Consider the following 71,058-nt stretch of genomic DNA (forward strand, 5'->3'; position numbering starts at 1 on the left):
CACCCCCCCCCAAAAAAAAGTGGCCCCATAACTACAATACTGTTGACCCTGTAATAAGAAAAGTGGCTTCTTGCTCTCAATCACCAGTCCTGACCTCTAGTGGATGGGGCAGCAAACCCTGGGTGCTCACAGCAAACATTTTGGGACACTTACCTCATCTATACAAAGCATTTCTGCCAAAAGAATAGAGCTGGGCCTCGATGTAATAAAACTCCCCTCAGACTCTGCATTACAAAATGCAGAGAAGAATGAGGGCATGCTCATGACCCTGCAGGAAGGCTCTGTCCAGAAGGCAGGGAAGCCTCTGGGGCCGAAGACATGGTGTCTGCAGCGGGTTCACTCTATGTACAGGTTTGTCTTTCTAACCAGTGGAGCAGAAACCATTTCACATCCACACAAAGAAACACAAAGGCACCTGCATCTCTCGTATCTCACAGAGAAAGTTGTACGAAGGGGATCACAGGCATAAAGGTAAACCAGTAAGTAAGAGTCAACATTTCTCATCTCGGGGAGAGTGCAAATTAGAATCACAGTAGAAACTAGTGGGATGGCAGGTGTGGTCACATGACATCTAAGGGAGACAACAGGAGGCCCCGGGTGCCCTCCAGCTAATTGGAACTAGAATCTGTGACCTTCAGCCTTGAAGCTGGTGTGTTTTCCCTCCCAGAATGTGCCATGTAGCAGGACCTGAATCAGAGTTGTCCGACCGAACCCCTGCAGCTGTAACTTGCACATTGCCCAAGACAAGATCCCAGGCAGATGTTGGGAGAAACACACTATGGTGTCACTGCATACCTGTGTGTTGTTAAAGAGTGACAGAGTAAGCTCCCGTCATTCAGAAACACCTAACCTGATAGTTCTGGGTGTCGGAAATCTGAAATCAGTGGACTTGTTAATTCCAAAGAGGGGAGGAGAAAGACCACCAACCTAAATCATCATGGCCAAATTATTTTAAAGCAAGCTTTTTTATTTGTGTTCACAGGCTGCCTCCCCCTAAGGTGGGGTTGAAAGGTCAGCACTGGATGTGAAGAACGCAAGGCTTTTATAGCTCAGGGATAGGGGGTTTCTAAATGCAGGACTTGGTGGGCACAATAGGTGGGTTATGGGAACAGAACACATGCATTGCAAGACAATTCCTCTTGAAACAAAGACACGGTTGCAAGGTGGGCATTGCATGGCAGTCATGGTCATATCAAGGTAGTCATAGGTGGTCATGTAACTTTTTGAAACAAAGGTAGGTTGCAAGATGGTTATAAATTACTTTTTGAAGCAAAGACATGATTACCATTCCTGGAGCAGGCAGTACAGAACCATTTGTAGTTAAGGTTACAGGTAGGACATAGGCCAACCCTTGAGAAACAGGGGCTAAATCATAAATGGGAGGGGGCTTAATTTGCCTTTATTGTAAGATGTTTTCAAGCCTAAGATAGAGGCAGGCTGGTTTTTAGTCGCGAATCCCAGCGTGCTATGTGCAGTTCATTCCCATCGGGCTCTTGTGAAGCTGGTTCTCCTCACCTTCCAGCTCCTCAAGGCTGCCTGCCCCACCATGGCCTCAGCTCCTTCTCACCCTCCTGAAACCAGCAATGGCCTGTTACAAATTTGGAGACTCTTCCTGTCTTACTCATATCAGTTATGTCACTGTCACTGGAATAAAATGCCATGACAAAGAGCAACTTCAGGAAGAAAGTGTTGGATTTGACCCACAGTTCCAGGGAGGAGAGCCCCATCACAGCTGGGGAAGCATGGCAGAGGTGTGTGAGGATGGCCAGGCAGGAAGCAGAGCAGTCACATTTCATCCACATTCATGAAGCGCACACAAGTACGCACACACACATACTCACACTCACACACACACACACACCACACACATATACAACACACACACATACACTCACACACACACTCACACACTCACACACGTGCACACACACTCATCAGAGAGACACACAGAGAGAGAGACAGAGAGACAGAGACAGAGACAGAGACAGAGAGACAGAGAGAATAGGGTCAGGCTATAAACCTCACAGTCCTCCCCTGGTGATATACTTCCTGCAGCAAGGCTGGCTCCCCCTCCTGAAGGTTCCATTACTTTCCCAAACAACGTCTCAGGAGGAGGAAAGTAACCAAATAAGGGAATAGACCTTGGGGGCTAGCTTTAGGAATATAATCTCCTGCATTTTAGAAAGGCAGAGGAAATTGGGGAGAAGGACAAGGACTACCAGAGCATTGCTCGCCACACTGGAGCTGGCCAAAGTTCAAGAATTATCCCCTGATGCCACGTGAGTAGCAGAGAGACAATCTCAGGTTAGGCAGACTCGTTCCTTGGGTACATAGGCCTCCATATTTGTTCAACTATCCCCAAAGTCATAATTCACCGCATGCTTCAGTTCAGGAATGTTTTCACCTACAGAACAGACAACAGTCAGTGGTTTAGGGAACCAGTGAAGCATCTCTCCCAGAGATGAGTAATGAGGAACTGAGTTCAGATCCCAGCATCCATGAAAAGCTGGGTACTGTGGTGAGAATTCATAACCCCAACACTGGAAGGCAAAGACAGGAGACTCCCTGGAGCAACTGACCAGTCAACTTAGCCAATCAGAGAGCTCCAAATTCAGTGAGCAATGGTATTTCAAAACATAGAGTGTGATATAGGAAGATAGTCAGCATCAAACTCTGACAACCACATGCTTGTATACACACATGCACACAGGCACATACATACACTACACACAAAAATAAAATATGGTACAGCATTCTAACTTATGCCAATCCAAACATTGATGCTCATATGTTGAGAAATTATAGAAGGAAATTTTTTTAAGATTTATTTATTTTATGTACATGAGTACACTGTCGCTGTCTTCAGACACACCAGAAGAGGGCATCGGATCCCATTTACAGATGGTTGTGAACCACCATGTGGTTGCTGGGATTTGAACTCGGGGCCTCTGGAAGAGGAGTCAGTTCTCTTAACCGCTGAGCCATCTCTCCAGCCCATAGAAGGAAATATTAAATATTTGTTTTTGATATTAAACCACTGTTTCTGTGACAGCATAAATGCTGTGTATTTGCTGAAAAATACACAGTTCACGTCATATCTGAACCAAAATGTTTCAGATGGTGTTTGCTACATGGCGTGTCGGCCTCCATAGTGCAAAGTGTTAGTGCTGGTGTTCAGAGTCAAGGCTTCAGTGATGTCATCTGAAGGAACATGAGTGAGCACCGCCAGAAATACCTCAGATTCTTTAAGTTTGAGTGTGGTAGTAGACATTTAGAAACCTTTACGGTTGCCAAAATTTTTGCAGTTCCACATGTGTGGTCATGACACACAATTTAAGAAGCTGTGATTGGGCTGGAGAGATGGCACAGCAGTTGATAGCACTGGCTGCTCTTCCAGTTGCCCCAGGTCCCATTCCCAGAGACCACATGATTGTCCACATCCCATTGGCTAACATTTGTCACGCAAAGGAGACTGGGAAATGTAGTCCACCTGTGAGTCCTGAAGAAGTGGCCACACAAGTTGGTAAATGGCTACCTACTTCTGCAGGGGAAGGTCTGACCTGTTGTGAAACCCAGAGGACTCAGGCCCATGAATAGGATGGAGAGGGATCTGCATTTGCTCAAAGAACAACTTGTTTTCAGGTCACATTTGCTGAAAGGCAAGTGACAGAACAGGCCAGTCTGAGTGACACCTCTGGCCCCACCACAGCCCAGAAAGCCCCAAACCATAGACCACCTGCTAGCCAGGGAGAGCCAACAGAGGTGGCTCAGGGAACTGCAGTCTTCATTGGCTGAGAGCTAGGGACTTCATTCATTTAGACCCCATGTCCCGAGCAACTCATGCCTCCTTTATTACATTCCCATTTTATGGTGACCAACGAAATTAAACATCTGCCCCAGCTCACCATCCAGGACCCCAGATTTGATTCTGAACCTGCCAACCTTGACCCCTCCGTTTCTGTGTCTGTAAAAGCCAGTTTCACCTCCTTAAAATGGACTCAAAAGTTTCAAGACAAGCCACCCTGGGGCTAGAGGTCTGCGTACGAGCGTGGGTTGTCTTGGGAGGCTTCGGTCTGTGAGGACAACAGTGGTCTCTTAAGTCTGGAGGTAGTGGTCTTGGGCTGCAAGCTGGGGACGAGAGCTGCACGGTACACTCCAGCCGACAGGGGCGCGGTACCATGTCAAGCTCGTGCCCTACCCATGGGCTGGCTGCGTTCGCGCACTCCCGCCGACAGGCGGCGTCGCGGGCCCGGACCCGGAAGTGGACTGCTCCACCCGGGACCCGCTGCCCGGGCAGCGTCCCACCGGACCAACAATGGGGCTGCTGCGCTGGCTGCCGCTGCTCGGCCAGCTATTGCTGCTGTGGCCGCTGGCGGCCCGGCCCGCCAGCCCCATCCGGGCCTTTGTGGTGCCCCACAGTCACATGGACGTGGGCTGGGTCTACACGGTCCAGGTAAGTGTGGGGAGTTCCTGAGCCCCTTGCACAGTAGCTGCCTCCTGCAGGGTGCACCCGGCACAGCGGGGAAGAGGGGCGGCTTGGGCTGCAACCCCCAGCCTGACCCTGCTGTCTGAGCCTCAGTCTCGGACTGCCCACTTCCTGCCACTCTTTTTCCTTCACTTTCGCAGACCTGGTGTCATATCTTATAAGATGGTCCCTGCAAAAGTCAAGGCAGGGGAGTGTGTCCCCAAAGTGTGGGCTGACAGGTAACCAATCTCAGGAATAAGCCTGGAGTAGCATAGGTGGGGTTGGCTTCCAAGCAGGTGGGTGTCAGCTGACTACAGGGAACTAGGCTGGCCCTCTGTGGTGCTCACATGAGGGCTATCCAGTCCAGCTTCCTCTTCACACTCCTACCCGGCCGGATAAGCTTGGTATTTGACCTTTAACCTCATCGTTATTTCTGTTCAAAATCTTGGACAGAAGGGGCAGGGAGAGGCTTTCTGTCCACTGTCCCAGGTTCGCCATCTGTAAATAGAGAGTGGTGATCCCTACCACATTCCCCTAGGCCTGAGAACACTGGAGATGTTAGTCACCAGGGTACTTGATCTCTGGAACTTCTCTTTGGTCCTTTGGGCTCACCACCACCCTTGGGCTGTTGTGATGGCTTCTGCCTCCCCAGGAAAGCATGCGGGCCTATGCAGCCAATGTCTACACCACCGTGGTGGAGGAACTGGTCCGAGGCAGGCAGCGCCGCTTCATCGCTGTGGAGCAGGAGTTCTTCCGGCTGTGGTGGGATGGTGTAGCCTCTGAGCAGCAGAAACAGCAGGTAAGTCAGGGACCGGAGTGTCAAGACATGGGTCCCTAGGTATCCCAAGTGTTATAGGAAAGTTCCTGGTGAAGACTAGGTAGGGAGCTCCAGATGTGCTCAGGGACATACCAGCGGTAAAAAACAAACAAACAAAACAAAAACCACACACAAACACAAAAACAAACATAAAACAAAAAAAAAAAATCTAGGCTTGTGGTCAGGGCCACTGGCCATAGACAGGGTGATGTTATCTTTCTGCTTGTTCTTGGTAGGGGACCGGACATCACCCCCGCTCCCCATACGCCAGCATTCTTCCCAAGAGGCATCAGGAATTGGTGCTTAATTAACACCCAGGTGAACTTTGTCCCCTCCCCTATCTGCACACACTGCCTCTCCCCTGCTCCTGGATGGCTGTGTTTGGGATCCCTGTGGCTCAGTGGCAGCTTTAGTGTCACACAGTACAGAGAATGATCCTGCCACTGGCATCTATAAGCCATAGCTTTCTCTTCCATAAGACAAGATGGCCAGCTTCCCCCTCAGACAGCCCATGCCGAGGATTCTGAGGAACCCCCTGGAGCTCACCATTTGCGAGTGCCAGCCATGGGGGATTGTTGCATAGACTCACAGATGTGGTCTGGCAACTACTTCATGGGTTTACAGTTTATGAATAAACAGGTATGGTTTTGAAACAGGGCTGTCTGAGTTTAGAGCCTGCCTTTTCCAATGGGGTCTGTCTCCAACCCTCTGTGGCTTTTGTGTAAAACCCTTGGAAAGAATCTACTAGTGCAATTCTGTGGAGGCCAGGATTTTGACTGCTGTGTTCACTACAGAATTCCCAATAGCTGGACACCTCCCCATATATATTCAGGGCCAACTATAGATTCACCCCTCAGCACACAAACGTAAAGCAACATACAGACTGCCCACCCTCATGCCCACACTCTTGTCTGTCTACCCCTGGGTTCACTTATCTAACACACATTCACTAGCAAGACCAGATAACAAGGCCTGTCTCCCTCTAAATTGTCCAACCCCCCAAAAAGACAGCATGAGGAGCTGTTCCCTGAATTAAAGGAGCTGAGTGAAAGATGGCCATTCACTGGGACATGTGGTCCTGGGTTGAATGGTGTGCCTGGAGAGGGACGGGTGGGACCGTCGGGGACGTTCACAGAAAGCCTGGGGTTCCAGGGTAGTCTTAGCGTTCTGTTTCCCCGTCATGCTGCTAAGGCTAGGGTTAGCATCATCCTTGTTCCTCTGGAACGCACAAAAGTCTCAGAGGGAAGCAGGCTGCGACCGGTTCATCGTAAGTACTTCAGACTAAATAGAGTGAGCAGATAGATGTGGAAGTGTTCACTCGAGAGAATCCAAAAATGTGGCTGATGAGTGGATCTGGGGAGGGGTATGAGGACACTTTGTTCTGTTCTTGCAGCCTTTTGGTTTTTTTTTTAAGTTATTTGAAAATTAAGAACACATTTGCAGAATCAGGCATAGATCCAGGTCTCCCATGGCTGCCATGGGTTATGTGCTTCTGAGACATGCTATGAGCAAGAACAGTGTTCTGCTTCTGTGGAGGGAGCCAGGGTGTGGTGTTTCGTGAAGGCCCCTGGGAAGTGCTGCAGACTTGGGACCTATGACCTGGCTGTCTTCTTCTGCCCGCCTGTGACCAGGTCCGCCAGCTCCTGGATGAAGGACGCCTGGAGTTCGTTCTTGGAGGCCAGGTCATGCATGACGAGGCTGTGACCCACCTGGATGACCAGATCCTACAGCTCACAGGTTTGGATGCTGCTCTCACTTCTTTTTCATTGCCGATAAGTAGCTGAGAAAAACAGGCAAACTGTCGGCGTGGCCTATAGTTTCGGAGGGCTCAGCCTACAGTCCCTGGCTCTGCTGACAGTGGGCCTGTGGTGACAAACAGCAGCTGGACCATGTGGATGAGAACACTGTTGATTTCATGGTGGGTAGGAAGAAACCAGAGACAAAGTGCACCTGCCCCAATGGCGTACATCCCCCAGTAGGGCCTACATCCTGAAATTTCCAGTACCTCCCCATGGGAGCAAGCCCTGGTACATGTGTCTCTGTGGGATACTTCATATCTGAGCCACAGCAGCCATTCTGCCTGGCCCTCGGAGGCCTGGACTGGGTAGAAGTGTATGTCTGGCCTCCATGTCCTGAGTTCTGCCAGCTTCTCTTGGCAGGGGCACTTTAACAAAGGGAAACAGTGATCTTCTAGATCTATAGGGTTTTGAGTAGAGGAGTTAAGGACCAGATCCAGAGTCAGGAGTTCTAGGGCTATCATGGCCCCATGGCCCTGTGGCCTTGGGCAAGAGATCTACCATCAAACTCCAGGTTCTTCACTGAGAGATTAGTTTGATAGCCTTGAGAGAACTAAGCTAGGATAATTCACAGGAAGTACTTTAAGTAGAATTTATGGCTTCCTAAGAAATGCCCAGTAAATGATAGCTGCCTTCACCACCGCCATCACCGTTGTGACCACCACCAATCATCACTACACCTCCTCCATCACCGTGATCGCTGCCATTAGCATTAGCACCATAAGGACTACCATTACCTCCATCGCTACCACCCTAGCCACTATCACGGCCACCGTCTCCACTACTAATCTTCATCACCACTGCATCCCAACCCTGTTCCTGCAGGCCTATGAACCACCGTCTCCACTACTGATCTTTACCACCACTGCGGTCCCAGCACTGCTCCTGCAGGCCTATGTAGCCTCTCCCCACCGCCATCTCCAGCTGCAGTGATGTGCTTTGTTCACACAGTCCTCATAGAGGCTGAGCATTGTGGATTCCTGGTCTCGTTCTGCGCCCAGGTGACTAGAGAGACGCTCGGTGGTTAAGGGTGGTTGCTGTTCTTGTAAAGGTCCAGGTGCAGCTCCTAGACTCCACAGGAAGCTCGGGACAGTCTGTAACTCCAGCTCCAGGGCACCCAATGCCCTCCTCTGGTCCCTGTGGGCACCTGCACTCACGTACACTTAACCACCTGCCTACACGTATTTTTTTTTCTTTTTTCTTTTTCTTTTTTCGGAGCTGGGGACCGAACCCAGGGCTTGCTAGGCAAGCGCCCTACCACTGAGCTAAATCCCCAACCCCTGCCTACACGTATTTTTAAAAAGCAAATCTTGAAATTAGAGTTGCAAAAACTGAGACCCCCACAAGGGAAGCGACTCCACCAAGGTGCAATAGCAGGTATTAGAATCAGGGCCCATGATCTCTGCATTGGCCCGGCTTACCTGGTAAAGCACAGAGGCATAACACAACACACTGGAAAGGACATTAGCACATTTCCTGGCCCTCTTTTGAGAGAAGGGAGGGGATCTTGAAACCTGTCCCGCGCTACGTCTCGCCAGCAGGAACGATGCCGGCACACACAGGATCCTACTGCAGAAAAGCTTTAATGCGTCTTGAGAGGGAGAGCATAAGCTTACAATGCGGAGACGCCGAGTGAGGAATAACCGTCCCTTATATAGGAAACTATCCTCACCTAGAACGTGTCACTCTCTGACTGGTCGCTGCCAATTATGCCAGATGACGTACCAAAGCGTACGTGTCCCTTTGAGTAGGGAAGTTACCAGGCGCCTGCGTATTGCCCTTTTTACTAAGTGCGTTCTGCCGGATGCCGGTGCCATCCTGTAATGGAGTATGTGAGGACAGCTCCTCACAGAAACCCATCAAGCTTATTAACCCACACGTGTTATTGACTGTCTCCATAATCCACACTGTTAAAAGATAAATCCAGGCATCTTAAAACTTCGAGGCCGATTTGCACAGGCAGCACCAGCATGCAAACCACCCAGGGACACATCAATGCGGTTGATGGGGGACATCAGATGTACTCCTTGGTGGTTCCTGACCGCATGAGCTTATTTTTCTTGAAGTTGCGCTGAGTTGGGTTTGTTTGCACATTCGTACCCCCGGGGGCTGGGAAGACGTCATGGCCTCATGACTTATCGATCATTGATTGGGCTTGCCCCGTGGCCCTGTCAACTAGAAGACCAAATGTTTAATGGAAGGCAGTTAGCTAGCGTGCCTTTGACTCACTGCATCCTTCACCACAGTCAGGGCTCTGCCAGTATGGGAGTGGCCCAGGGGACTCACCTGCCCGAGATACGCTGCTGTCGAGCATGAAGCCTCTTGCTCTATCCCTACTGCTTCCTGCACGTCCCAGCCTGTCCTACTGGCAGGATGATGCTAGTCAACGCCCCGCCTGACCTTTACCTCCTCCGCACATCGGACTCCCCAGAGTGTAACCCTCCTCCATCCCTCTTTCCCTTCCTGACCATCCTTGCTCTCTGTACCTCAACCTTGCTGCTCTGCTTGCAAATCCTGGCACCATCCAGGTCTCAGTCAGAGCTCCCAGGCCTGGAGTGTCACTGAACCCTTGTATCACATTCTTGTAGACTACAAACCTACTGGGCGGTAGGAAGACAGTGCTGGGGGCAAGGCTTCGGGGAGCTAGTCAGCAGTTCATTCAATACATTGAGTTCCTTTATCCTGTTGCCCTGAACCCAGTGACTGTCCCATCATGGTGGCTTCTGAAAGATGTTCAAGTAGACAGATGGCTGGATGAGTCTGACCCAGAATGCTTTGCTCCATAACAAACTACCCCTAAGCTTAGTAGCATCCAACAGCAAACATTTAAGATGTCTACTTTCTGGATGGGGACCTCAGGGTCCCTTGGAGTGGCCCTCAGGGTGTCAGGCCTGGCTGTATAATCTGAGGCAGGAGTATTCACCTCCACACTCACTCACCTAGTCCTGAGGGAACTGAGCCAGACACACGAGGACCAGTACTTTGGGATTCTTCTTACAAGAGGTCCCTAGAGCCACCAGGTCCACAGAGACATGTAGTATGATTTCAGTTATGCAGATTGAAAGTTCTAGAACTGGGGTTGGGGATTTAGCTCAGTGGTAGAGCGCTTGCCCTGGGTTCGGTCCCCAGCTCCGGAAAAAAAAAAAAAAGAAAGTTCTAGAACTGAATGGAGATATGTGTGAATGTAGTTAACTCTGAGAACGGCACGTCTAGAGACTGGTGGTAAATTGCTTCAATGTATACAGTTAAGAGTTAATATAAAACCCTCCTCCACAGCCCTCAGGACATTCTCACAGTGAAGCCTCACAGGGTACCCAGAGAGCCAGGGTGAGGGTGATGGAAGAGGCCACCCCGGTGATCACCACTAGGTGACCCCTATCTTTGCAGAAGGACATGGCTTTCTCTACGAAACGTTTGGAATCCGGCCACAGTTCTCCTGGCACGTGGACCCCTTTGGTGCATCAGCGACGACCCCTACCCTATTTGCCCTGGCCGGCTTCAATGCCCACCTCATCTCCCGGATTGACTACGACCTCAAGGATGCCATGCAGGAAGCTCAGGTGTGTCCCACGCCATACCTACTGTCACTTCCTGCTGCCTTCCTGCCCTTCACTGGGTTTTGTGGCAACTGCCTGACCCTGATCTGACTCCTGTAGCTGCCTCCAAGAGTGGCCTCCTGCCCCCTTCCTCCAAGGCCTTTCCACCCCTTAGCCAGGCCTGGGCTGGTTCCTTCCTAGAGGTATTCATGAGGATGGGAGCTGAGCTGCACTCTGGAAATGCTGATGAGAGTTAGAGGACAGGGAGGGTGTGCTCAGCTGGGGACATCGCACACAAGCAGCCACAGTGGGTTGACTGTGCTAGGATGGACCAGTCCTGGTGCCGGCTGCATTCACCCAGCATCCCCGTCAGTGAGGAAGCTGCACTGGAGGTGAGGGGTCAGGTACACCTGAGCCCTGGGCAGCAGACGTTTACCCTCATGGTGCTAGAAGCTGTAGGGGCTAGGGCTACCGTCTGCCTGGCCTCTCTCCTTGACATGCCGAGGGCCATCTTCTCTTATCTCCACTGTGGTGTGCTTATGTCTGCATCCCCCACCCTATACTTTCCTTTAAGCAACCTGTCTTCCCCCTTTACACCCTCTCCTTCCCCTTCCCTCCCCTCTTCCTCACTGCCTTCCCCTCCTCATCTCTCCTCCTCCCTGTTCTCTTCTCTTTACTTCTTTCTGGTCTGGTCTCTTCCAGTAGCAATAGGGATTGCATCCATGGCCACCTTACCATGCTCAGCAAACACTCTGCCACTGGGCTGTACTCACTCCCTTTGCACCCGGACACCAGTCCTTCTGTGTCAGGTTCCTCCTTTTTAAGATTTATTTTATCTTTAATGACATGTGAGTACATCTGTGTGTGGATCGTGTGTAAGAAGTCCAGAGGATCAGAGGCTCTGGAACCAGAGTTACAGGCAGTCGAGACTGCCTGACATGGCTACTGAGAAACAAACTCTGGCCCCCTATGAGCAGTAAATGTTGGTCACCATAGAGCCATCTCTCTAGCGCCAGTTAGGATCCCTCTCCATGATTTGTCTTGTCACAGCCACTCTGTGTGGAGTGCCACTGTGCTGACAGAGCAAGCACGTCTTTGTGCAAGGCCCGGTTATAGTTATCCTGCGTTGCAGGTGGGGTGAGCAGGGCTCCGGAGGGGAAGTTGTCCATGTTTGATTGCCCAGAAAGCAGTGGTAGACCTGACCAGCAGAAGTTACACACAGGTCCCCTGGGCTTCAGGAAAGCATGATAAGAAGCAAAGGACAGGCTGCTGCCCCTGAGCCTGAGCTCACGCACACACTTGGCTAAAATCACCTGTGGATGGCCCTAGAGTGCTGTGTATGGCTTCTTCCTGTTTTTCTCTCAGAAACCAGGTGGTAGATGGGGGTCTAAGAACTTATAGGGGTTCCCCAAGGCAGTGCTGAGCAGAACCTGCTCTGGATCCCCAAACCTGTCTTAGGCTGAGTGAGACTAGAACTCTCCATGGCTGTGGGTACTCAAACAGATCAGAATGAGCTCTGAGGCCGGGTGGGAGTGTGGTGGGGACTTTACATGCACACCTCCAGAAGGCTGACCTCACCGCTGCGTGCAGGCTGATCTCGCAGCAACATGTGGCCCTGGTAGCACCTGGCTTAGGGGACTCTAACAGAGGAGGTGACACGAGGAGCCTTCGCAAGAAGCCGAAGGTGTGCATATGGCGTAGACTTGCAAAGGACTGAGGGAGGAGAAGCAGGGTACCAGCAAACGCTCTCCTTGCCTTACCCCATTCTCCCTGGTTCGCAGGGGCTGCAGTTCGTGTGGCACGGGTCCCCATCTCTGTCAGAGCAGCAGGAGATCTACACCCACGTCATGGACCTTTATAGCTACTGCACCCCCTCACACATCCCTTTCTCTAACAGGTAGGTGCCCTGCCAACAGCCGCCCTGCTGGTCTGTGGACACCGCCCTCTCCCGGGAGCCTGTAGATCAGAAGCAAAATTTTAGCAGTAGCTTCCCATGTCCACACATGAGGTTTCCCGTGTGCAAGGCTCCTGAGCTTGAGGGTACTCACGTCACCCCATCCTACTGCTCCAAAAGCCAGGGCAGCATGACCTGTGGGTGCATGCATACACACACACACACACACACACACACACACACACACACACACACACACGATGAAGGGTTTTTATATGTGTTGATCTGTTTTTATGCATCAGTTTATATGCACCATGTGTGTGCAATGCCCAGCGAGGCCAGAAGATGGCGTTGGATCTCCCCAGAGCTAGAGTTAAGAGGCAGTTGTGAACTTCATAGTATGAATGCTGGAAGCCAAACCCAAGTCCTCCACAAGAGGTGCTCTCAACCACTGAGACTGCTCTCCTGCACCAAGGATGAGGTTCTGATAGAGCCCTCACAAGGACATAGTACTTGGACTTTGATGGGCCCCCGCCTGCTCTAGGCCTCAGCTGTCCTCATCTACAGGGTGAGAAATCTGAACCAACTGTTAGCTAAACCTGTAACCCAAAGTCCTCACCCCATCAGGGTGTACAGGCGTCAGGGACAGAAAGGGGCAGGGTCACAGCACAGAAGTACCCCACCGTCTCATAGAACCCGCTGTCATGTGCCCTGTGGTAAGGAGGTCCCTGCAGACTGACAACAGAAAGCCTGTGCTCTGAAGTCTGGCAGGCCTGGGTTCAAACCCTGGCTCTGTCCTGTGCATCTGCGAGTCTGCATGTGAGGTGCTCTGGGAGTGGCAGGGAAGCAAACAGGAGGCAGGGACAACACGTGCAGTGTCCTTGCTGTCATTGTTTATCAAGGAGAGACAGGGCTTGGCAAAGGTGGCCCAAGATCTCCTGACTGCCACCCAGTGCTGTGTGGCATGAGCAGTGATGGCACTTCCCAGGGCTCTCCAGACCATGGAGACCGGGAGAAACTGTTAGCGAGTGACCCTGTTGCTATAGAAACCTCTGATGTTTGTTTGTCACAGATTTCGGGGTGGGCCTTGAGAGAGGATTTTTTTTTAATTGTTTGACTGGTTGGGTGGTTCTGGTTTGGTTTTGCCTTTTTTTTTTTTCCTTCAGAATTTTTTATATGTGTGGATGTTTTTCCTGCATGTGCCTATGTGTGCCAGAACCCACAGAGGACATTGGATCCACTGGAACTGGAGTTACAGACATTTGTGAGTCTTCACGTAGGTGCTGGGAACTGAACTCAGATACTCTCCAAGAGATGGCTTAGGACTCCTAAGCCGTGTCTCCAGCCCCTGGTTTTGTTTTTCCTGATGCAATTTCTCTCTGGGGCCCAGGCTGGCCTTAAACTGGTGAGCACTAGTTAGGGTCACAGATGTGGGCCATCACTCTCAGCTTTGATTTTTATTTAATTGCATCACCTTTTAAAGTCTTAACTACTGGTATTTTGGGGGCAGTTTTCTACCCAAGATGAATTTCACCCCAGCTTCAACCAAGTAAGGAGGTGACAAACCATTGGTAACCTTGAGCCTCTTCATCCGGTCCCTTCTGCTCAGTCTCTGTCCTCCCTCAGGTCTGGATTTTACTGGAATGGTGTGGCCGTCTTCCCAGAGCCACCCCCAGATGGCGTGTATCCTAACATGAGTGAACCTGTCACCGTAGACAACATCCACCTCTACGCTGAGGCTCTGGTGGCCAACGTTAAACAGAGGGCCGCATGGTTCCGGACTCCCCACGTCCTCTGGCCCTGGGTATGGCATGGTCCACTTGAGTGTCCTCAGTACTGCCAGGGCCTCCCATGCAGCCTATGGCAGGAGCAGCCTGCCCATGAGGCAGGCTCTAATCTAGCCCTTCTCTACCAAGTTCTCAGTGATTCATCCATCCCTGAAGACAGACCCAGGCGCCTCACCCACTCTGGCTGATAGATAACCTCCCAGCCATACCAGCCTCCACCCCCCATCACTCCCATTGTCTGGGACTGAAAGCCAGGTTATCCTGCTCGACTCTAAGTGCATCAGGTTCCTGTCAGTGCAATGGATTTTTAGAGCTATTTGCCATAAGGCTCGTGAGAGGGGCATTCCTGGGGACAGCCCCGTACCCTACCACTATTATTAAGCCAACTGCTCGGCAGGGCATTTTCTCATCCATCTAACTAGTCCAGCAGTAGGTATTTCTGGAGTCCATTTTGGAACAGGGATCTGGGGCTCAGAGATGTTAAGGAATTGTCCTGAGGCCACACAGCTTCTTAGCTGTGCAAGCAGAAAGAGGTGGCATTCTATTTGGACCTGGGCAGGTGACCCACAACCTGCCCCCCTGGTCCTGCTTGTGGTCAGTCCTATGTAATAACCATTATCACAGTTAACACTAGTGATGGTTACTTAAGAGAAACTTGACAGCTACAGGAGTCTCTCTGGTCCCCTTGTTGGCCAACGAGGACCAACAAGCCGGTGGACCTCTGGGGGGTGTCGGTAATAAGCCCTCTTGCCCGGGTGAAGGTTCCCAGAGGTTCAGACGGCTACTCTGTGTCCTGCAGGGATGTGACAAGCAGTTCTTCAACGCCTCGGTGCAGTTTGACAACATGGACCCCCTGCTGGAGTACATTAACAACCGCTCTGCCCAGTTTGGCATCTCAGTGCAGTACGCCACACTGAATGATTACTTCCAGGCCCTGCACGACTTCAACGTGACCTGGGACATCCGAGATCACCATGACTTCCTACCCTATTCTTCAGGTATGAGCCTCGGGAGGTTGGGGGTAATTTAGTATCACGGATACAGAGCTGCCTACCTCCCAGCTCAGTATAAGTACCAGGCTGCCCCCCCCCTTCCCTCCTAGACTGCTGTCTCCAATGGCCACACCTGTGCAGTCATAGGGCCCTCCTGGGAGTGGGAGCCTTCCACCCACTCTTTACATGCCCTTCCCCTGGGCAGCCCCTCCTCACATCAAGGGTGGGAAGCAGCCACCCTTTCTTCTTGCTCTGCTCTGCTCTTGTCGTTGTGAGGGATGTCACCTATTTCCCGCCTGTGTCCTCAGGAAGGTCTGAGGACACAGCCTCTGCTCCCTGGCTGGTGGAAGTCTGGGAGCCATCCAGCCTCGCAGTAGGAACATTGATGGTTCTATTGTATCAGGCAGGGACCGTGACCCCTCCAGTCCCTACTCGCAGTGCTCCAAGATACAGGGAAGGCACCCAACTTCCATACCACCAGGCTGGTGTGCATTCCCTGTTGGTGACCATGTCTGCCTAGTTTCCAGCGGAGAGCCAGGGCATGAGGAAAGCGCCCTCCCCACTCCATGCCCAAGCCCTGCCTCAGAACATCACAGAGTATCTCCTTGTGTCTTTGTTGTGGGGCTGGGGTACAGCTCACTGACAGAGCACTTGTCTAGCATGTAGAAGGCCTGGCATCCATCTCCATGCCAAAAGCAAAAGCCAGATCTCTTCATTGCCTGCGTCACAGCCTGTGAAGGGCCCTGTGGCCCTACTTTTTGTCCTTTTTCACCTTTTGCCTTTGCTAGAGGTTCACCCAGGCAGCGTGGGTAGGTTGCTGATTGGAACACGTGAGCAGGGCAGCTCAGAGACCAGAACATAGCCGTGCCTGTCAGTGAGCTTCGCCCAGCCAGACACTCATGCACCAGCTGATCGGTCCAAGACTGGAGAAGGAGCCAAGCTTGGATAGCATCTGCAGGCTGACCATTTAGTACCACGTGATCATGGTTTGGAGCAGGACCTGCCCTTGCCTTCTTCCCATGCCACAGTGATACCTGTGAGCCCAACCCCACCTGGTTTCATCAGTGAAGGATTAGAGGAAGAGAAGGTTGCTTCCCTTCTCCCCATTTCTTTCCCTTCCAAAGAAACTGCACACACAGGCTCCAGCTGCAGGGTGCCCTTAACATAGCTGCTGTAATTCTCAAGTCCTTGAATACCACACTGTGGGCAGACATGGAGAGGACAAGGGTAGGAATGTGGGCAGGGCCACAACAACTGTAGGATGCTCTATGTTTTGTGAGTATAGAGTCCGAGAGGGAGCAGTTTCATCTGTGGGTATCCGAGCTGCGTGAGTGGGAATGTCATGTGCGCAGGGCTAAATGAAGATGGCCTGGTATAGGACAGGAGTTGGGGTGTGTGTGATGCCAGGCTTACAGCTTGGGCAGCCGAGTTGCTGTGAATTCCTAGCCTTCTACCCACTCCATTTGCCGGTGCCATTTGGTTACCTAACTGTGGCCTTTCCTTGGAGCCACATGACAGACCACTCACTGGGGTCTGGTTCTGCTGGTTCTGTGGGGAAAGACTAGGAAATAGGCAGAGGCTAGACCTGGAAGAAGCAAGAAAGGAGAAATCACAAGAGCTTAGGACCTGCCTTCTGGAATAGGTGGCTGCCTCCCATCCTGTTCCCATGCCCTGCCTCTGTCCTGAGTCCCTAAGCGACCAACCTCTGCCTCCCTCTAAGGGCCTTGGAAGGAGCCCCGCTGATATTCACGCTGACCTGGGACTCCCTGAAGCCCACAGAGTCATGTACAGTTATCTGGCTGTTCAAGACTCGTCATTGCTGCTGCCCACTCAGGCCCATGTCACCCCCCTTCCCCCAGCTCTCCAGCCTTTTGTGTATGAGGAGGCTGCATGCTTCTTAGATGTGCTGTGGGCTGTCTTCTCTCCTGTTGTGATACTTCAGCCTTGTCCCAGTCTGCCCAGCCTAGCCTGATGTTCCCACCAAGCACCATAAGTCCTAGGTCCTGGTCTCTTTGTGCGAGCACAGGTTCTGCTATTACTACCAGTCCTGAGTGCTCCCCTGGGTGGCCTGGCAAAGCTAGTACCCTTAGCTGTCCCCAGATCCGCACTCAGACCTACAGCGAGGCCCCCAGCGTCACTGCATGTTCTTACCTTGCAGAGCCACAGCAGGCCTGGACCGGCTTCTACACATCCCGGAGCACTCTCAAGGGTCTAGCGAGACAAGCCAGTGCCTTGCTATATGCTGGGGAGTCCATGTTCACACGCTATATGTGGCCACACCCCCGTGGAACTCTGGACCCTACCTGGGCCCTGCAGCAGCTCCAACAGCTTCGCTGGGCTGTGTCTGAGGTAAAGTCCCTGTATGGCTTTAGTGAGACTGGGTCCTCTCATGGTGTGTGTTTCTCCATGCTTAGAGGCTCCACTGTATAGAAGAGGAAACCTAGGTCCCCTCTGGTCACACAACTGGTGCAATGTGAAACTGGGCCACAGCAGGACCGTAGGTCTTGACGCCCATTGGGAGTCTCCCATACGCTTCACACCTGATTTGACAAAGAGTAAAGAATAGACCGGCACCAATGCCCTTCCTGGATCCAAATCTCAGCTCTCTGATGGCCTTAGGCTCACAACTTTTCCTCTCTGGGCCCCTGTACACTCACCCCACAGGATGTTGTGGCGATGGAATGACATGGTAGCCATCTCCGCCCACCTCCTTCCTCTGTATCCATGGGGAAATGGAGACACAAGAAGTCATGCAGAAAGGCAGAGAGACTTTCAGTGTACAACAGAACAGTGGAATGTGTGGCCTCAACCAGGGAACCTTAGTCTCCTGCTCTGTGAAGAGATAGTCCTCCTCTCCCTGGTGCAGTGAAGCATCACACCCCACACAGAGGACCAGGAGGAGCCAGTGTGCACACGGGAACAATGATGGAGGGGAAGCTGAGACTCTACTAGAAGGACTCAGGCAGGGCATTTCTGTGATGTCAGGACAAGCCGGGCCAGCACTTTAGCCTGTTTCCCTTCTGTAAGACGAGAAGGATGCTTGCCTTCTCCCCTGATGTTCTGGAAGCAGATGCCTCCCAGGAACAAGTTTGACGTCCTTCTTCCTTGACTCTGGCGGCGACAGGTCCAGCACCATGATGCCATCACAGGCACTGAATCCCCCAAGGTGAAAAACATGTACATGGAACATCTCAGCATGGGGATGCGAGGTGTACATAAGCTGATGGCCTCCATTGCCCTGGACAGGCCCCCAGGGTCTGGCACAGGTAAGCCAGGCCCCTGTGGGGAGGTAGTGGTTTTGCTTTGAAAAGAATCTAGGGCCAGGAGTGATAGAAGATCCCAGCATTAGATAGCAGAAGGCAGGCGGATTTCTATACGTTCAAGGCTACCTTAGTCTACATAGTAAGCGCCAGGACAGCCAGAACTACTTAACAGAGAAATCCTGACTAAAATAAAAATAAAAAAAAAAGAGTCTGGGACGGGGGTGGAGCCTGGAACCTCACATGAGCCTGAAGCCCTATGATCCCAGTTCCATGGTGTGACCCTGCCAGCCGGTTCAGTGCTTTGGGCCTGGTTCTTCGTCCTGGAATCCAGGGTGGACTGAGCAAGAGCCACTGATGAGCCCCGAGTGTTTGCTAACTCTAGAATGCTCCTGTGGTCTTTAACGCCCTGCATAGCCCACGACAAGGAGGCTCACTTTTGACCCGAAGAACCTGAGGCTCTGAGAGATCACAGCTCAGCTCGGCTCAGTCTCACCAGTGAGGGAGGGCAAGAGCCAAACTTTGAACCCTGTCCTCCCTGCTGTATTCTCTGGCCCAGGCCTACCTGGTCCAGCTTTTCCTCTAAAGCCCAGCTGGGCTGCAGGTGACCTCCAGACAGCCATGGCCCAGCTTCTATGTCGCTCAGGTGTCATGCGTGTAGAGCAACCATCATACAATGGGGATGTTTGAAACCAGGGAGATTGGGAGCAGCCAGGAACAAGGCCCCAGGTCCCTGAGCCCTGCCGTTCCTCTTGTGCTTTTTGCTGGCCCTTTCTAGCTTCTCTGGTCTCCTTCACTTCTCTGACAGGGTCTGGGCTGTGTCTCCGCCTGCCCTGCCCTTCCAGCTCTCTCTGTGTGACCCAATCCAGCCTGTAGGTTCCGTCCAGGGATAGCCCAGACCAACCCTTGCCCAGGAGACACAAGTCTGATAGGAGCAAGAGTTGCAGAAAGAGAAGAACCTGGCTTGTGACATCAGTGCTGGGTAGGACAGTAAGGTGACCTATGCCTTCTCATGAGCCCACAGGTAGGCTCCCTCCACCAGGGAGGAAGAACCGAAAGGGGAACTGGGTAGAGAGGACAGCTGAGTCTGGAGGGAGGCTGGAGAGCAAGCAGTACATTCAAGGGTCTAGACATAACAAATGGAACAGAAAGGACACCAGAACCACATCATAAGAGCCTCTTGTGCTGGTCGGGGCACTCAAAGCCTTAGATCCAGGCCATACACCTTCTTCCCCCATCTCCCCTAGGGGCTCTGGAAGGCCAGGTCTTACCTACCTCATTTTCCCTCATATCCAAGAGCTCCCAAAAAACATCAGGGGGCCTCAAGTGACACCTGTTCTCTCTGTAGACACGAGGCCTGTGGGATACTCTGCCTCTGTGTACAACCCGCTAGCCTGGAAGATCACTACCATTATCACCCTGACTGTCGCTTTCCCCAGTGTCAGCGTCACAGATGAGTTGGGCCGTCCAGTGTCAGCACAGGTATGGATGAGAAGTCCTGCTGGAGAGCATTCAATGTCTGCCGCCTGGTAACCTCGTTCCAGTGCACCTATGCAAAGGTCCTGAGCGTCTTAAAGACGCACTGTAACAGAGGTGCCAAGGTTGGGGTGAGCTCTAGGCTGCCCCCTCTGCATTCCTGAGCCATTCAGTATGAATCACAGTCTCCTGTCATTGTTGTTGCACCCCCACACCCACACCCACTCCCCACACACCACTTGGTAGGATGGTAGGACAAGACATAGAGAGAAGTGAGTGGAAGGCAAGGCCCCAGAGATAGTTTATTCAGAGCTGGGGAGTGTCTGGGAGAGCAAACCCGACGCTTATAAAGATACCATGAGAGTCCTCAGGAGGTAGAAGGCCACCAGCGCCTGGGCAGACAGTAAGCACCCACTCCAGACTGCGTGGCAAGAGTTATGAGGTGACTGAGGAGACTTCCTTTCCATGCTGCTGGCTTGTAGATTCAGAACTCGACAAAGGACCCTTCTGCGTATGACCTGCTCATCCTGACCACCATCCCAGGCCTCAGCTACCGGCACTACAAAGTCAGGCGCACACGCGGGGACCAGGCAGGCACCAGAGAGCTGGTCACCCCCAGGGCCAACACCCTCAAGTTTAGTCGCAAACTGAGGAACCAGACCAGCCAGGAAGGCAAGCTCCTGGTGCCTGTAATGAATGACTGCTACACTTTGCTGTTCGACCAGGACACCAACATGTTACATAGCATTCAGGACAGGTAAGATGAGGCCAGTGCTGACTCCAGAGTGTGTCTAGGTCCTGGATACATGGACAGCGTCCTGTGACCCCTTCTTTGCTCACCTTCTCGAGGGAAGGACCAGGTGATAGCAAGGCCCCCTCCCGTTCTTGTGTTCCTTAGGAGGGGGAGCCTGGGCCACTGCAAAAAGGTTGCTTCAACTGTCTCTTCTCAGAGTCCTGACCCATAGACAAAGGGAAGACTAAGGGGCTCCAGGAGAAAGGTGCTCATGCGGTCTGCTTCTCTAACTACAAAAACAGTGTTTCAGGAAGTACCTACACTATTTAAAGCAGAAAGGGCCTTTAATGCTCTGTTCCCACCAGCAGCCCTCACTTGACCATCTATACACTGAGCCAGCCAGCCACTGCCCTATGTATCTGTGTATCCATACCCACCCATGTGTCCAGCCAGCCACCCGCTCACCCACATCCCTGGGGATAAAGAGACCTCTGGGGTGTAAAGGATCTCTGGCACGTGACATAGGGATGGCTTGGGTCAGCATGATGAAACAACACTCTTGTGCCAGTGTGGCTGCTGAAGAGCAGTCTGGGGACAGTGCTCCCTGGTGACAGACAGCCTGTGTGTCATAGCCTGACAGTTCCTGGCTATGTGTGCAGTCAGAGACTTCCCCGGAGGCCTCTGGTAACTTCATCTCCTCCTTCATAACCAACCATTCTCCTCTCACCCCTGTAGACAGAGTAACCGCACAGTGCACATGACCCAAGAGTTCCTGGAGTATCGAGCCAACGGGGACGTGAAGCAGGGCCCCATTTCTGACAACTACCTCTTTGCATCCAACGATACCGCTGAGCCTTCCTGGGAAGCGGTGGGGATGGAGATGGTGGTGGGCACGCTGGCCACGGACGTAAGGCAGTATTTCTACAGGTGCGTTTCTGGGTGGGTGAGTCAGTGAGCCAGTGTCTTCTCCCAGAGCCCCTGTACTTGGGCACGGCTCTGGTACATGACTAATCACTGAGAGCTTCATGAGAGAACTGCTCTCCTCCGCCCATGCTTTTTGCACATATCTGAGCCATCAAGTTGCAGGTATCTGAGTCAGAGCATGGGAGAGGGACTCTTGTCACTCCATGAGTGGTCCAGGGCTTACATGAATCTCCACAGAGTCCATAGTCCTGCTACTGGGTTACTATGCCTGCAGTATACACCTGCAGATAGCTGCCTCTTGGCACTCGGCTTCCTATATGGAAAAAGGAGCCTCCAGCCAGCCCCTACAACACTCTCCTCCATGACCCCTTCCTAGGAACATAACAGACCAGGGTTACATCTATTCGATCCACACTCGTCTGGCCCATGTGCATCCGAGCCTTGCTGGGGAACTGCTCTGCCGACGGATAGAGCAGCAGTACCAAGTGGGCCCCCTGGACCTAAACCGTGAGGCCATCCTGAGGACCAGCAGTGACCTAAACAGCCAACAAGTCCTCTACTCTGACAACAATGGCTACCAGATGCAGCGGAGGCCCTACAAGGCTTTCAAGAGCAATCCCATCCCCCGGGTATGGCTGTTTCTCCTGACCCTATTAAGCACCTACCCATAGCAATAGAGAGGCCCCGGAGAAAGCTTTTTTCAAAGGCCCTGATCAGAATCTGCCCTGTGGGCTCTGCATCCTGGCAGCGGCCCGTTTCCCTGCCACCTTTTGGCTTTGTCAGGGGGTCATTCTTGTCAGGCCACATAGCTTGGAAGCAGCTCTGCCACGGTACCTAGGCGTCTGCCTGACTCTGTACTGAGGCTGCCACTGGTTGGCATTCGTGTCCGCAGAATTACTACCCCATGGTACAGTCGGCCTTCATCGAGGATGACAAGAGCAGGCTGGTGCTGCTGGCAGAGCGACCGCATGGTGTCTCCAGCCAAGAGAATGGGCAGGTGGAGGTAAGAGAGGCCTGGCTGTCCCCCTATGGGCCCTCAAAGCCACCCGCAGCAGGGCCAGAGCCAAGGAAGGACCGATTTCCGCAGGTAATGCTCCATCGGCGGCTGTGGAACAACCTGGTCTGGGACCTGAACTACAACCTCACACTGAATGACACCTCTGTCGTCCACCCAGTGCTCTGGCTTCTGCTGGGGCCCAAGTCCACCACAACTGCCCTGCGCCCGAGGAGTGGGGTGGCCCTCCAGCACAGGCCTGTCGTGTTGTTAAAAGAGCTAACTGATGAAGAAGAGACAGCCATTCACAGTGAGCATCACGACTGCCTAGGATGCACCTACCAGGGGGAGTGGCCTGCAAGAGGCTCCTGCCTCAGGATGCCACACAGCTTTGGAGGAAGGGAACTAAAGTCTAAGTGCTGTCTGTGGCTCCCCCAAGCTTACTCTGCTAGTCAGTACAGAAAGACCTGCACCTGCCCCCACCCCCTCCCCTCTCTCCCCTCAGTCTTCTCCATCTCCTTCCTTGCTGTGTTCTGTTCCTTTCTTAACATGACCCTGCAACACCATAGAACTTCAAGTGTTGGGAGCACACTACTTAAAAGGCTGGCTGTCCAACTCAAGGTAGGCTGCCAATCCCTGAGAGTGCTTCTAGTCCAGGGGCGTCTAGCCTTTTGGCTTCTTCTGGCAACATTAGACAAAGAATTGTCATGGGCACACACATTAAATCCAGGAGTATAGACAACCTGTGAACCGTGACTTGTGAGAGCATGCATGTGTATTTTGTGTGGAGTTGCAAAGCGGTTGTCACCTGCAAGGCCCACATTTGAGAACTGTAGTCAGTCTCCCAAAACAAACAACAAAATCACTAAACGAGCTCAGTATCTTGAGTGCGTTTATGACCGTACAATGGCTGCATCCGTAGCTGTCCTGGGCCTCAGGTTAGGCCTCTGCAGAACCTACCTAGCCAGCGTTTGTGCCGTGCTTCCCCTAGGCCTTCTGTAACAGCCTCACAGTTCTGTGTCTTATCTGAGATAGCGAGTCCTGACATGTTACGTTTTTAAAGGGTTCAGCGATGCAGCCTCTGCAGAATGAGGCCTAGAGAAAATGTGTTTCTGTTCTCACACCTTCAGCTATGCTTTCTCCCTACTCCCTGATAGAGGTTTGCATTCGAATGTTTGGTTTTTTTCAACCAGAGCCAGCCCTCCCTCCCGGCCATTAGAAGGCAGGTGGCTGCCGCTCACCCCTGCAGGGAATGTCTCCTAAACTCTTGCCATGTGTAACGTTTAAGGTGCAGCCTTTGTCCTACAGGAGTTCTCAGGGTAACTGAGAATTGGGGGGGGGGGACTCGCTTATACAGGGAATGTTTGATGGGAATGAACTGCCAAGAGCCTGGCACCTTATGTTTGGTGGAGAGTGAGACACCTACACATACACCTAGGGTTACCAGGGGCCATGCCTGTGATCTCAACACTTGGAGAGCTGAGGCAGCATTGCTGTGTTGTTCAAGGCCAGCTTGGTCTAAGCAGTGTGACCCCATCTTAAAAAGAGAGAAAGAGGGGTTGAAGATTTAACTCAGTGGTAGCAGAGTTCTGTCCTCAGGTCCAGAAAGAGAGAGAGAGAGAGAGAGAGAGAGAGAGAGAGAGAGAGAGAGAGAGAGAGAGAGAGAGAGAGAGAGAGAGAGAGAGAAGGGAAGGAAACTAGAGAAAGGGGGGCTGAATGAGATGGCAGGATGACTGTGGATGTCTAGAGAGCAGGTATTTCCAGCAAGGCTTCTACTCTGTCCTCTGCAGGCTGCAGACGGCCATGTAGGGTGTGCGCTCCCCCTTGTGGCTAGGATTTTTACTGCAGGCAAGAAGATTCAATATAGCTCCCTCCCTCCTTTCCTTCCTCCCTTCCTCCCTCTCTTCCTTGAGCAGCTGAGAGTCATGCTCTGAGGTCCGAATACTTTGGGGCCATAATTGAGCTCAAGACCTAGAACCTCAGTAGGCCATCCCTTCATTTACCTGAGCTGTCTGCTTACCTTCCCCCCACACCCTCCCCCCAGAGACAGGATTATAAATATGCCTCCTTGGCTACTCTCAGAACAGCTGTCTCCCACCGTGTGGATCAGATGGCTGTCTCTGTCACAGAACACCTGAGATAATCAACTTAAAAGTAAGGGTTTTGTGGCAGAGAACATCACGGTGGGGAATACAGGGCAGAAAACTGTTTGTCTCATAACAGCTAAAAAGCAAACGGGGAGAGGAAGGGGCTGGAGTCCCAGTGACCTTTACAGGGGTACGACCTAGTGACCTAACTTCCTCCCCTAGGCCTCACCTCCTAAAACAGCCCCCAGGATGGGGACAAGGTTCTTAGCACATGGGCAACAGGAGACCCAAACTTTGAGTCATGCAAAAGGAGCTGAGACTCCAGCTTTGTAGACTAGACTGAAGCTGTCCTAGGGATAGACCCTATTGGGTCCTTCTGAGTCAGGTGACCCTAGGGATAGCCCCTATTGGTTCCATTTGAGTCAGGTGACCCATGCCTGGGCCAGTGCATGTAACTTCAGTGTGGTGCGAAGATGGCCGCTCCTGTTGAAAGTCAGCGTGGAAGGAGGGAGTTGGAGGGCCTCTGTGGCGATGAAGAAACGGGGAAGGCATGCTAAGGGAGTGAGCCAGTGTGTCCCTCTCTACGCCTCAGTCTCCTCATCTGGAGTCTGAAGTGGCCGGGTGACAAGTTCAAGCCCTCCATAGCTTAAGCTAAGCAGCAGCAGCTGGATGTGGAGAGGGCAGCCTCGGGGCAGGAAAGGCCTGTGGGGTGGGGCAAAGGTAGGACGGGGCTGAATCCAGGCTCAGTGTTGTGGATTGCACATGGGTGACTGGGAGATGGCTAGAGGGGTTAGAGACCCGGTGCAGAAAGATGAATCCCTAAGGAGTTGGTTCCGATGCCCCTCTTCACTGTCTGTCTGCATTGCAGGACCCCATCACCCCTGGCCTGTGACATTGCCCCCAAGCCTGCACCTGCAGGTCCTCAGCTTACCTGGCTGGCAGTACAGCAGGAACCATGCCCAGCACCTGAAGAACCTTCAGAGAGGTGAGGCAGCAGACCAGGGTGACTCTCTCCGCTAGCCACCAGGCAGTCCTCAAAGCTCTGTCAGGTACCCTGTCCCCTCATCTGTCACACAAGAGACCCAGGCCTTCAGAGCGTTGCAGTCAAGTCAAGGGAGGGTGGTCCCAGCCCGGGACCAGCCACAGCCCTCTGCAGATGGATCCCGTGCAGTCCCCAGACTGGGTCCTCATGCTGCCCTGCCCTCTTGCCGCCCTGTGTTAGGATCTGTGTTAGTCAACCTTTCATCTCGTGACAAAGCACCTGGGGAAATCAACTCAGGCAGCCAGGGCCTGTGCAAGGAGGTAACTCAGGAAGACAACCGATCCAGCACACAGCCATGAAGGTTCCAGCCCATCATGGCAGGGATCATTTGGAAGAGCAGCAGCTCAGTTCATGATGTAAGCAAAGACAGACAGACAGATCTACATACATTCCCTGCCTTTCTCCTTCCTCTTGTTTTCTTCTCGGGCCTCCACAAGAAGGTGGCGACATTCATGGTAGATCTTCCCACCTAGGCTGATCCTCTTGGAGGACACTAAAAAGGTGCTGTGCCACTCTCCTAGGTGTCTCTCCATCCACCTGATCAGTCAAGATCGGCCACCATTATGCTTGTTTCAGGTAGTCTTCCTGCAGCCCCAAGTACTTCATCTCCACTCACCCTCAGCACTGGTTGTCGGGAATTTCGTTGGTTCATCCAGCAGATGCCCCTTGAGGGTGTCGGGGTGTTGGGGTCCCTGGTTCTGAGCCTATTAGACAGTGAGGACGATGGGAAAGGAAGCAGGCACGATGGAGGTGACACCTGGTAGGAAGCAACACTTCTCTTGTGCCCGCTTTATGTTGAGGCACGTGACCACGGCAGCGCGTAACCACATCCAACGCCAGAGTGGGCAGGAAGGAACAGGCTGGAGGATTTGAGGACACTGACCTCTGCCCCTGTGATATGTTAGAGGTCCAATGTTGGCACAGCACCACCTGGATCCTGCCTCTGCTGCACATGGGCCATGAGACCATGGACAGATGACTGTCCCTCTGAGTGACAGCTGCAGGTGTGGGCCATGATGCTATCCTGAAGGGAAGCTGAGATAGGGGATAGTGTAAAGTGCCAGGGAAAGCCTTAAGCTTGCTCGATGGGGGGTCCTCACTGCCCTGTCCACACCCACAGGCCACCCAGAGAAACCACAGGTCAACCTACAACGTGTGCTGCTGCGCCTGCACCACCTGTATGAAGCAGGGGAGGACCCGGTACTGTCTCGGCCTGCTACAGTGGATCTCAAGGTTAACTGCCCATGCTTACACCAACCCCGTCTGAAGTCCTGTCCTGAGCTACCCCTTAGTCAGGGGACTACTGGGCATGTTTACAGATGAGGCATGCTGGACTCCCAGCATATTCTCTCCCTTCAGGGTGCATGAGATTTCCCTGTCAGCACCACAGACCACATCTGGTTCTTCCTTGTTTAATTTTGTACTGGGGATAGGTCTGGGGGAGGGCATGTGGTACACATTTATGTTTGTATGGCTGTGTAGACATGTGTATGCAGGTGTGCATACTGTGCACACACATGTGCACATGAGACCAGAACACATTGTCAGGATGCCACCCTTATTTCTCTACCTTATTTTTGAGGGGTCTCTCTCCCATTGAACCTGAAGCTCACTGGGTGGCTAGGCTGACCACTGAGCTTTAGAGAACCCCCGTCTCTGCCCCTCATCATCCCCAGCCTTGTGGTTACAGACAAGGTAGGCACTTTACCAGCTGAGCCAAACATGAACAGTATCATCAGACATTTGTAGCATCAGAAAACCTGTTCTCTCTTTAAACACCAGTTCTCCTGGACTTTGTGGGAAAGTTGACTTTTTTTTCAAGATTTATTTATTTATTATATATAAGTACACTGTAGCTGTCTGTCTTCAGCCATTTTTTTTTCGGAGCTGGGGACCGAACCCAGGGCCTTGCACTTGCTAGGCAAGCGCTCTACCACTGAGCTAAATCCCCAGCCTCTCTGTCTGTCTTCAGACACACCAGAAGAGGGCATCAGATATCATTACAGATGGTTGTGAGCCACCATGTGGTTGCTGGGATTTGAACTCAGGACCTCTGGAAGAGCAGTCGGTATTCTTAACCACTGGACTATATCTCCAGCCTAAAAGGTAACTTCGAGTCAGAGAGTCTAAGGTCTGTGTCCAGGTACATGAGTGGTGTCAGGCTCCCTCAGTCTCCTGAGCCTCAGCCAAGGTACAAGTTCTTGGCTCAGAAGGTGGCAGAGAGGTTCTGGGGAAATGGTGTGGGCACTGTGCCTGCCATCTTGCAGGCTTCCAGGCTTCTCCCCATCTTGGGGCCCGCCCCCCACAGGGACTTGCTCATCCAGCATCATCAAGGAAGGCACACGCCCCAAGTCTTAGATTCCTGACTTGGAATGGGTCGGCATCTGCCCTTGCAGATGAAATGAGCCAGGTGTATGAGGCGCTGAGGCAGAGGCCTGGGACCCAAGGCAAAGTTGGCGGCTACCCTTCTGTTCTGGCTAAATGAGCTTCCTGCATCTGGGACTTCAACAGAGACCTCCCCTCCCTTTGTTCCTGCCCCTGCAGATTGCACTTCGAGGACTAGGGTCTGTAGTGGCCGTGGAGGAACGCTCACTCACAGGGACCTGGGATGTGCAGACGCTGCAGCGCTGGCACTGGAGGACAAAGATTGGCCAGCTAAAAGGTTCGGGACCCTGGGATATCCCTACCAGGCTGAGGAGCAGCACGGACCTGTCCTGTGCTGGGTGTCCTTGTGTGGTTACTTTCCCTCTCTGAATCCACAACCATTGATAATTACCAGATTAGGTTCAAACAGCTTTGGGATAATATCCCCCCTGCCAGGGCTCCACGAAGATATGTGTGTGTGTGTGTGTGTGTGTGTGTGTGTGTGTGTGTGTGTGTATCTGTCTGTCTGTCTGTGTCTGTGCGTCTGCATCTGTGTGGAGCTCAAGCCCTCACCCCAGCAGGACTTGAATAGAATGAGGTCCCACTCACACCTTAGGTACTCAGAGCATCCCGCACAGGGAAATCCAGCTGGTGGGCAGTACACTGCCCTTCAGTGTAGCCACAGGGGAAGCTAAATGATGAGACCCACTTTCTCGGGAGTCCTGGGAGGAGGGGACAGCCAAGGGCCATCACCAGAGGGAGCCATAGCAGACTGTAGGAAGCTGTTGTGCTGTGAGGGGAGTCTAGGAGGAAGAGCCAAGCACAATCTCTTTGTCATCCCCAGGGCACCCTACCTCTCCACCAAGGTCACCAGGAGGCTCCATCATCACTGTGTACCCCAAGGAAATCCGGACCTTCTTCATTTACCTCCAGCAGTGACATCAGTGCACTTGGCCCCAGGGACATGGAACTGGAACCACTCCCCCCCCCCCCGCAAAAAAAAAAAAAAAAAAAAAAAACAACGAAGCTGGCCCCAGAGGGAGGAGCAAGCTGCTCATCTGACAGCTCTCCATCTGACAGAAGTGGCCATGTGGGGAGAGGAATAGCTCTGATTTTTTTTAATAAAAAATTAACATCTGGGCTCTTCCTTCCCATGTTCAAGCCAGCCCTCTCTTCTCACGAGTAACCCCTCCCTCCCTCCTTACCTCCCACCTATTCTTAGTTTTTTTGTTTGTTTGGTTTTTTGGGTTTTTTTGGTTCTTTTTTTCGGAGCTGGGGACCGAACCCAGGGCCTTGCGCTTCCTAGGCAAGCGCTCTACCACTGAGCTAAATCCCCAACCCCTATTCTTAGTTTTTAAAAAGAACCTTTATTTTTCAGAAGTTAACCTGATTGAATTATAGAAATTTCAAAGCCAGCAAGAAGAGTGTTGCACACATGACATGGCTCACAGCAGACCTTCAGGTCCCATGTGTCAATACGGTATGGCACAGTATGAGCCTGAGGTGTACACTGTGTGCCTGTCACACCCCCCACACATTTACTGATCCAAGCCCCCATTGAATGAATATTTTAATGACCAAGAATACACTTCATTAATTCTGACTGTTTTATAGAAAAAAAAAAAGAATCTGGCCTCAGACCTCCTGTGTAGCAGACATTGGATACAGCACAGTGGGTTAACCTCCGGCTCAGCTTAGACACAGGGTGCATGGTATGATGTTCAGAGTATCCAGCACCATGTTCACACTGTTAACAATGCTACCGAGGGGTTGCACATCTGTAATCTTAGCACAGGGGAGGTTGACACAGGATTTTGAGTTCAAGGCTGACCTGAGCTACATAGTGAAACTCTGTCTTTAAAAAAAAAAAAGGAAAAAAGTAGGGCTGGGGAAGACAGTTCCCAGAGTATTGGCCTAGCATCCCCAGGCCCTGGGTTCTGTCCCTTGCACTCCTTAAGTTAGGTGTGACTGTGCACCCCTAGAATCCTAGCACTTGGGGGACAGAAGCAAGAGGATCAGGAGTTCAAGTCATCCTCAGCTACATAGCAAGTTCCAGGCCAGCCTGGAACACATGAGACACTGCTTCAAAACAACACGCACACAAATTGTTAACACTGGAGAGACAGCGAGTCATACCAAGCTAACTCCGGCATCTTTGTAGTGTAGCCGAGAGTGGTGTGTAGGGACAGCCAGGGCCACACAAAAACCCTCTCAAAATAACAAAGGAGGGGGAATAGAGAAAAGAAAAAGAAACACATGTCTGAGTATCAGCCCTCAGCTCCCCCTTGCATGTCACCTCGGAACACTCAGAAAGCCTAGGTGCTTCTAAGTAGAGTCAACTGCCACGGGGAACACAGGCTCTGTATCTGAACGTGCACAGCCATGGTTATGCTCTAGAACAGTGTGCGTGCAGAGTGCGGGCAAGCAGCCCCGGCACCCCTCCCCTGGCCCCCTTCTCCATTCAGCAGCCAGCACAGCCCCCTGAGGCTCCACTCTCACAGAAGTCCCTCCTAAGGACTAGAAAGATACTCGCCCAGGGATCAGGCACAGACCTCAGGCATTAAGACCTGCTTAGCCTTCCATACACAGCTCGGGTAGGGCAGTTACACACAGTACCTCTGTGGCCAGCACTCTTCCTCCTGTGACCCAGGTCACCCAGGGAGCAATCAACACCCCAAGACGCAGGCATTAACAACTGTTGTCCCAAAGAACAACTGCCAAGTGGAAACTTCTGGTTTCTTTGGGAAGTCAGTTATGTCAGATGATGATTTTCTGGGGCGCACAGGCGAAAGGATGCCTTGCTATAGCAGACACGTGAAAGGACATGTGATGGAGGAATGAAAGATGACCACACAGACAGAGGGAGGGGGCATTGGTTTGGTTGCCTCCACCTCGCTATTCTTCCATAACGACACACATATATTGGTTCACCTTACACGCTCAGCTCCATTTGTGGTTTCTTTAGAATTGGACTTCAGTTCTGGTTCATGCATTGTTTCTGCCTGCCAAGAGGACTGGACTGCAGCTGCTGGTTCGTATTTGGTGTTTGCTACGGGACTGAGCTGCTGACAAAGAAGATTGAGCTCGCCCCCAAAGAGCTATTGTTAAACAGTCCACTTCCCCCACATCCTAATAGCTTTTCTCTTCCGCTGCCTCTGCTGGGTGGAGGACTAGAGGAGTAAGTTGAACATTTATTAAAATGGGATGCAAAAAAATGTATGCCTACCCAACTGTCTTGGAATCACAAAGCCAGCACGCTTGCTGCAGCCTCTGCTGCTATGCTGCTGTGCTCAGTAGGGCTGAGCAAAATACACAGATGACAAAAACTGCAGATTGAAGGGGCTTCTAGAAGTGGGCTGGTGGCTGGAGCGAGTCCCTCTCTCTTCTGCCAACCAGGGGCAGGCACACACCTATGATGTTTATAGGGTCTTAACTTGCATCCACTGGTGATTTTGCAAGGTGACCCCTTGTGGATGTTAGCACATGGAGATCCCTAGCCACACTGCTCACCATGGCAGTCTCTAGCAGCTGTGAACTAGGACCTGACTGTCCCATACATCTAGTATGTATAGCAAACACTAAGGCACCACTCAGTGATACGGGGACATAACAGCCACTCTTGTTCTTGCCTCAGTGAAAGTCCCAAAACAGTACTCTACACATCCAAACCTGTGTGCAAATCACAGTGTATGTGCCTTGTAAGAAGGGGTTAAGCCATCCCTTCTGCCAAATACCATTTCACCAGAATTTCAACAAAGTGCATCTACAAAATGTATTCTGTTCTTGCTTCTGGTTTTTAAAAGACCTGGTACTTCATGTCTCAAAAGCCTGAGTGCTTCAAGAAGCATGCATCAAGTACAGCAGCCAAGAGAGCACACATAATATGAAAATGCCCTCCATGGCAGCTTGCCCATAACCCTCTCCTCTTGGGTCTTCTTCAGCTGTCTGAGACTCTGATGTCATCAGGCTTCCCTTCCTGGGGCTGGGGAATAGCTCTGAGGTGATAGATTTGACAGGTATGTGCCAGGTCTTGGCTTCCCTACACAATATCAGGAAGAAGGAGGAGGATGAGGATGAGGATGAGGAGGAGGAGGAGGAGGAGGAGGAGGAGGAGGAGGAGGAGAGTAGAAGGAAGGAAAGAGGTCATTTTCAGAAGAGACTCCTCCCATAATTTCTTCTAACAGAGGAAGTCTAAAGGCCTTGCAAAGTGACCCTTGTGAATAATAACACATTTGTGGAACACTTCATCACACCTTAGCAGCATCTTCACCCCTTCCCTGGCCTGATACTCTGGGGACACAGAGCAGACTTCAACTGGCATAAACCTAGCTTCCAGTAAGGCCTTCCCATCCCATGTACACGTTGACCACACCACCTGCATTTCTGAGGCACACATTCCTGCCACCACTTGATTGTTGACATTAAACATGTGAACATGTGTACATGTGTACATGTGTACTGCCACTGGCTTTTCCCTCATGAGTTTGAAAGATCTACTATTTGAAGCATGAAATTATAAAAGCAATCCATCTTGCTGTTGTCGGCTAGGCACCAGTGGTCTCAGTCTGCTCCCAGCCTAGTACATAGCCCAAGAACAAACTGAGTGTTTCTCCTCTCCCACAAACACTGGTTCTGCCTCTCCAGAGCTCTGAGATGGCTCTGAGGACAGCTGCTGCCAAACCATTCTCTTCCCCTCCCAAAGCCTGGCCGAATTTGGCCCAGGGAAATTCTTTTCTTCTAGCCCACCTGAGTTGCCACGAATGTAAAACACCAGACAGTCTTAGTTTAGAATCGACAGATGACACAACTGCTGGACGCAGAACCTATCGTCCTAAACCATTCTATATTAGAAATCGTCCAGTGGCGGAACCAGATCTAACAGTCCCCACTCTACAGTTTGCCTGCTTTCGCTCCCACCTCGCCATACAAAAAGGCTGTTCCTTTCTCCTGTGTTCCCTCTTCCTCTCTTGGACATGGAAGGCTCCCCTCCTCCTTCTCACCCAGCGATTGTCTTCCTGTTGTCTTTATTATCCAATCAATTAACTAGGGGGAAATTCCGCTACAACTATTCTGCTCAATTCTTTTATTAATCACTTTTGGGCCATCTGAATTGTTTTTGGTTGGGTTCATTTGCTTGTTTTGGGTTCTTATATGTTGGTGTGAAGACTGCAGACAGAAGAGGTGGAATTCATGAGTTTCCATTATGCCTAGGGGCAAATGTCTTGGCCAGCTGGAGCTATAACAAACTACCACAGGATAGCCATTTATTTCTTTGCACTTCTGGAGGCTTCAAGTTCAAAATCGAGGTGTCAACAGATACCTGTTTGGGGTGCCTTCTGCTTTGCAGACAGCTGCCTTTGCAACATGTCCTCACACTGCAGATACCAGAGGACAAGACTGAGCTCTTGTGTCTCTTTTGGTAGGGACATTAATCTTAATATTATTAGTTTTTGAATTTTGGTTTTTCAAGACAGGGTTTCTCTGACTGTCCTGGAACCCCTCTGTAGACCAGGCTGGCCTCAAACTCACAGAGATCTCTGCCTGAGTGCTGGGGTGAAAGGTGTGCACCATGACCTGCCAGCTAAGGACATTAAACTTATCATGGGGGTCCCACACTCAAGTGCCTCTGAAGGGAACCAATTCCTAGTAATAGTTAGGATATCAATAGCTGGACTTAAAGGGGGTCACATTTAGTCCAAGGCACCAAATTCCTCCCAGGCCTTTTGTGTCTAGGCCCGTGATGTCTCTGGAAGTCATGTAAAGTAGCTCTAAGCTCCAAGTTTCTAAGCACAGTGCATTCAGGATCACTCCTCCTAGGGCAGCAGGAAAAAGCAGAATTTGCCTCCTCTCAGCCTGCAGGTCTGGACCTAAGCCTCAGGGCTTGAGTTGCAGTTCTTCCCCAGGTGGCCTGCCTTGCCACCTCTAGGACAAACTGTTCTTCAATCTCCAGCTTGGGGAAACGAGGCTCCACCTCAGTAAGTCGTTTCCTGCTGTGGGGCAGCTGAACATCTTGCGCCATGTTTATTTCTCAGTAGCAGCTGTCATGGCCTGAGGCTGCCAGGATCAACCTGGTTGTGAAACTGCTCCCTCAACATCTTTCATCTATGTCACCCTGGCTGTTCTGGAACTCACCATGTACACCAGGCTGGCCCTGAACTCACAGAGACCTGCCTGCTTCTGCCTCTTGAGTTCTGGGTTTAAAGGCGTTCTGTTTTTTAGTTTCTATTAATTTTATTTTGTCTGTTTGTATAGTCACGTGTTGTGTATTCCCAAGTGAAAGGGGCAAACACATCTGTGAGTACGTGAAGAGGCCAGAAGAAGACCCCAGATGGGCTGCTCTAGCTTCTGTCTTTCTCCACGTTATTCCTTTGAAACAGGATCTCTCCTGGACCTGGTGCAGAGTTGGTGGCCAGCAAACCTCAGCCATCCACCTGCCTCTACCACCTCCCTCCATTTCCCTACCCCTACATGCGTGTGCGCATACACACACACACACACACACACACACACACACACACACACGTAAAGGAGTGTGTGGTAACCCAGGGAGAAAAGGTTCAAGGCCATCCTTGGCTACATAATGAGTTCAGGGTCAGCCTGGGTTCAAAGGTCCTGAGTTCAAATCCCAGCACCCATATGGTGACTCACAACCATCTGTAATGAGATCTGATGTCCTCTTCTGGTATGTCTGAAGACAGCTACAGTGTACTTATATAGAATAAATAAATCCTAAAAAAAATCTTAGTTCGAATCTCCAACCCCATGTAAAGCCAGCAAAAGCCAGACCCAACATATGCACATGCACGAGCACGCATGCACGGCTGGTGGGTTACAGAGGGGAACTATAATGGCTCAACGGTAAGGGTGCTTGCTGTCAAGCCTAAAACCTGAGTATGATCCCTCGGACCCACACGTGGAAGGAAAGAACGAACTGACTCCTGCAAATTACCTTCTACCTCTCATGAGCCCAAAAGAGCAAGGACAGCTCCTTCCCACCCCAGTTTGCACAAAACAAATGTGAAAAAGCAAGTCGCCAGAAGAAGACAGAAGAGAAACTACAGACAAGAAAACAAAGCGATGCCCAAACTCCACATGGTGAACACTGCACAGGTAATGCTTTGTGACCTAAATGTGAAATGTGGAGCACAGAGAGCCATTTGGTCCTGACCCCCCCCCAGTTCTGTGTGTGTGTGTGTGTGTGTGTGTGTGTGTGTGTGTGTGTGTGTGTGTGTCTTAGCATGAAGAGCAGAGATCTTCATAGGTGTCTTCCTCTATTGCTCTCCACCTTATTCTTTTTGGGACAAGGTTTCTCTCCCAAATCTGAAGTTTAAAATTCAGCTAGACCAACTGGTCCGCAAGCTTGGGACTCACCCGTCTACATTCACATATGCACATATGCATACACACACACACACACACACACACATACACACACATACACACACACACACTCAATGTGCTAGGTTTATAGTCATGAGTCACTACCCCCTTTGGGTCTTTGCATTTGCACAGCAAGTGCATGACCTCCCAGCCAGCTTCCCAGTCTGTCCCATCCCCTTTCACACCATTTTTTCACAGAGCTTTCAGGTTCCCCAAAAAAGTGGAGCAGAAAGTGCAGAGTTCCCACACATGCCAGACATTCCCTACCAACAACCTACACCCCTGGATCATTGTTACACTCAATGAGCCTACAGCGTGCAGTGCTATCGGTAAAGTCTCTGCTTCTGTTATAGTGCACACTTAGTGTTGGAAACTGTGGGCTCGGACAAATGTGTTCTGCCATTCAGGCACCATTACTGTCTCTCAGAGCAGGGTCACTACTAGCCTCCATACTCTCTCTCTCTCCCTCTCTCCTGAAAATACACCCATCTTTCTGTATCCCCATTCTGTCCTTTCTGGAAGGTCAAGTAGTTAAAACCATGTGATTGATGTACAAGAGGTTTCCTCTGTTTAGTAGCAGTTAAGACCCAGTGAGTCTTTTCATTTTTCGGTTGCTTACTCCTTTTAGTGCTGAATAATATTCCATCATTCATTCACCTACAGAAGACCGTTTGCTTCGAACTTTGGGCAGTAACAAACAAAGGAGCTGTAAACATTATGTACCTGACTGTGGCAATGCAAATATCTCACATTCTAAGAGACTGAAACATTTGCTCAACAGCCAAAGTTAATAATATACCTTGGGGTCACTTAAGACTGCTAGCCTACTGTGTACTCAAACTGTTGGTATAACTTCCCTTTAAGGGAACAATGTAACAATGAACCTCACTTGCCCTGAGCTTTCAATGTAATCAACTTTTACAACCTAAGCTAATACATAGATAACCTTAAATTATATACTCTTCCATGCCCCTGACCCAGACAAAACAGCAAATACGGAAATTGAAAGCAACGTCCTAAAATCTACCATGAAGTTTGAAAGCAACTGTTTATGGTTATTGTTTGAAAATAATGATGTTGGTGATGTGGGTCCGTGGGATCAGTTGGTGCCAGTGACTTAATCCCTTCTCAACGATTTCTACAAAGTGTCCCATACTTTCCCCATGTGATGCTCTCAAAGTCCCTCAGTAAAGATAGAGCAACACCCTCTGTTAGGGGCAGACACACCCCTCACAGAAGAGACAACGCACAGACAGACACAGAGCGCCCACAGACAGACACAGACACAGAGAAAAACGAATCCCAAGGTAGCCTTTAGGCAGGCACAAATTTAGACTCACTCAACAGACAGGCAGAGGACAGACAACGCAGGGAGCATGAAGAGGACAATTCGAATCTGGACTCACTCCTAGTTAAAACAACTCCAAGGGGAAATGCTTCTGTTTCTTTCCTTCATGTGATGCTGATACGTTATTGATAACTCAGAGTGAATCATTGACGTGTATAATCCATGCGCAGGGTTTTGTGTGGATTTAGGGGTTCAATTAATTTGCTGTGTTGAACAGTAGAAGCTGTCTTGGTTCTAGAGATCACATTCCCACTGATTAAGGGGAGAAGAGAGGTAAAGAGGGGGAAGGAGAGGGAGAGTGGGAGAGGGAGAGGGAGAGGAAAAGGGTTTCCTGGGATCGATGCTTTCTAGCCTTTCCCTGGGTCAGGGTTCTGCAATCTAACTATCCTAATGCAGCGTGCAACAGAACCTCACTGTCCTCTGAACCATTTACTCTCATTCATGTTCTTAATTGCAATAGTTTCCATGCTGTCAAGAAAACCTAAAGGCTGGATTTTTTTTTTAAATTAAAAGCCACGGAACATATGGGCTGGAGAGATGACTCAGTGGTTAAGAGCACTGACTACTTTCAGAAGTCCTGAGTTCAATTCCCAGCAACCACATGGTGGCTCACAACCATCTGTAATGGGATCAGATGCCCTCTTCTGGTGTGTCTGAAGACAGCTACAATGTATTTACTTATGTAGAATAAATAAATAAATAAATAAATAAATAAATAAATAAATTGAAAAAAGCCACTGAGTGTGAAGAGTCCAGTTAAAGATATGCATTTTAAATATGCCTATGGTTGGTATTTGCAAAGTGGTTTCATGACTCCTGGTTGGAAAACCAGCGAGATACATGGTTCATATTCTTGAGAAAGTGCTGTCTGATCAAGAGACTAAGAATTCGGCATCTTCCCTTAAAGTTCAGTGTTGAGTAATTGTTTGACTACGACAACTTCTGTCCTTTCCACATCAGGTGATCACCAACTGAACTTTGGGTCAGCTGGGACCTCAGAACGCATCAGACAATAGTTTCACCTCAGGAAGCCAGGAGCTCTGTCTGGTAAAAAACACCCAGGCACTCATCAATCAAGATAAGATAATTACACTTAAATTAATCAAGAGGCGGAGCTATGAGCAGTATGACTGTCCACACTGTGGATTTCCAATTTTCCTCCTTCCCAGTTTTGGAAAGCTGTTTTTTGTTATTGTTTGCTTGTTAATTTTGTTTTGTTTTGAAACAGGGTCTCACTACTGGATTTCACTATGTACACTAAAATGGCCTCAAACTCAACAATCTGCCGGCCTCTGCGTCCCAGGTGCTGGGATTGCAAGCAGGCTCGTTCTTTTACGTTTCTTCCTTCCTTTCTTTTTTTTTTAAAAGTAAATTTGTCAGACATGGGAAGGTACGGCAAGAAGATTGCTCAGAGTTCAAGATCAGTTTAAGCCAAATAATTGAGTTCCAGGACAGCCTTGCTACAACGTGAGGTCCTGTTTCAAAAGGTAAATAAATAAAATCAGAATAAGAAACAATGAGGAGTGAACTTGGCATCTTTCAGAGAAGAGTGCATCACCAAGAGCTTTAGAGGTGTGACGAGCTGATGTTTGCGCGCGGCCGCGGAGGCGCTTGCTCCGCCCCTTCATGGACGTGCGCGCGCCCGCACCTCGCACCGCGGCCGTAAAGAGGGGCGCGGCTGTGTCGTGAAAGTGGTCGCAAGGCGCAGAGCTCTGGTTGACGGTTGGGACTCCATTTTGTTCGCCGCTCGTCTGCTTCGCAGCCGCTCGTCTCCGTGGCTTCTCCGAGGCAGAAAGTTGGAACAGCGGCGGAAGTTTTGAAGACTCGGCCCGAGCTCGGTCACTGAGTGTCGTGCAGACAAGCAAAGCAGCGGAGATGCGGCCCCTGGACGCAGTGGAGCTGGCGGAGCCCGAGGAGGTGGAGGTGCTGGAGCCGGAGGAGGACTTCGAGCAGTTTCTGCTGCCCGTCATCCACGAGATGCGCGAGGACATCGCGTCGCTGACGCGCGAGCGCGGACGCGCGCCCGTGCGCAACCGGGGCAAGCTGTGGGAGATGGACAATATGCTGATCCAGATCAAGACGCAGGTAGAGGCCTCTGAGGAGAGCGCTCTCAACCACCTGCAGGGCGCGGGCGGCGCCGAGCCCCGCGGCCCCAGGGCGGAGAAGGCCGACGAGAAGGCGCAGGAGATGGCGAAGATGGCCGAGATGCTGGTGCAGCTCGTGCGGCGGATAGAGAAGAGCGAGTCTTCGTGAGCCGTCCGCGGTAAGGGCGGGAGCCTGGTGGGGCGTGGGCGACTGAGGGGAGGAGGCTGGCTTGTCGCCCCGGAGTAAACTAGGCCCCTCTGGGGAAGGTGTATAGCAAATTGTCGGTGGGGAGACCCTGGAAGATTCCAGATTGTGCTGGAAAGCATGAGGCCCTGAGCAAGGCAATCTCCAGGAGGGTCCGGGTGTTTGCTCTACTGTCCTGCGTGATTAACCTTTCGGTGATGCATCTCTCCCGCCCGTGCTTTAGGTTTCCAGCCAATGGATTCTGGTTGAGTGATGGCGATTGGCTGACATGACACCCTGGAGAAGCTGAAACCAGAGAGCCTTTGTTTTCCTTTTTTCTTTCTTTATTTTTTTTTCTTTTCCCCTCTGTCTTCACTCTGTTCTCACTGACACTACGTTTCTGCTATGGTCTGCGGTTGACGACCTCGATATGAGTTTTTGATTATTCAGTGGTTCCTTTTTTTTTGTTTGTTTGGGGAAAATAACTTTGATTTGGAAAATGCGCTCACATACGGGAATTAGGGCCTAGATTGTAAGCCCTGTGGCAGTTGAATAACGTTCATTCCTGGGCTTTGGTTGTTGTTCCTGAATTTTGAGGTGCTTTGCTCTTTCTTGGGTGACCTGATAGCTCCCTGAACTTTGGGTCCCTGTGACACTTGAGACTTGGAGTTGGAGCTCACCGCCTCTGAAAGTTCTGAAGAAGCTGCGTTAATTCTAGAAGAGGACTCCATGCAGCAATGGCAGAAGAAGGGCCCAGACTTCATCTGGGACTGTGGATGGGCCTTACACGGCTAGGACTGATGACCTGGGAGAAGGGTCGGAGGATTGTATTGTTTCTATGGGGGGACTTTAATTTCTGTGTGAGACCAAAGGAGGAGAGATGTATTTTGTGCAAATTTTAAATTTTATGTGCTACACTATCTATTATAACCTGCCTGATGAGTTTGTTGGGACAGCCTAACTCATTTTTAAATGAAACGGAACCCGGTATGGGAGATGAGGTCTTGTTCGTCTGTACAAGTTGGTATCCCCATATATTTGAGGAGATCCTGGGCGTAAAATGAAAGATCCTTGCAATACCCTTTGTGTACTGAGAAGGAAAACCTGCAATGGACCCAAAACTTCAAGGAAGAGGCGTCTTCAAGGTTCATATGTAGTCAAGCTATAAATGTGTGGCAGACCTGATAAGCATTTGAGGTCAAAACCCTTACCATGTTGAAAACAAAATCTTACATGTTAATAAAAGTATCGTTTGCTTGAAAAGATAAGCCCAGAGAGTTATTAAGTCTTCATTCAGCGGCCTGTGCTTAGTTTGCATGAACGTCCTCTAGCTTTGGGAGCTCTGGGTGAGCAGAAGGGAACTTCTGGCTCTGGCTACTGTAGGATAGGAGATTCTCCATTCCTAGTAGGAAGTACGTAGTCTTAGCCTCTGAGACCAGTCCTTTAGCTTGACTCCTGCTCTTTAGCTGTCTTGCATGGAGACAGTAGTGTTGATACACCGTAGCAGGCAGCAGCCACAATGTATCGACTCCCTTCAGACTAGAAGGGCTGGGTCCCCAGCTGCTGGGATTGACCCTCTATAGGAAATACCCCTACCAAACAATGGCTTTGGCCCATCTCTTTCCTGGGTGGCCCAAGTCCAAGGCCCTCCCTTTTAAGGACATCCCAAACATCTTTGCATTCTTGTGTCTGTTGAGGGAACTGAGGCCCAGCCTAACTTCTGACTGCTCAGTGTGTTCCTTCCCAGGGGTGATCATTGAACTTCACCTGTATGGTCTTAGTGCTGCTTCCTGGAGTAACTTCTGATCTCTTAACAGACGCACTTGCCTTCGATCATGACAAGCAGGTGTAGGAGGGTTTTCCAGAGCGCTGTTTCGATAAGCTTGGCCTTGGATAAGCACAACTTCAGAAGTCAGAAAGAACGGGGTGGGCCATGCACAGGGAAGTGAGACCAAGCACTGTGGTGTGAGTTCTAGTAGTGGGGTCCAGCAGGAATGGGACTCAGGAGGTAACCAGCAAAGGGCCATGTTTGGCACATTGCTGTAGACTTTATATGGATTTTGCTTTCCAATAACCCTTTACTGTCCAGTGTAGCACATTGCATTGGGTCGCTGGTTCTAAAGTGGATAGCCAGGGCCACAGATGGCTCGGTGGGTAAAGGCGAGCCTCCTGCCAGTCATAAGGAACTGATTTGTGATCTCAGGGACCCACATGGTAGAAGTCAGGCACTGAGCCTTGAAAGTGGTCCTCTGACCTTAACTTGCCCACTGTGACCTGTGCCCTATCTATACATACATATGTTTAAATTTTAAACAGCAAGAGAGATGGTTCAGCAGTTAGCACTTGCCCCTCTTGCAGAGGACCCAAGTTCAGTCCCCAATACCCACATGGCAACTCGCAACTGTCTAACCCTCAATTTAGGGGATTCAACACCCTTTTGAACGTCCAAGACATTGGCACATGCATGGCGCACACGCAAGCAGGCAAACATGCATAAAAAAAATCAAACACTTGTGACACAATTCAAGATAGAAGTGCTCTCCTTTCGTAAGCATTTAACAGCAATTTAATTATCTGACCTTACCAACAGTACATATATTTTAACATATGGTTCCTCCCAACCTTCATCTAGTTTTTAGACAGGTTTCCATTGTATAGCCCAGGCTGGCCTCACTCTGGATTCCCCTGGTGCTAGATAAGAGTGCACATAGCTTTTGGGAAAAAAACAGAAACAACAATAAACTGTGAAGCCTGACACCCCCGTACCCCTTCTAAAACCAGCTTGGAAGCCTCCCTATGTGAACATCTATGTCTTCGAGGTTTCCTCTCTTGTGATACCAGAGATGGACCAGGTCCTTTCACCTGCATTCACTCTTCTGGGCAGCATCCCCTGCTTTTCTCCTTAAACACTGAATAGTAGTCATTGTACCAGTGGGTTTTGCACCTCCATTTGAAAAGTGTTCAAATTCTTTCCGGCAACTCCTTTCTTTTCCATACAATGCTGGTCAATTGCAACACACCCTCGAGTCTCCTTTTCTCCAATTGGTGCCTTCCACGCTGGCCTGCTAGCAGTTAGAGAATCAGTGGGATGTTGACTGACCCTGAGGCACTCTGGTGGCAGCGCAGCACGGAAGCTGATCCGCCTCCTTTTGTCGTCATGTATTACAGATCCCTAAGTCCTTCGTGGGCCCCTGGCGCCAGAGGCGGCCAGAAAGACTTACTGGGGTTCCCAGACAGGGTGCAGATGTCAAGCTGAGGCCAGCCTGCTCTATACTAGGACGTCCAGGGTGTCCTAGGTGCTTCAACAAACTGCTCTACAGAAGAAAGCATGGAGGTGTCACCTACTCTAAGTTCAGAAAGGCCCTGGGGCGATGGAACTTGAGGCACAGACTGATGAGAAAAGAGCCTCTGGTGAGAAGCTCTGGCTTCTGAGCACTCATCAGCAGAGGATGTACTCGGAGAAAGCGGTTTTAATGTTGATGGACACAGCACAACATGGGGTGAGGGAAACATTAAGGGATGTCTGGCTCCAGGAGAGGCCATCCTGAAGAACTTTGAACCCTGATGAAGATAAGGGGTTCAGGAGCAGGGGACCAGAAGACCCTCACTCCCTTGTCCTGCCCCTGACCCCGTCTTCAGCAGGCACGTGTCTGTTGAGGTTTTGCCAGAGTTAAATTTCCCTGGGGTGGAGTGCTATAGTCACTCAGTGCTGTTCACACATGGACTCTGCCTCTCTACCCTCTGGGCACACAGTAGGGCTACACTTCCTGGTCCCTGTGCTTTGGTGGGGCCATGCGAATGGTTCTAGAGCCTAGGAGCTGTGAGGAAAAGTGATGCCTGTCAATCCAGCCAGAGCCTCCAATGTGACATCCTCCAAAGTGCATTCTCCAGTCTGGCAGGGGGACAGCAACAGTTGAGACAGTAGAGGTTGAGAGTCAACTTGTTCCTTTGACAAGCATAGTTCGTTGCCACTCTGTGCTTAACGTGTAACACAAGTGAAGGAAATGGCTCTGTCCCTGAGATAGAACTGTGTCCTGGAGGTGGAACGAGGTGGTGGCCTAACCACTAATATGGCCAGTGTAAATGCTTTCTCCTCTTCTGGATTGCAAGAAGCACTATCACCTATGACTGCAGCCCTCCCCATGCCCAGAGGCCCGGCCAGGTATCTCCCACTGGTTCCCTTTGCCCAAATTCAAGCTGAGGCCTTGGCCACCCTCCCCGTCCTGAAAGCAAGGAAGCATGGAACAGTGTGGTTTCCACTGCCATCTACAGATCAGCAGGTTGCCATTCCATTCACACTGTAGCTGGATAAAACAGGCAGGGCTTGCTCCAAATATGTGTGACTTTACCAAGACTCCCATAGTGTCCTGTGAGTGCCTAGTCCTTCCTTTCAAACTAATTCATGGTTCACAGACTTTTCTATATTGTCTCTTCAAAGCAGTTTTCTCTATCTGCTCTCCCAGCTAAGGTCAAACTGCCCAAGCAGATATCACCCTGATCATGGGCTCTAGCAGCACTCTGCGACTGCCTGAGCAGACAGAGGTACTGTGCCATTCATCAGGGCCACCTTTAGCCAGAAGGAGTTAGGAAGGAAAACAAAATAGAAGCTAGGAGTGGGGAAGGGACATTTCACAACACTGGGGGAAATGAGCAGAGAGAAGTGGCCACTGGTAAATGAGGGCTGGGAAGACAGGCAGAACTGGGAATGAGTAGGAATGAGTAGCCCTGGGGAATCCAGAAGCTCCTGTCTAAACAGAGACCAGATGCTAAGCAGATGGCCCTGTGAGCATGCTATTCAGCCAGAGTGACTTCTGGGCAGAGAGAGAGAGAGAGAGAGAGAGAGAGAGAGAGAGAGAGAGAGAGAGAGAGAGAGGGAGGGAGGGAGGGAGAGAGAGAGAGGGAGGGAGGGAGAGAGAGAGAGAGCGAGAGAGCGGGGGGGGGAAGAGAAGAGAGGAGAGAGAGAGAGAGAGGGAGGGAGGGAGAGAGAGAGAGAGGGAGGGAGAGAGAGAGAGAGAGGGAGAGAGAGAGCGGGGGGAAGAGAAGAGAGGAGAGAGAGAGAGAGAGAGAGAGAGAGTCTCAGAAAAGGCGGGAGTGGGGGCGGGGGGTGGTCATGAATCAGGTGTCAAAGTCTGCAGTGGGCAATAGGAATGTTGTGGTGGTAGTTGGGGTGCGGAGGAGACAGGGCTGTGAGTGGTCAGGAAGTGCTCCAAGGGAGCACCATATGGATGAGAGGGAAGCCAGGGAATGAACGTACTTCAACCAGACTTCTGGCTGATGTTTGTCTGAAGGATATGGAGTTAGAATGGCTGTCTTTTCATCAGCCTGGGAGCTTGGCACGAAATGGCACTATGCTCTCGGAATCAACCAATGAAGTGGGGTGGAAGATAGGGCTTCCCCAAGTCAGGCCGTGCTAGTCACGGCTCACTCAGCCCTGCTGGCCTAAGGGGTTTAGGGATGGAATGTCATAGGCTGAGCTGAGCTCAACAGTGATAACGGGTATGGGAAATTTAGTTATGAATTTAGCAAGCGTCCTGCAATAGCTCTGCAAAAAGAGAGGAGAGTGGCACTGTCCCTTCCGACTTCATTGACAATGGCAGAGACGTCTTCCTTCCATTCCCTCAGATGAGTGATGGGAAGGTAGGAGCTGCCTGGGAGATGGTCCTAGGCTCACGGCCTTCCTCCCCAGGCAACAGCCAGAGCAGAGTCACCTTCCTGCCAAGGTGTTATGTGGAGCTTCGTGCTTCGTCCATCCCTGTGAACACCATCCACTTGAGGGGACAGTGAGGGATGGAGTAAAGACAGTGAGTTTATATGAAAAATAGACAGTAGGAGAGCAGGACCAGCAGCGGTGAGCCCACCCAGGAGACACTCTGTTTTGGTGGTGTCTTTGGACCAAGGTTACGATGGCCTTCCTCTTTTGCACTGTTGGGGGAGGGGAGGGAGGAAGGACTGTAGCTGGCCTACTGTGCCACTTTATTGCTTTATCACAGCACACAGCACTCTGCTGAGAGAGCTCACCAGGGACCAGTTTCCCCAGGGGAGTGATTCATGAGACCTAGAGAAGCCAGAGCTCCAGGTGAGATGTCATTTCTCTGTGTTCTGTCAGAGACAAGGGTAGCAGAGAAGGGCAGAACAGTGATGAAGACCCACGAACGTGGCTTTAAAACTACCACAGCCAGGGCTGGAGAGAAAGCTCGGTGATTAAGAGCACTGGTTGCTCTAGCAAAGAACCAAGGTTCACAACCCCCTAATTCCAGCTCCAGGAGATCCAATGCTCTCTTCTGATCTTCTCCACATGAGGCTCACATGGTGTACAGACATACACGCAAGCAAAGTATCCATACTCTTAAATTAATCTAAAAACTTAAGCCACCACATCTAAAAGCACCACAGTCAGCGTCATGGCATGACCACAACCTGATAGCTAAAATGTAGATATAAACTATCCAAGTTGCCAATATTATCCATAGTTTCTGAGTTTCAAGAGGCCAAATCAGTACATTAAAATGGGAAGCACTTCTAACCAGAGACAAGGGGTAGAGATCTATTGTAGGGAGCAGCTAAAGATGGCGCCAACATCCCGTACTCGATTGTGGTAAACACCCACAAAGCACATGTGTTAACATTTCTCCGGCAGCTATCAGGCCGGAGTGATATTCATGCTAATGAGGTATTTCATGCTCCGCCAATCCCTAGAGGACAAGTATATAGCCACAGCCTGTTTTGTATATAAGGCTGGTGCCTTTGTTGCTCGGGGTCCCCATATCAATAATGAGGTGTTCCTACAATAAAGGCTATTGAGAAGAATCCGACAGTGTTGCGTCTTCCTTGCTGGCTGAGGTGGTCGCGACAATCTAGAAAGTACACCGACACCTTAGTGGCCTGTTTGTTTCCCATAATGTGATACCAAACTGCTACAAACTTACTTGCTTAAGAAAAGAGGAGTTCTCAGTCTTGAAGGCAAGCCTGAGATCCAGTGTGGGTAGGGCTGCCTCTCCCTCTGAAGGATGCTACGAGCCTCTTATCTCTTTTCATATCCCAGCACATGTAGTCCTTGGCTGTACTTTTGTTAAATCATCTGTCCTGTCTGCCTTCCCTGTCAATCTCTGTCTTCACATGGCCTCCAAGAAGGACACCAGTTGTTGGGTTTAGGGCCCACCTTAACCTAGTACTTCAACTGACTGAGTTGCAAAGACCCTATTTTCAAAAAAAGTCATGTCCTGATCTTTGAGTAAACATGAATTTCAGAGGGGCATTCCAGTACAAGCGGTAACTAGGGAATTTTTTTTGAAGATTTATTTTTATGTATGTGAGTGTACGTTTTTCTGTGCATATGGATGGCTATGCACACTTGCATACCCACACAGCCCAGAGTAGGGATCAGATCCTCTGGAACTGGAGTTACAGGAGGATGTGAGCTAACCAGGTGGATGCTGGGAATCAAACTCAGGTCATTCCCAAGAGACCTGCTAACCCATCTCTCCAGTCTGAAAATTGATACACCCGTACAATTTTGGTTTTGAGATACAGACCCTTGCTACATAACCCTGGCTGGCCTAGACCTCCCCACATAGAGCAAGCTGGCCTCAAGATCTAACTGCCTTCCTCTGCCTCTGAGTGCTGGGATCGTATCTATGCCACCACACCCTGCTACAACTTTAATATGTCAAGTTTACATAGAGTCATATAAAAATGCTCTATAAAAACAACAGTTAGAGAATTGGTATTGCAATTGTCCAAACTGAGTCAATAAAGCCAATAAAAATCTTTTCCGGAATTCCCAGACATTGGCTGGGGATGTGGCTCAGTTGGCAGAGTGCTTATCTAGCACGCAGAGAAATCCGGGTTCCACTCCCGGCACCTTGGAAGCTACTCAAGAGATAGAAGCAGGAGGATCAGAAATTCAAGGTCATCCTTGGTTACATAGTCAAGTTCTAGGCCAGCCTGGGACACATGAGACCCTGTTTAAGAGAGGGAGGGGGAGGGAGGAGAGGAGAGGAGAGAGGAGAGAGGAGAGAGAGAGAGAGAGAGAGACAGAGACAGAGACAGAGACAGAGACAGAGAGAGACAGACAGAGAGAGAGACAGAGAGACAGAGAGACAGAGAGACAGAGAGACAGAGAGGGACAGGGACAGGGACAGGGACAGGGAGAGAAGGGAGAGGGAGAGGGAGAAGGAGAGAGAGAGAGAGAGAAGGGATTAAGGATTAGAGTTTGGCTCTCCTTATAGTCATGGTGGCTTGCCCATAATTCCAGTGCATGGATGACTGAGACTGGGGATCCGTCAAGCAACCTGGCTAGCTAGACTAGCCTTATTGGGGAACTCTGGGTTCAACTGACAGACCTTGCTTCAGAGAATAAAACGGAGAGTGATGGATGAAGGCTCTGATGTCAGCCTTAGGCACATACATATGCAAGGAAAGAAGAGAGAAAGAGAGAGAGAGAGAGAGAGAGAGAGAGAGAGAGAGAGAGAGAGAGAGAGATCTTCCACAGACTTTAGGACCCCTCTTTTCATATTCCATTAGGGTCTGGTGTTTTGAACAAGATATTTCTCAGTGGCCAATATGTCCATGTGCAGAGCTAACCAAGATCTGATCCAAAGGCTAAGACAACAAAGGGGACAGGTCCAGCAATGACAACAGAGATATAGATGTCACCCACCCCAGTCACTGCCAATGCCTGTGGCCAAGTGACGAGTCAGAGGTGAGGTGGGAGCCAAAACAGGGATGTCAGGGACAACTGTTGCCTCCATGACAGGGCAGAGGTGCCGTCTGCAGCAGAGCTGGGAGGAGACCCGTGGAGCTGCAGCCATGTGACCTTTAAGCTAAGAGCCAGTGGAACATGAGGCTGGTTTGGGGGCTTCCTGTGTAAGGCAGTTTGTAATAATGATCAGTGTGGTGTTGAGACAGTAATAGTGGCCGTCAGAGTGAGCAAGCACCTAAGAGGACAGACATGGGTGACCATGAGAGCTGACACTGCCCACCAGAGGCGTGGGTCAAAGTGCAGTGTGCAGAGCTAGGAGAGCTGGCTACACACACAGAGGAGGCTGCATTAGATCCCTGCCTCACACACACCACATCACTTCCCCGTAGCTAGGCAGAAGGAAGCCGTAAATACTTTTGAAAACATAAAGGGAAACTGTGTCATCTCAGGGCAGGAAAGAACATCTTCAAACAAAACGGAGGAAGCATAAAAGAAAAGCCTGGTGTCTTTCCTCTTCAAAAGTAAAAAAGCGTACACATACGTGTTTATAGCAACAGTTTTCATAACAACCCAAGGGTGGAGACAGCCCAGATGGCAGTCATCGGGTAAGTGGATTGACATGTCTCGGTGCAACTAGACAGCATCCAGCCACAGGAAGGAATGAGGGAGCTCACACTCAATACAACCGGAGGAACCTTAACAAGAATGCTAAGCAGAGTTAAGGCAGCCAGACACAGAAGGCCACGCTGTGGGGGGTGCTGTGAGCTAGCCAGGGTCTGGTCCATGATTGCCAAGTGCTCTGCTACTAAGCACAACTTTAGTGTCCCACAGTTCCTCCTCTAACACGGTGTCCTGTACCGTGTCCTCTCCCATATTTATACATAGAAACATGGACCAAATGTGAAAATATGTTCTTTAAAGAAGAAATTGAGGTCAAAGGAGAAAATAAATATGGAGCCCTAATCCTCTATGTACCTTCTAAGAGGGCAAACACCAGGGTTTCAAGAAGAGAAACCAGCCCTGCCAGCACTTTGCTTTCCAACTGTGAGAAACACACCCATTGTTTAAAGCTCACAGTGTGTGTGGTATTTTGTGGTGGCACCCGGTCATCTCAGAGGCAGACAGTAGGTCTGCAGTTGCCAGAAGAGACGAGATGGAATGTGAAGCAAACGGATGCTGGATGATTCCAACATCCTGAACCTAGAGAGAACTGGTGTCTGTCAGTGCTCACGACCGGAATTTACACTTCCACAGTGTCCCGTGCGCTGTGTGAATTTCACCTCAGGTTTCTCAGAAGCAAGAGCAGTCAGTTCACAGATGCAGCGAGGGGAATGAAGTGTGCCAGCGCCGGAGCTGTGCTGGGAAGTTGGTGTTTAATGGGAACAGCTCCACTTTGGGGAAGATGAGTGTTCTTGGATGGACAGACAGACAGTACAGAGTGTATGTGCTTAAAGCTCCTGAACAACATGCCCCGGTGGTTATAATGGTAGGTGTCATTGTACACATTTTACCAGAAGAATTTAAAGTAAAATAATGTATTTATCAAGTAAACCATAATCATTTTTTATGGACAAGGTGTGATAGCACATGCTGGTAGACAAGATTCAAGGCCATCCCTACGCAGTGACACCATCACACCATCAAAATAAGAGCACTGAACACCCAGAGTAGTGGGATCATTTATTTCATGACTTGCAAAGTCCCTGTTTGGCTAAGATAGCAGGTAAGGCTAGTTGAAACAGAGTACAATCCCCATAATGCTAACAGGGGTTGGAGAGATGGCTCAGAGGTTAAGAGCATTGAGTGAGTGTTCTTCCAAAGGACCTGTGTCCAATTCCCCAGGTTCAAATCCCAGCACCCATGTACTGACTTAACTTAATGTTCCAGCTGATCCTATGCCTTTCTTCTGGTCTCTGTGGGCACCAGGCACACATACAGTATACCACATACATGCAGACAAAACTCCCACACATAAAATAATAATAAAACTCTAATACTTGTGACTCTTTTTACAGGTTTTCTCTCACAGGGCCCATCTGGACACTTCACATCCCATTTATTTTAAAGCTTATCAGACGCATGACCTTGCCAATAGTTTCTACTTTAAACTTACAGTTTGGCAGGGAAGGGCAGCTTAGTAGAATTGGGGAGAGAGGTTAGACCAACAGGCATTAGCAAGAGCGAGGGGTGGTTAGACCAGCAAGCATTAGTAAGGGTGTGTGTGTGTGTGTTGGGGAGGTTAGACCAGCAGGACTTAGCAAGGGCCTAGTGTTTGCTGTTTATTTGTAGCTGGACCTAAGCTGATTCCCTGAACTTAAACAAACAAACGAACAAACAAAAAGAACCAGCAGATGTTATTTCTAACAGGTACACACTTGTAATCCCAGTACTGGGAACATAATGACTGGCAGATCCCTTTGGCCCCACGGTGAGACAGCCTAGCTTGCCCAGTGAGCTCCAGGCCAATGAGAGGTCTTGTCAGAGAGAGAGAGAGAGAGAGAGAGAGAGAGAGAGAGAGAGAGAGAGAGAGAGAGAGAGAGAGAGAGAGGGAGGAAGAGGAGAAGAGAAGAGAAGAGAAGAGAAGAGAAGAGAAGAGAAGAGAAGAGAAGAGAAGAGAAGAGAAGAGAAGAGAAGAGGAGTGAGGAGCTTTTTTTAAAAAGCACAGAAATATGTTTTCATTTTAATTCCAGGTATGGGATATAGGGCTGCTTTGGACTGTCCACAGTTGGTGACTATGATTTGCCTCATGTTCTAGCCAAGGCCTGGTTTTGCCAGCTACAGATAGTTTCTGTGATTGTGAGATGTTTGGAATTCTGGGAACTTTTCAGAGGGTGTGTAAATGCTAGAGGCCACAAAAGGTGTGGTGGTAGTTGTTGGTCATGGGTGGGGGGGGTAGTGCTTGCAGATTGTCAGTAGTTATGCTCAAAGAAAAATTAGATTCACAGATCTTTCTCTCCCATCTTTCTTTCTCTCCTAGCTAGCGATAGTGGATGAAGCTGGGGGTCAGGGGACTGGGGATAAGCAGTAAGAAAAAGAAGAACCCACCAAGTACAAAAAGCCAGCTGCAGTGAGGGTCTGGAACAACAGCTCAGTGGTTAAGAGCACTTACTGCTCTAGAAAAGGACTGAGACTTAGATCTCAAAGCCCAAAAAGCTATTCACAGCCACTTGTAACTCCAGTACCAGAGAATCCAATACCTTCTCCTGACCTCTGAAGGCACACACATGTACACATGCATACATGCAGGCAAAACATTCACACACATAAAAATAAGTAAACATTTTTAAAACATCAGATGACATCAGACTGCACATACACACGCAGCACACACATACAGAACACGAATATACACACAGCACATGCACACACAGACACACAGCACATGTACCCACAGCACATGCACACATACAGCACACATATAGGACATATGAACACATATGAACACATATAGGACAAATGCACACACGCACAGCATATGCACACACATAGCACATGTAGGCACATGCATACACACAGTACATGCACATGCACACAAAAATAAGTAGTAGCCAGTGAGATAGCTCGGGTAAAGGCCCCTGCTCCCATACCTGACAACAGGAGCTCAATCTGCAGGACCCACAGGGAGTAGCCCGGGATCAGGACTACCAGGAGGTGTGGCTGTGGGGGCGTGGTCAAGCGGGGGAATGGGCATGTTCATGGAGCACATGACACAGGTTGTGGGGGTCTTGCTGAGCAGCAAGGCAAGGGTCAGGGTCACCAAGTTGAGGAGTGCAATAGGTGAGGTTTTATAAAATGGTAACAGCTGGGCATCACTCAGTAGAGTGCTTGGCTAGCATACCCTTGAAGTTTGATCCCCAGAACCACTACAGACTGTACAAGGACAGCTTGGGCTAAAGGAGGAGAGGAGAAGGAAAGGAAGGAGGGAGGCAACTTACTAGCTTGTACAGGATTCCATACTGCTCACTTGTGGACTCCGGTCATTTGGAAAGAGTCTACACGAGGCAGAAGCCATCTTTTCTGTCTGCTTTCCTCATTTTCCTGTCTACATTAAACACCCATTGTTCCCATTTTTATACCTCCTTGCTATGTGACTTTGGTCTGAGACTAACCAATGAACTCAGTTTGGAAGAAGCAGGTTTGATGACGTGTGTGTACCCAAGTGCATGTGCATGCTACATAAGCGCCCTACCACTGAGCTACATGCCCAACCTTTCTTGTATTTTTAATTTGAAGACAAGGTATTGCTGAAGTTGCCCAGGCTGGCCTTGAACTTGTGGTCCACCTGCCTCCCAAAGAGCTAGGCATACAGGCCTGCACACCAGGCCATCTGGTTGAGTGCGCTTACACAAAGAATGTGGTCTTGTATGTAAGCTGCTTTGTGGTCTTTTGTTACTGTGACTTGTAGGTGTGTGTGTGTGTGTGTGTGTGTGTGTGTGTGTGTGTGTGTGTGTGTGTGTGTACATGTGAGTGTCCATGCATGTGGAGGCCAGAAATCAGTATTGGGTGTTCCCCTTCAGGCTTTCCACCTTACTGAATGAAAAAACTGAAACAAAAAGGAAGAACATGAGCGCTCCTAGGGATGGTGCAGGAGAAGGTTCATTGTAGAAAGGACAGAGTGAACTCTGTTAGCATTCCATCTAAGCTCCACCTCACAATTATGTGGCAACAGCCTGGTATGCTCCGCCCCACGGTTACCTGGCAACAACCAGGTAGTCTTGACTCACTATAAAAGGGACTGCTTGCTCCCTCCTCACTCTCTTTTCCTTTCTTGCTCTTGTCTTCCCTTCCAACCCCTCTCTACTCTTTTCTCCCCCCGACCCCCCGACCCCCCGACCTTTCTCTGTCTCTACTACTCTCTTGACTCCCATCCCCATGCCCTGAATAAACTCTATTCAATACTATACTATACCATCGTGTGGCTGGTCCCTCAGGGGGAAGGGATGCCTCAGCATGGTCCCACAGAGGTACCCCCTTCCCCCACACCTCACCATACCACCATAGAACAGATCCCCCATCTCTTTCTATAAGCACATGAAAGATGACCTTAAGCTGGGCCATGTGCAGAGAGAGAGGAGAGGCAGGAGACCGGGAGACCAGCAGCTTGAAGGGTAAAAAGGACCAGCACAGACAAAATGGCTGGATTATATAGGATGAGAAGGAGGATAGCAGCCCAGCCCTTGGAGTTCAGGGTAGGGGACCTATACCCTTTAACCAGTAGGAGCCGAGAGATGCTGGGAGAACCCGGTGACCAGGTCCACTTTGATATGTTTAAATAGGTACCTCAGTTATGGTTTGCCTCAGATTTGAGATCTACCACTCTGTGTGTGTGTGTGTGTGTGTGTGTGTGTGTGTGTGTTGTGTGGTGCATGCGTGTGAGTATGTGAATGTAGGGATGTATATGCTAGTACATATATGTAGAAGCCAAAGGAGGCCATCCAGTGTTTTCCTCTATTCCTTGGCACCTTATTTATTTTGAGACAAGATCTCTTTCTGAACCCAAAACTCACTGTTTTGATTAGACCAGCTGGCCATCAAGCTCCCATTTTTGTTTGTTTCTGCCTTGTGTGCCAGAGCACATGTTGGGTGCTGTGTTTTATAGAAAAGAAGGAGAACCAGGGATATGTTTTGTAGATCAAGGTATGGTGAGGTGGAAGGAATGTCTCTGCAGGCCCAGGCTAAAGCATCCCTTCCCCCTGAGGTACCAGGGATATAGTAAGGAATAGCGTTTATTTAGGGCATGGGAAGGAGAGTTAAGGAGGGAGTAGACACAGAGAAAGGCAAAGAGGGAGGGGGGAGAAGGAGAGGAGGAGGAGGAGGGGGAGGAGAGGAGGAGGAGGAGGAAGAGAGAGTAGAGAGGCTGGTCAGGAACAGGTGTAGAGAGAGGGGGAGAGAAGGAGAGGAAGCAGGGAGAGAAAGGGAAAAGGGTAAGAGGATAAGAGAGTGAGGGGGGGGCAAGCAACCCCATTTATAGTGAGTCCTGCATACCTGGCTGTTGCCAAGTAACTGTGGAGTGGGGCCTAGAAAGAATGCTAACATGGGGGAGCAGCATGGGGGAGCAGCATGCACAGGATTACAAGCAGGTGTGGCTATGTGCAAAATGGGCCCTGAGGATTTGAACTCATGTTCCCTTGCTTGTATAGCAAGTATTCTTGTCCACTAATCCTTCTCCCTAGGCTTTCTACCTTACTTTCTGAGGCAGGATCTCTCCCTGAGCCTGGAGTTCATCTATCTGCCAAGGCTGGCCCTGGGGTTATAGCTGTGTGACATTTCTGCACCTGGCAGTTTGTGCGGCTGCGGTGTGGAAACTGACCACACAACTGCTCCGGGGAATAGTCAAGGCAAAGGTTTTCATTGTAGATATCAGAGAGAACAGCCGGAGGCATCTGGAAGAGTCCAGAGCAGGCAGAAAGGAGTAAACTGAACATGGCTAGCAGACTGGACATGGCCTGGGCTCTGTGAGAGGAGAGAATAGCAGAGGAAAGAGAACAGGGAAAACACACTGAGGGAAGGAGAGAGAGGGAGAGAGAGAGAGAGAGAGAGAGAGAGAGAGAGAGAGAGAGAGAGAGAGAGAGAGAGAAAGAGGAGGAGGAGAGAAAAGAAGAGAAGAGAAGAGAAGAGAAGAGAAGAGAAGAGAAGAGAAGAGAAGAGAAGAGAAGAGAAGAGAAGAGAAGAGAAGAGAAGAGAGGAGAAGAGAAGAGAGGAGAAGGAGAAACACAGGAGAATGAGTAGCTGTGGAATGGAAAGCCTTGAGCTGGAGGAGTTTAGGGGAGGGGAGGAGGTAGGAAAGGGAGATGAGAGCTTAGACTTTGAAACGGTGACACCAAGGGAGCCAGCGCAGCCTTTGATATTCTGATAGGTACCACAGGTGGCTGTTTGTCCCTTCTGCCAGAAGGTAAGGAAATGACTCCATTAGTTCCTGAGGAATGCTGGGTCTTTATCTAGCCTGTAGACATCCTACAGTCCAGGTTGAGCTCCTTTCTGGATATTTGGACTGCCTTTTGGAGTTTCCTTAGGACCCAACACTGGGGAACTGAACTCAGGCCCTCACACAGGAAGCACTTTATTAACTGAGACACACTCAAACACACACACACACACACACACACACACACACACACACACACACACTTCACTGTATTTTTAATTTTGTATCTTCATTTTTTAAACATTTATTTTGTGTATGTGAAGGGTGTGTGGAGTCAGCGGTTCTTGCCTTCCACCATGTGGGTTCCAAGCATTTTTCTCTGCAGACACCTTCCCCCTTAGCCGTCTCACCAACCACTGGCTTGTTTTTAAAATGCTTCCTGCTGGAATTGAGGACAGAGGTCTACAGGTGAGAAGACAGATGTCCATGCCGCTACTTTAGAAAAGCTTGAGAACACCAGGGGATTCTTGGGTGTGGAGAGGGGTGGGCTAGGAGCTGTGGGCCTCGGGTCATGAGCCCAAAGGAATGAAGCAGGATTTCGTTTTACTGTTTTCCATAAATAGTATGTTCTTAGCATGTTAAGTGGCACACACATGTGTCCCACCTGGTGGGTTACCTGGCATGGAGAAGTGTTATGATTAGGTAAAAGATAGAAGGTGGGGACTGGGAGCAATGGAGTCTTAAATGCAGCTCAAGTCTGGTCTTGTCTGAGCAGCCAGGCAAGCTATGGTAAAGTCATAAAACCTCCACTTTCACAATAGGTCTCCATTTTTAAATTACGGAATGTCTTTTTTTTTTTTTTTCGGAGCTGGGGACCGAACCCAGGGCCTTGTGCTTCGTAGGCAAGCGCTCTAGCACTGAGCTACATCCCCGAGCCACATCCCCAGCCCCACGGAATGTCTTAACCTTAGGGCAGAAGGTTTTATGTGACAGTCAGCAGGACTCAGTCCAGGACCTGCTGTTGCCAGGGAGTTAGAGATGAGATAAGCAGGAGAATTGATGCTGTGTCTGTGGTCACTGTGCCTCCTGATGGTCAGAATGCCCCTTGGTGGTTAATGTCCTTGAAGATTTTACAATGTTACAGACCTCCGAATCAGAAAAATAAAGGCTCTGGGCATTTCCCTACACAGGCATTCACGCAGGGACTGCAACCCCAGATGAACTCAGCTTCACGGTGGTATCATTTACTGTGTGATTTTTTTTTTTTACCCTCTCCCCTTTGTGAGCTTCTCTGAGAATCATGAAGAGAAAATAATCCTAAAAGGAAAACGTGGCCCACTATGATTTGGGAGGGACAAAAAGATCACCTTACCTTATGAATATGCCATCCGCCTAAAAATATTCATAAAACCGCCTTGAAAATATAAAATGAGGAGCCCACTGAGCTGCTACCCGACCCGGGAGCAACTACTCCAGTTTCTGTTTGAAATGCTTGGTTTGCTTTGCTAAATAACCTGTGCCTCTCAACTGAATTCTTTCCTCTGAGAGGACAAGAGCCTTGAGAGGCTCACATCAGCACATGCACAGCTGACTTTAGGCTAAACTTCCCTGAAAGGGCGCTGTGCTGCCTTAGGGCCCTGGAAGGGCTAGAGAGGGAAGGGTGGAGCTAGGCTCTATTGAAATGGTCAGTCAGGAGGCATTTTCCAGACTAGGTCACTGGAATAGGCTTTACCAGGATTGAGGGGGGAAAGCTCTGACTTGTTCCAATGATGTTCTTTTGCTTACGAGACTAATGGTAAACAGCTCCACAGAAAAGCCAGTTCCAGGAAAGTGATATAGATAGATATATAGATAGATATAGATATACCCAAAACAAAAGGTCTCCTTGTTTGTCATTTTTATTGACTACTTTAGGACATAGCTACAGGCCCGGAGTAGGAAGATGCTTTGATCTGCAGGAGGGCGGAAGGGGAAACGCAGATCTCAGAGTAAGACAGGCCTCCTGAAAGTTCTTAGCATTTGAAGACCAGACAGATCACCAAGCACATGCTGCAACCAGAGAATTCTAAGGTAGAGAAAGCCTTTCCAAAGAGTTCTTAGGAGTGACCCAGCAGGTTGGTAGGTCTGTAAACTGATAGCCATGGTTCAGATCCAAGGGTACAGACGCTTTGTCAGTGAACAGATGCTCACAGATGCATTAGGAGTTCAAGGTCATCCTCCACTAACATGATGTGTTCAAGGGCAGCCTGGGCTACATGAGGTGTGAGACCTAGTCTCAAAAGAAATAACCCCTCGGTGAAGGAAGCAGGAAATGGTTGCCCCAGCAAGTACAGGAAGTTCTGAGGAAAGAACATGAGAGGCTCTGAAGGAGGAAGAGAAGGGGACAGGCATTACAGTTTACATAGAGTGGTCAGGTGACGGCATGCTGGAGGCAGTGACTTTTGAGTGAAGGTAGAAGTGTGGAGAATAAAAAGAGTGTTCCAGGCAGGTGGGCCAACCTGGGTTAGCATGAGCCCTAGGGCAGCTTGAGAATTTAAGATCAGTCTAAAGGGTTGGGGACACTCTGATGAGACTTAGCAGGACAGAGGTGGGGGTGGAGGGGACTGTGGTGCACAGCGGGAGGTGGAAGGGGTTGTTGAGGCTCCAGTGAGGCCTATGGTGACCTGAGCACAGGTTTGGAGTGGACCTCCCATCCTCACAGGGAGCCACTTTAGAACGTGAAAAGTGGGAAAGCTATCAGACTGGGTGAGAGCAGAGCTCCTAACAGAGGGGACACTGAAGGACAGCCGAAATCCAGCTGTCCGGAGAAACCTGACAAGGTTAGATAATCTCAATGAGTTAGGTAAAGGACTGTGGAGGGCAAGAATAGGCGGTGACGGCAAAAGTCTTCCCGTGATGTGGCTGAGAGCTGAGTGTGAGCTTGTGAGCTTGTGAGCCACTGCTGCTCCCACTGTGCCCGGGGTATACTCGGTGGTGTGGGAGTGTCCTGGAGCCCGGTGATGTACTGCTGTACGCCTGGCAGACTGATCTGCACATTTGTTTGTTTCAAGACGGGGTTTCTCTGTGCAGCCCTGGCTGTCCTGGAACTCACTCTGTAGACCAGGCTGGAACTCAGAGACCCACCTGCCTCTTCCTCCTGCCTCTGACCCATGATCCGCCTCCCCCCGCCTCCCCCCACCCTACCTCCTCCCGCCTCCTGAATCCTGGGATTAAAGGTGTATTCCACTACCACCTGGTTTATCTGCACATTTGATTGAAAAGTAAGTTTTAGTTTTTAAAATGAATACCTTGTGGCTGCATCTGGCTCTGCGTAGCCTCTAGGGGCTGTGCCATTCGATGTTAAAGTACAGTCAAGGCTTGGACAGGTTTAAGTGCAGGTTCTGGCCCTTGAGTGTAAGAGCATGCCACGCTGCATCTCTGACAGGCTCTCAGGCAACGGCTGTATCTGAAGTACAGTGATCTGAACCTCTTCAGGCATCATTGAGGGACAGACGTGGAAGACAGAGAACTCAGCAGCACTGTGTTGGTGGAGGTCAGGGGGTGACACTGAGGGGTCATTGGTTGAAGGTGACCTTCCTCTGCTGCCCTGTGACCAAAACATGCCCAGAAGAATGCGTTCTGGCTTCAAGCCACCCTTGTGGGCAGGGTTTGTGCTTAGAATGAGGACGGCCTAGGGGCTGGGGATTTAGCTCAGTGGTAGAGCGCTTACCTAGGAAGCGCAAGGCCCTGGGTTCGGTCCCCAGCTCCGAAAAAAAGAACCAAAAAAAAAAAAAAAAAGAATGAGGACGGCCCCCCATATTTCAGGTATTTGATTGACTGGTCCGCAGTTCATGGAACTGTGTGGGAAGGGTTAGGATGTGTGGCCTTGTTGGAAGAAGTGTGTCACTGGGGGATGGGGTTTGAGGTTTCAAAAGTCCATGCCAGACCCAGTAAGCTTTCCCTGCCTCAGTTATGCATCAGAGTTGAGCTCTCAGCTACTGCTCCAGTGCCGTGCCTCCTTGTTTACTGCCATGCTCCTGGCTGTGGTGGTCATGGGTTCTAACCTTCTGGAAACATGGGTCCCAAATCAAATACCTTCTTTTTTTGTTTTTTGTTTTTTTGTTTTGTTTTTTTCTTTTTTTTTTTTTCCTTCAGAGCTGGGAACCGAACCCAGGGCCTTGCGCTTGCTAGGCAAGCGCTCTACCACTGAGCTAAATCCCCAACCCCCAAATACCTTCTTTTATAAGTTCCTTTGTTCGTGGTGTTTTGTTATGGCAATGGAAAAGTAACTAAGACAGAGCCCATGACCGTGTCTGGGAGAGGGGGGAGGTGGTGAGGATGGGGATGGGGAGTGGGGTGGAGTATGAAGTGGAGCGGGGGGGGGGGGTAGGGTGGGGGCAGATGGGGGTGGGAGGTGAAGTAGGTTGGGGTGTGGGATGGGATGGGTTGGTGCAGTGGGGTAGGGTGAGGGTGTGGGGTGAGGTGGGGTGGGAATATAGAGTAGAGTGGGGGTGAGGGTGGGGTGGGATAGGCTGTAGGGTGAGGTGGGTCAGGGTGTGGGATAGGGTGGGTATGGGGGTGGGATAGGTAGGGTAGGGGTGGGGTGAAAGTGGGGGTAGGGAGTGGGTTGGTGGTATGGGGTAGGGTGAGAATAGGGGGTGGGGAGGGTGGGATGAGGGTGGGATGGGGGTGAGATGTTGAGGGGATGGGGATGAGGGGTGATGTAGTAGAGTTCGTGACACCAATTCTGTTTGTTAGCCCAGTGCAAATTCCTCCCTCTGCTCCTTTTCAGTGGTGCTGATCTCATCACGGCCATAACCCTTCACCACTGCTCTTGTGTCCTTTGCATGCCTCTCATGGCCGCACTGTGTGCCCTTTCATAGCTTTCTCTTCTCCCTTGCTCCTACTTCCCACTGTAAACCTGGCTGAAGCAGCCAGCAACAGTCATGTCAAGGCCTGGCTGCTGAGCTCTTTAGAAACCTCCTCTGCCAAGTTAAGTGCCCTGTTACCTTTGAGGTAAGCCTCACGCAAAACTTCAAGACACGGGCTAAATATAGATCAGCTCCATGCTGGCATGTTGCATGAAGGATCTTCAGTCCACTTCCAGAGTCCTCGTTCCCATGGAAAAACCTCTTGAAAGTGACCTTTGCTTTCTCACCAGAAGAGTCCACCGAGGTCTGTCCACAGTGTCCTAGAGCTCCTACAACCTCAGACTCTTCCAGATTTCCCAAGGGGCGCAGGGTCAGGCTTATTCAAAGCAGTGCGGACACTCCTGACACCAATCTTCTGCTTCTACATCTATCTGTGTGGCCAGAAAACTTGACAGAAATAGCAGGAGGAAGGAAACATTCATTTTTTTATAAATTTTATTTAGAAGAAACAGACATAAGCATAACTTTTGACTCACAGTCTTGTAGGGCCTCAGTCCGTTGTGCCAGAGTTTGTGATGGCAGGGTGTGTACTGGAGTCACCTGTGTACCGGAGCAGAGCAGGAAGCAAGCAATAAGGCCAGACTACAGCCTTCCAGTCTGCCACTAGAGACTCATCTCCACCAGCTAGGTGTCACTTCCTGGAGGATCAGTAAACCTCCCAGAACAGCACCAGCCTCTGAGGAGCAAGCTGGGGACCAGGTGGCATTGAAAGCCTCAGTCTGTTGGGGGCGGGGGTGGGGGTGGGGCTGGCTCCACAGTTGAGAGCTACCCTTCCAGGTGACCAGGGTCTGATTCCCAGCACCCACATAGGAACTTATCACCATCTGTAACTCTAGCTCCCAGGGTTCCGTTGCCTTCTTCCGGCCTCTGCATACATCAGGGACACATGGTACACAGACATCCATGTAATCAAAACACCCAAACACGTAAAGCAAATTTAAATTTTTGATTGAAGGGCTGGAGAGATGGCTCAGCGGTTAAGAGCACCCGACTGCTCTTCCAGAGGTCATGAGTTCAATTCCCAGCAACCACATGGTGGCTCACAACCATCTGTAAAGAGATCCGATGCCCTCTTCTGGTGTATCTGAAGACAGCTACAGTGTACTTATATATAATAAATAAATAAATCTTTAAAATAAATAAATAAATAAATAAGGAAACATCACGATCAAGTAAAAAAAAAATTTTTTTGATTGAAAATACAAGCCCCTGAGAAATGATTTGGGTTCCAGCCATACCCAGCCCTATGCTGGGCCCAAGCCTCCCACTGAACCGCACAAATCTCACAGTGGCTTAGCTTCCGTTAGATCAGCGGACCTAAGTCTTCACTCCATTCTTTGAAGCCACAACCAGGGGTACGGGAGCAAGACCCTTCATTGCATGTATCCCTCCGGAACATTCTAGTCAAGGCCCGCATGCTCCTTCCCACTCTCCACTTTCTCTGAACAAGTGTTCTGAACTCTAAGGACCACCGAGATCCCATCCCTGCTTGGGATCTCCAGATACAGCCTTGTCCCCAGCTCAGTTCTCTTCCTGTAGCCCTGGCCTGTCCCATTAACCTTTCCTGTGTTGCTAAGTCCTCTTCCTGGTATGATCTTTTCTAAAAAACTCTTTACATATGTGTGCATATTTGTATTTACATGTGAGACTATGTGTGTGGGGTGATGCACCCGTGAGCACACACATAGAGCAGGAGAAAGCATCAGGTATCTGACTCTAGCATCCTTCATCTGTCTGAGCGATTGCATCTCCCAGAACCTGGGGATCATATTTTCTGGACTGGACTAGAATTCAACAAGCCTCAGTGGTTCTCCTGCCTCAGTCCTCCTCTGAGTTGAGGTTATGAACAGGGCACATGAAGGACACTCAGCTCACTTTATGAACACTAAGATCTCAACTCTGTCTCTAATACTGCACAACGAGCGCTGTCAACCACTAAGCTATCTCGCTAGCCCCTCCCGGTGCCATCTTGTGTAGCCAGGTTCCTCAGCGGATAACCGTGGGCTCATGAGTCATGCACTATAGGCCCTTTCTCCAGGGTATCCTAGGGAAGTGCTCCACATAAGCTGCCTGCCTGCCTGGTCCCACACAGCCCACTGTGGACAGTTGGCAGCTCAGTGTCAGCCCCACGCTGCCAGACACAGTTGACAACCTAAGGAAGATCTCACTGCTGGGGCAGCTCACTGCTTTGCGTCTTGGGCTAAGCCGGTCATATCTTGCTTCTTCCTGCCCAAAGACAGCCTTGGTGATAGTTGTACCCCCTCCCCAACTCAATGCTCACTTCATGCAGTGACAATGGTCTTCTCAAGACGGGCAGTGTTGGCACAGTCTCCTTCAGCCCACTCTGGGTGCCGAGACAGACATAGAATAACCACTCCTCTCCTATCTCCTCTGTTGACCAAGGCAGTGGTCCACGGGCAAGGATTGTGTTCTTGCCTTTGGATGCTGCCAAAGCATCACCTCTCTAGGCATCTTATTCTTAGTCAAAGAGCAGAGCGCCGAATACATGCTGGCCGCCAGCCAGTCAGAGGGAAGGCAGCATCCCTGGTCTCCCCTTCCCACAGTCTACCTCTGGCCCTGGCGAGGAGGTGAAGAGCAGGTTAAATAACAGCCCCAGTTTCTGCATCTGTGAGCCGTGCCACCCTAAGAGAGGACCTGCCTGACCTTCGGGAACCTCCCTGCATTTTAGTCAGGGTGAGGAAACACCATGATTAAATGCAGTTTAGGGAGAAAAGTGTTTATTGGCATACAACTCCATCACTGAGGGAAGTCAGGGCAGGAACTGAAGCAGAGGCCATGGAAGAGCAGAGGCCATGGAAGAGCAGAGGCCATGGAAGAACAATGCTTACTGGGCTGCTTCTTGTGAATTGTTCAGCCTGCTTTCTTATACACAGTAGAGCCACCTGTCTAAGGGAAGAGGTAACAACCACAGTGGCCTGGGCCCTGCCACGTCTATCGCTTTCTAAGAAGATGCCTACAGGCCAACCTTGTGGGGGCATCTTCCATTGTGGTCTCCTGTTCTTAGACAACTCTAGCTTGTGTCAAGCTGATGTAAACCTAGCCAGCACGCCCTATTGCATCCATAACATGGCCAGGTTGTCCTGCCCGTGTCTCCAGGCTGGTGGGAGACCTAATGTCAGTTAAGAAAAAGCTTTCCAGTAAGGAATTGGGCGACAGAGTTTTATGGGCTCTGTCCCAACTTTGCAGCCTTGGGAAGTGTGTTCCTGTTGCTTACCCTCATTTGAAGGAGTGTGGAAGAAAACATACAGGTCTAAGCTCCATAGAAAGCATCTCAGGCAATCCAGCACTGCATAGTGTGTGTGTGTGTGTGTGTGTGTGTGTGTGTGTGTGTGTGTGTGAAGTGTGTGTCTCTATATGTGTTATGCTTCTCTGTGTGTGTGCATGTGCATGTATATGCACACGTGTGTGTGTGAGTGTATATGCATGTGCTTTGTGTGTTTGTGTGTGTGTGTGTAGTATGTGTCTCTGTGTCTGTGTATGTATGTGGTGTTTCTCTGTGTGTCTGTGTGTGCTGTGTGTATCTCTGTGTGTGTGAAGTGTATGTCCCTGTGTCTGTGTGTGTGTGCTGTGTGTCTGTGTGTCTGTGTGTGAAGTGTGTGTCTCTATATGTGTTATGCTTCTCTGTGTGTGTGCATGTGCATGTATATGCACACGTGTGTGTGTGAGTGTATATGCATGTGCTTTGTGTGTTTGTGTGTGTGTGTGTAGTATGTGTCTCTGTGTCTGTGTATGTATGTGGTGTTTCTCTGTGTGTCTGTGTGTGCTGTGTGTATCTCTGTGTGTGTGAAGTGTATGTCCCTGTGTCTGTGTATATGGTATGTTTCTCTCTCTCTCTCTCTCTCTCTCTCTCTCTCTCTCTCTCTCTCTCTCTGTGTGTGTGTGTGTGTGTGTGTGTGTGTGTGTGTATGAAACCACACCTCCTGCACTAGAAGGGTAAAGGTTTCTACCTAGCCAACATCCCAAACACCATGTGGAAAATGAGAAACAGGATGTGTATCACGACAACCTGGGGCTGGAAGAGGCAGGGATGGTGGGATAACGGACACAGCAAAGGTTGGTTTTGACCTTTTGCTCCTATGTATCTGGGAGATTTTTTTATTTTTAATTCTGTGAAGAACTCATCAAACCCAGGCGTGAAAGCTCATATTCTATGGAGAAGCCAGCATTTGAGAGTGTTGTGAGCTGGAGAGAAAGAAAGATCTCTTTCAGTGACCAGAGCATTGCTCCCAAACCAACGGCTTGGCTTCAGGGTGGATGAGGATCTCAGATAAGGAATGGGAATGAGGAGAGAGATGGGTAAGCCAACGGAGGTGTGAGGCTTTTATGCCCTGCCTGGGAGTTGGTGAGATCTGTGAGGATCTCAGTCCTTCCTCTTTAGATTTCTTTAATGACCTAGATTTTTCAGTAGGCATCTTTAGCTTGGAAGAGAAAGGCATGGTCTAGGACAAGCTAACCATGTATTACAGTTCTGGACAAAACATTTCTCAATGACCAATGTGCAGAGCTGACCAGGATCTGACCCAAAGGCCAAGAGGGAAAGGTAGAGATGCTGACCTCTCTCTGCCACAGTCACAGCCGATGCCTGTGGCTGAATGAAGAGTCAGCGTTGGAATCAGAAGCACAAGTTACCTAGGCAACAATTATACTTGCACCAGAGCAGTGCCATCTGTCACAGACCCGCGGTGGGGGGCAGGGCTTCACTGTGCTGTCCAGCTGCAAGGCTGCCAAAATTAATGACCTTTACTCAATCTAAGCCAATGGTGCTGGAGGGCTGCTTTGGGCCTTTCCTCTGGACAGAGGCCACAGTTCTCATTTAACTGCAGACTTCCTCTAGACAGTCCAGGCAGCAGAGTGACCAGGACACTGGCCCTTCACCTCTGCTGCTCCCAGTTCTGCCCCAACTGTTCAAGGCTCCAGGAAAATGGCCCATCCGAGGGTTGGACCCTTCTTTTGGCCTTGAAAAGCTCCATAGTGAGAAGAGCAGGGACTGCTGGGTGCAAATGGGGTTGAGGTATAAACTGCCCCTCTGAGTCACATGGCTACCCTGTTCTTTACCCACCTACTGTTCCCTCTCAGATACTTCTCAAGTTGACCTAGATGCTGACACCATCTCACATAGTAGGGAGGTCCCTGGTATGATTCAAAGATGATTCCAAGGGGCCACATAACACAGTGGGACCCTCCCAGGGGCAGGCTTTAGAAAGGGTCACAACTATGCCTTCTATTGGATCCAGTTGACTAAACGGGGAGGGACAGAGTTGTTGACCGTCCCACTCTGTGTCAGTTTGAGACTGGCCTTATAAAGAGTCATGGAGTCTCCACCTAGAGCAGTTGTCTTGGCTAAAAAGAGCCAAAAGGGACCTGAGAGGAAGGAAGGCCCAAACCAGCACCAGGACAGAGCTAGAGACAGGCATTCGTCCAGTCATCAAAGTCTTCGACAGGTGTGCAGACATCAAGGGCAGGAATGTGAGGCTGGGGGTGGTTGGAGGGGATGGAGTTGTAGACGCTGACAGAGAGGGAGTTCCCAGGTCTCCTGAAGGTAAGTCCAGGTGGGCAGTAAGATGACACTGTGGTAGCAGAAAGGACAAGAGCTGTTACCCATAGTGCGAGGAGGAGGAAGGGGCACATCCTGAAAGGTGTAGGCCAAAGAATGGCCCTATGAACCCTGTGCAGGGGACACTGGAGTCCTTGAGGCCACAGGGCATGCTCAGAGGAAGCCTAGGAGCAAGGCATTTGTCATCTTTTCATGTAAGGCCAGGAGGGCAGGATTCCAGCCTATGGCAGAGTGAGATCCAGGGCAATCCTGAGGTTGTCTGCTAGACCCTCAGAGCTTTCCATCCCCCAGACTTCAGCCTTATAGAACCTCCTCCCATCCCAGGTCCCTTGTAACCTGGTTTTAGTGGAACTGACATGGATAAGGACAAGGGAGGTCTGTTCCTGACTGATCTGCCCACCCCCACCCCCTAGCCAGCAGCTTTTCTTAAGTTCAGTGCTCAGACAGGACCCCAGAGCCAGGAGCCTCCCAAGAGGCCAGGAGCCAGCCTGCTTCTGCTGGGGCTGATCTAAGCAGTCTCCCCCTCCAGCCTCCTTTGTTTGATTTTCCCTATCTGCCATCCTCACACCCTTATTTCCCAGCCAGCCTCCCTGCCTCTTTTTTTTTTAATTTTTAATAAGATTTACTTATTTTATGTATATAAGTCGCTGTCTTCAGACACACCAGAAGAGGACATTGGATCCCATTACAGACGGTGGCGAGCCACCATGTGGTTGCTAGGAATTGAACTCAGGACCTTTCGAAGAGGAGACAGTGCTCTTAACCTCCAAGTCATCATCTCTCCAGCCTGATTCCCTACGTTGTTGTTGTTGTTGTTGTTTGTTGTTGTTGTTGTTGTTGTTTTGGGGATAAAGTCATTGATCAGGAACTCACCAATTAGGCTACCCTGGCTGGCCAGCAAGGACCCTGGTGCTGGGATAACAAGCACATGCTACCACATTCAGCTTTTTCATGTGGGTTTGCGGAATCAAACCCAGATCCTGTGGGGAGCACTTTAGAGACCGAGTCAGATCCTCAGGCCTGGTGCAGGTATTCTGATGTGTGGGAAGTCTAAGTGGATGGGTGTGTCCCTCCACTCTCCGGGTGTTGAATTTGCAGCCTCCCCTTACTTGGCTATTCCAACCTGCTATAATCAACACCCATTTTCATGAGCACAGCCACGGCTTAGTGGGTGGTCTGGACTCAACACTTTCTGAAAAACAAAAAAACAAAAAAACAAAAAAAAATGGAATATAAAAACGTTCCAGACCTCAGCTGAACTACTACCCTCCTGATGCAGATGTTCAGATCTGTCCTCTGTTCCCCTTTCAGGAAGAATGGTGTATCAGCCCTAACTGTCACGTGATCAGCCTTTCAGAGCCTGCACCAGGATTGTCCTCTCCAAAAAGGCCTGGGACCCCCGCAGAGTGCGGGAGCAGAGAAGGACAGGGCCTCTGTGCAGGTTCCTTGGGACCTCTGGTCTGTCAGTCTTCACCTCTAATGAACATAAGTGGGGCAGCCTCTTCTCTTATAGCTGTGAAGCCTGCAGGCTTGTGGGAAACAGATACTCCAGTTGGAAGCACAGTAGAGGGGCTGGGGAGATGACTCAGGGAGTAAAGACCAAGTGGAGCTGAGTGGAGATCCCCCAGAACCTACATAAAAGCCAGGAGTGAGGGCTTGGGAGATGGAGCATCGGTTAAGGTTGGTTCATGTCCTGTCACACCATCCAAAGCCTCTCACAGCCTGCATACACCAGTGTGTCTTTGTGTGGCCAAGGTGTGGCTGGACTGCCATGTGGCTCACTCGTGGGTGCCTATCCCCTCCCTCTGACCCTGAGGCTGGAGCTAACTGAACCCCAAGGCCTGCTCTGCATCCCTGTTGCTGACCCTGCCCCTCCCTCCCTCTAGCTGAAGATGACACAGAACAAACTGCTTGAGGAACTAGACACTAGCAGAGATGCCCGGGTGGAATTCAGTGAGTTCATGGTGTTTGTGGCTGCGCTCACCTCTGCCTGTCACCATCATGCAGTTCCTGAGGGAAGATGCCAAATAATTCAGAAAGATGGTGTCTGGGAGGCAGGAATCCTGACAGAATCCCCAGGCAGGCCTGGCAGTGGTTCTCCAGCCTCCAGAAAGTACTTGCTAGCAGTTTCCTCCTTGGGCTGAGCTGGCTGGTGTCCCTCTGGTTAATAAATGCTTATGAAATGCTTGTGGGCTCAGAGAATCCAGGTGCTTCCTTTAGACCTAGAGGTCTTTGCCTAACAAAGAGACACCTCACTGGAAGGACACGGCAGGCTATATATCAAGCTGTCTGCATCATAACCACATTTTGCTGGACACGTGGTTTTGACACACAACCCAAGCTCTGAAGTTATTAAGATGGCTAGTCGTTGAGTGCTAGCCCCACAGCCACTTGAGATGTTTGTAACTGATGCTGCTTATAACTGTTTTTTGGTTTTTGTTTTTGTTTTTGTTTTTTAAGAAAGACTAGGTGCACCCAGCATCAGACTGAGAGACAGCACATTACAAGGGCGGAGGGGAGTGAGAACAGTCAACAGACCACTGTTCTCACTCAGGTCAGTGTCCTGACGCTGGCTGAAAGCAGACAGTGGCCAGGGTGAGGTGATTTTTGACTTCAAAACTGTCCTCATCCTCTGAGCAGCCAGCACTGAAACCTGTCTAAGCATTCGGAAGAAACCCTGACTTTCAGGAGGGCATGATATGGGGGCTACCCACATTAGGGATGCGATGCAGACATAGCCATAAGAAGGACAGCCTGTGGGTTGGGGGCACACATCTCAAGGAGGATGGCAGATGATGTCAGCATGACACCCTGGGACCTAAAGGATGCAGCAGAGCAGAGCAGAGATCGTTTTTCTTTTCTCATGATGCTTAACACGTAAGTGGCCACGGTGGGTGATGATCTCTCTGCCTGCTGATCTTGGTAGGAGGTGAAAATCTCAAAAGCCGCTGCTAGGGTCAGGGCCTCCCTCACTGTAGAGCCTTACTCAGGCCTGAGGTGAGGACACCTCAGCTGGCTCCCCCGACTCACCCTGGGTACGGGGTTCAACAATTGATAGAGAAAGGTAGGTCACGCAAAGGTCGTACGGGTATTGCAGGAGCCTTTAGGAGGCTTCAGCTGAACCCAACTCTTGGAGACGTCTTCTGGAACTGGGTCACTGAGGGTGGGTTCTATACTTTCCAACTAAGCTCTAGAGGGCTGTTGCATAGAAACTGCAGTGGGCTACCTCTGCAAGCATCCTTCTCTGGCCTCTCTGACTGGGCCTGGCAACTCCTACCCTCTCCTTGTCAAGGCACAGGGCCATCCTCTCTTAGTCTCCTCCTCTTCCTCCTCCTCTTCCTCTTCCTCTTCCTCTTCCTCTTCCTCCTCTTCCTCCTCTTCCTCCTCTTCCTCCTCTTCCTCCTCTTTCTCTTCCTCTTCTTCCTCTTCCTTCCCTTCCTTCTCTTCCTCCTCTTCCTCCTCCTTCTCTTCCTCCTTTTCCTCTTCCTCCTCTTCCTCCTCTTCCTCTTCCTCTTCTTCCTCTTCCTTCCCTTCCTTCTCTTCCTCCTCTTTCTCTTCCTCCTCTTCCTCCTCTTTCTCTTCCTCCTCTTCCTCCTCTTTCTCTTCCTCCTCTTCCTCCTCTTCCTCCTCTTTCTCTTCCTCCTCTTCCTCCTCTTTCTCTTCCTCCTCTTCCTCCTCTTTCTCTTCCTCCTCTTCCTCCTCTTCCTCCTCTTCCTCCTCTTCCTCCTCTTCCTCCTCTTCCTCCTCTTCCTCTTGAGACAGAAACATGTATAACTGACTGGCCTCAAACTCTGTGCATCTGAGGTCAGGCTTGAACGTCTGATCCTCTGGCCTTCACCTACAGTGCTGGGATTACAGGTGTGCTCTATCACACCTAGTTTATGTGACACTAGGGACAGGACCCAGGCTTCATGTATGGCAGGACAGCCCTCAACTGAGCCATACCCATAGTCATTCTGTCCATCTTTCTGCATCTTCCACAGGATGGATTCTGACTGACTGCCCTGATTTAAAGGTCTTTCCTAGAGCTAAGACTCCCATCACTTCGCGGTTGCTCCGGCCATTCTCATCTTGCTGAGAGTCCTATCTTGTTCAAAAAGGGACAATGTGTCTGGTTCTCCCTGCTCCAAGAGACCAGATTCCACTACCCTACTATTCAGAGTCTGTTGGGCTGCTATGTGCAGTAGTTTGAATGAGGACACCCCACTCCACCCACACACACCACAGTTTCATATATTTCAATGCTTGGTCTCCCCAGTTGATGGAATTGTTTGGGAAGGATAAGTAGGTGTGGCTTTGTTGGAGAAAATATGTCATGGGGGAGGTACTGATCTCTCTTCCCCCTCCTTCCCCTCCCCTCCCCCCTTCCTTACCTCCTGCTTCCAAATATAAGCCCTCAGCTACTGCTCCAGCGCCATGCCAGCCTATTGGCATATCTTTCCTACCATGATGGGCTCATACCTCTTGAACTGTGGGTGAAAATAAAGCCTTTCTCCCTTAAGTTGCTTTTGTCAGGGTATTTTATCAAATAACAACAAAGTAACCAAGACAAAAATAGAAGAAAGAGACTCCAATTCCCAGATCCAAGGCTTTGCAATGTGGTTACTCTTTTCTGCTCTGTGGTATTAAGTACTGTGGGGCACTCAAGCATTTCACACATTGCTGTTGGTATAAACTACTGGTCTCCCACTTTACTCCTGGGCTGTAGTCTGTTACTATTTATGGGGGCTTGAATAGGTTTGGTCCCCATAGATTAATGAGTTTCAATATTTAGCCATAGGGAGTGGCACTATTAGGAGGTGTGGACTTATTGGAGTGGGTGTGGCCTTGTTGGAGGAAGTGTGTCATTGTGGAGGCATGGTTTGAAGTCTCCTATGCTCATTCTCTGCCCAGTGTGGAACCAGAGCCTCCTCCTGGCCACCTGCAGAAAACAATTCCCTTCTGCTGCCTGCAGATCAAGATGTAGAACTCTTGGCTCCTCCAGCACCACGTCTCCTTGCGTGCTGCCATGCTTCCTGCCATGATGAAAGTGGACTGGACCTCTGAAATTGCAAGCCAGCCCCAATTAAATTTTTTCCTTTATAAGAGTTACCTTGGGCATGGAGTGGTGGTTCAGTGATTAAAAGCACTGACTGCTCTTCCAGAGGTCCTGAGTTCAAATCCCAGCAACCACATAATGGCTTACAACCATCTGTAATGGGGTCTGATATCCTCTTCTGGTGTGTCTGAAGACAGCGATGGTGTACTTATATATAATAAATAAGTAAATTTAAAAGATAATAGTTGCCTTGGTCATGGTGTCTCTTCACAGCAACGAAACACTAAGACGCTGTTATGCTGTAATTGTTATTTTGATGATCAAATTGTCACTAAGTAGAAAGCCACTGAAAAGCTCTCAGGGAGAACTTTCCCTCGGGATGGAGACCCTCCAACTTTAAAGACCAGACCGAGACACCACAGGATGCAATCAGCAAGAGGATTTGGTTTATTGTCGGGATACACAGGCACAGGCACCTGCGGGCGCTACAGTCACTCGGGGGACTGGCGCGCCCCACGGAACCAAGGATGGGCTTTTATAGGATTTTGGGGAGCAGAAGCAAGCATACAGAAGCAGATGCATGGTTACAGGGATATAATTGGTGGATTCTAATATGGCAAGGGTTTAGCCCGGGGGCAAGTTTCCTAGCTACCTTCCTGAAACATAACGGCTGACTCGGCCCCCCAAGGGTTCAGCCCGGGGGCAAGTTTCTTAGCTACCTTCTTGGAACATAACGACTGACTCGGCCCCCCACCAGGGTGTGGGACCTCTCCCGGGGCTTTTTTTCATTGTCAGGTGCTCAACCG

At 50.2% G+C, this 71,058-nt stretch overlaps 2 protein-coding genes across 2 annotated transcripts; both read left to right on the forward strand.

Moving 5' to 3' along the window:
* Nucleotides 1–4,313: 4,313 nt before the first annotated feature.
* Man2b2 (mannosidase, alpha, class 2B, member 2) lies at nt 4,314–29,307 on the forward strand. The gene is given in 19 exon segments (NM_001134971.4): nt 4,314–4,453; nt 5,118–5,264; nt 6,914–7,019; nt 10,466–10,638; nt 12,396–12,511; nt 14,135–14,312; nt 15,095–15,293; nt 17,446–17,636; nt 18,412–18,553; nt 19,896–20,029; nt 20,506–20,780; nt 21,492–21,683; nt 22,057–22,309; nt 22,573–22,683; nt 22,768–22,984; nt 25,630–25,746; nt 26,924–27,036; nt 28,348–28,465; nt 29,012–29,307. Coding segments are annotated over 19 exon segments (3,015 nt in total). The 5' UTR covers nt 4,314–4,315; the 3' UTR covers nt 29,107–29,307.
* Nucleotides 29,308–38,648: 9,341 nt separating this feature from the next.
* Mrfap1 (Morf4 family associated protein 1) lies at nt 38,649–40,426 on the forward strand. The gene is made up of 2 exons (NM_001009264.2): nt 38,649–39,158; nt 39,408–40,426. Exon 1 carries the CDS (start codon nt 38,771–38,773, stop codon nt 39,146–39,148), a length of 378 nt encoding a protein of 125 aa, NP_001009264.1. The 5' UTR covers nt 38,649–38,770; the 3' UTR covers nt 39,149–39,158; nt 39,408–40,426.
* The last annotated feature ends 30,632 nt before the right edge of the window (nt 40,427–71,058 follow it).

The sequence above is a fragment of the Rattus norvegicus genome, chromosome 14, assembly GCF_021556685.1.
Source record: "Rattus norvegicus strain SHRSP/BbbUtx chromosome 14, alternate assembly SHRSP_T2T, whole genome shotgun sequence".
Lineage (NCBI taxonomy): Eukaryota > Metazoa > Chordata > Mammalia > Rodentia > Muridae > Rattus > Rattus norvegicus.

Bases quoted from the DNA above. Each gene is read 5' to 3' on its own strand.
- Mrfap1 (NM_001009264.2), top strand. From the start codon at position 38,771: ATGCGGCCCCTGGACGCAGTGGAGCTGGCGGAGCCCGAGGAGGTGGAG.